Raw genomic sequence first — 72,089 nt, 5'->3', positions numbered from 1 at the left:
TAATTGTAGATTATAATGGTTTTAAGTTTTAAATTTGTCACAAACTTATTTAAATGACTTGGATCATTATTTTATTCAACAAACTCAACCCAACAAACTTTGAAGCATTTATTTAAACTTATCTGTGACTAGTGGCCTTCTTCCATGCCCGTTTGTGTGATCCGTATTTTTTATTCTGCTAACGTGTATATATTTGACTATTATGTTGAAAAAAAATCATTTAAAAAATACACACATTGTAGTAGAAATAAGACAAAAAAAATTCAGCACCATAAGTAATACAAAAAACTTAAAAAACAAACATGTTAGCCATAGAAACCAAAGAAGAAGCTATTAAACCACTTGAAAATATATAAACATTGTAGCATAAATTGAAAGAGAAAAGAAAACAAAAATTCTATTCTTTTTCCCAAATACTCCAATAGAAAGCACCTGCTCCACGTATATGTTTGTTGATCCCATGATCATACATTAATTTGTGAAGACAAACATTCACATTATCCATACTTGAATAAAACTTTGGATAAAAAATTGCATCCTACAAAAATAAACGTTCACATTTACTCCTTTTTTTTGTCATCGACAATGCTGCTTAACATGAAGGTTTAACATAAATTCAATCAAGAGTTAACAAAACATCACTAAAATGTAAGGACTTGATATTCTTATATACAACTTTAATCATGAGGTAATTCAAGAGATGAATAATCTTATATTTTTCATCCAACCATGACATAAAGGAATGATTTAACACGCCATAAAGGCAAAAAAATTACAAATAATATACTACTAAGAAAATGCACTTGTTTGACCCTATAAAAAAATGCACATGTTAATTTAAAATATGCTCACAGCTAATCATAACATTTGTTTGTTCACGCCATTATTTTCTTCACCATCTTCATTGTGAGTGATTTGAGACTGCAATTTCCTATTGAACTTATATTTAAAGAAAACAACAACCTATAGTATTGATTTGATAAATTATTCCAAAGTGGCTTGTTAAAATATTTAAAAGGAAAAGGGCTAACATTTTATCAAGTAATCAACTTTCACGTACACAACCTAAAAAAATTCCTCCTATGCATGATAAACTTTATGAAATCAAGAAATATTATACTTTTTGAACATTAGATTTACTCAACAAAAAAAAATCAAAAAAAAAATTATTGAATAGAAAAAGTAACTAAAAATTGAGTAGTACTAAAAGAAAGACAAACAATAAGATAACATAAGAAACTCATTAAACCAATCGAAAAATACAAAGAAAAAGATGTACATCTTTCACATCATTATAGAAGACTACTTTTTTATCTCTCACTCTCGCTCTTTATCTATATCTTTGTATTTGTTGCCTCCACCCGTCGTCACCATTCGAATCCTTCAATTGTCTCTCCTGAGTCATCTCTTTTATGGTAGTTAATTATTACTTTTCTCTTTAATAATTACCTTTTTTTTCATGCACCATTAGTCTCAAAATTTCCTTTTATAATATCAAAAGAAATTAACGTTCTGTCAGGTTTGACTAAAGAAAAAAATATACACATGTCAATCAATTCAACATGAAAATTAAAAATGAAAACTTAACCAATAATAATCTAATATAAATTTCAATGTTTGATACCACATACTCAACTCTCAAACTTTAAATTCGGGAGAAAAAAATTTGTTCACACCAAAACATTTAAAGTAAAATAAAAAGGTCATCCCAAATACGGTTTACATCAAGATTCAAATCAAAATTCAATGAAAAGAATTTGAATAAAAAGAACACTACTGATTTTTATTTTTTGCAAAAGAAAGAAAAGTTATGGTAAGAAAAACAAAATAACAACGTTGAGAAAAACAAATGAATAGTTCAATATAATGAGTTCTTTATAATTAAAAGTAAAAAAATGAATGAAATGATTGCATTATAATTGAAATATCTAATTATATTTTAATATAATTTTCAATTTCTCTTCCCACCATTCCAATGTATACCCGATATAAATATAAACATCACTCATAGACATATATAAATATGAAAGTTTAGAAATAGTATGGTGAAAGATTTAAATTTGAAATTTACTCTAATGAAGAAATTGATTGAATTAGAACAACAATATCACAAAGAAAAAAAATAATGTCATACATCTTTTCTGTCTACAATTATGACATTTTCTATGTCCTTGTGGAAGTAAATATTTCTTTTGTTAGCCATTTAAAGGAATTGAATTAACAAAAAATAAATAAATGAAATGAGAGACAAATATGGAGAAACCAAAGATAGAAGAAGACACAGAGAGAAGAAATGAGAGAGTGGGGAAAAAAAAATAGTAAAGTCCTTGCAATTAGTCATGATGAGAGTTGGAAGTCATACCTTTCTTCTATCATTGTGAGATTTCTCTCATAGATATGACAACATTACAAAATAACCAATTCCTCTTCCCCATTTATCTTTTTGAATAACCGAATGTAGGTGTGGTGGTTATACTTCATGTAATTTTTTTTAATAATCAAGTTTACACAATTTACAATTGTCATTGTCATACATATATACATATACATATGATAAACATTTCACCATTCTTTGCATTAACTTTCATGTGCATATATGTCTTTCATCATTTGCCAACATCGCCCTAACCTCTCCGAATAGTGGGCACGTAGACATATCATTTTTAATAATCTTGAAGAAAAATAGGAAGAATGAAGATGTGTAAATAAAATGAATGGAATAAATGGATGGTTTGGAAGTTAAAAAGAGTTGGTTTTGGAAGTTAAAAAAAGTTTAAAAAATAAAAAGTTGGTTTTAAAAGTTATGGTGTGAAAAAAAAATACTAAGGGAAGGGTATTTATGGTATTTTAAAAAAAGACTACACCAAAAGAAGTGTTTTCCCTTTATTAATGTTATAGATATAGATATACTTTTTCTTTTTGAAGGAATATCTGTGATATACTTGTATATTGTTTATATGTCTGATGTTTGTTTGGTTGTCTACTCATGCTGTTTAATTCACTATTACTTATCTTATATGAATGTGTTCTCACTCTTGTTAATGCCCATTTTCTTGTATTTTTTGTCTATTATTCAATTTAAATAATTTCTTATTTATTTTTTCATTTTAATCATCAATCCATAATTTTAGTCTTTTATCTTTTACCTATTTTTATCTTTCAAAAACTTATGCATTTGTCTTTTTTGTTTTTTATTATCATGATATGATATAAGTTTGTCCTTATTTTTTAAAGGACTAAAATGAATTTTTCAGATAAAAAGTAAAGAACGAAAACAAATAAAAAAAATAGAAAACCAAAACAAATCAAAACTAAAGATAAAAGATCATTTTCAATATAGAAGATTGATAGGTAGATTAATTAATGTACTTAATTATTTCCAAACTTAATTTGGAGTTGGTTTTGTTTATTATTTTGAGCTCCCAGTTGAAGTATTAGAGTTCGAATTTCTTCTGTCCTATATATTATATGTAATGTAATATAATGTCTTTATCAGCTGAGTTATGATCACGTGAACCAATTATCATTTTTTTTAATCTATGTAAAATAGCCAAATGCGATAATTATTTTTAAATAAATAAGGAATATGTGTGTTGCCATTTGAGCGGAAGAATTCTAACATACGTACCAATCCAAATAAAAATATTTAGACACGCACAATTGAAAAAATTCAAATATAAAATAGTATAGTCACATTAATTATTTCATTATTTATTTTCTATTAATTTTTTAAAATTTTTGTATATACACCTAAACATTTAACATTTAGGTTTGCGCCTAAGCTAAAATATCTCATTCGAGCAAGGTGTCAATAAACTAAAACAATTTTTGTTGGCTAGTGAACGTCCGCCAATGGTTTAGACTTTAGAGTAATGAAGTTGTAATCCAAATGTTTGTTATTTTCATTTTGACAAAAATGATTTTTAAATTCAAAAGGCTACTTTTAGAACTTCAATTTGCACTAAACCTAGTATATTAAATTAAAGGCTAAATTGCACTTTTGGCCCCCTAAGTTTCAGAAACTTGCAATTTTGGCCCCTTATGTTTCAAAATAGCACTTATAGCCCCCTAAGTTTCAAAAAGTTGCGATTTTGGCCCCCTATGTTTCAAAATAGCAATTTTGGCCCCCTAAGTTTCAGTAGTTGCGATTTTGGCCACCTATGTTTCAAAATAGCACTTTTGGCCCCTATCTTTACCCCTTTTGCAAAAGGTCAATTTTGATCGAGTCAAAGTTGATGTGGCAAGTCACTTAAGTGACTCAGCTGTCACGTCAACATTTTTTTGTCATCTTATAATTAAAAAACTAAAAGAATAAAAAAATAAAAGGAAGAAGTCACATGCTTTAAATTTATTCTTTCACTACGTTCAAAAAATAAAAAATTATTATTTCACTAACACACATATATAATCTCAAATCCTAAAGAATTAACCAAATACTTCGTGACGTTTATTCAAAAGGATTTTTCACTATACGTAAAAAAAAAAACTAATTCCAAATCCAAAAATAGGAAACAATGGAAATTGAAAACTCTTCGTGCTTTTTGTTATGTCTTTTTAATTATGTAATGACTTCATATATGTAATGACTTGATTTGTTATGTCATTTTGATTTAGAAAAGTGTCTTGAACTTCCATTTAGAAAAGTGTCTTGAACTTTCATTTTGCAAAAGGGGTAAACATAGGGGGCCAAAATTGCTATTTTGAAACATAGGAGGCCAAAATAGCAACTTTTTGAAATTTAGGGGGCCAAAAGTGCTATTTTGAAACATAGGGGGTCAAAATTGCAACTTCCTAAAACTTATGGGGCCAAAAGTGCTATTTTGAAATATAGGGGACCAAAATCGCAACTTTCTGAAACTTAAGGGGCCAAAAGTGCAATTTAGCCTAAATTAAATAATCAAAAGGACCGTAATACATTGATTAAATATTGAGTTTGAGTAAATCTGATTGGCTTCTTAATGTTGTAAGAGGACCGTGGCATGCGATTATCTAGGAGTCCACAAGGTAGTATCTTAATTGATGTTTTTGAAATCAAGTTTTGGGTATGGTACGTTTTGTTGGAAAATAACCAGATTAAACAAGTTCAACTCATAAAATAAGCTTGTGTCAAAAAAAAAAACTCATAAAATAAGCTCATAAAACCATTTGCTGAAGAAAATTTTGTTTAAAATATACTCCAATTGTGGTGGAACATCGAATTACTTGAAGAATAAATTACATTACAGTACTATAACAGTGTTATCCCATATTTTAGCTCAAGGTAAAATATGTTATAATTTCCAGTTCCAAAGACATTTATTGTTATAGAAACCTGTTAAAATGGCTTTAAATAGCCTTAGTCTTTAATGTCTTTAAGAACAAGAGAATTCTAATGGAAAAACTTCATATTTCAAGACTGAAGAATGTTTCGATGGAAGCCAATGAATCGAAATAGTCAGGGAGTGTAGACTTAGAGTATTTTTCATCATTCAAGTGTGATTCGACTTCGACGGTTACAACGGTTTAAAGGCCTTGGTTCATTTCAAATGCAAAAGGACGCGTGGCTGAAGTTTAGTAGTTTAACGTTAGGATAAACGTTACTTAGTTTTCTATAAATAGAAGTATGTATAGTCGAAATAGGGGTCACAATTCATTTACACAAAATCTCAAACACTCAAAGTATCCATGTTAAGGCGAGAAACGAGTTACTCGAGAAAGATGTATGAATCGGTGAACCTTTACATTTTCTTTGTAACTTTTACATTCTAAATGCAAATTTACTTTTCATAAGTCTTTACTTTTTGAAGCATTTACAAATTCTGCTTTTCATTAGTTCCCTCGTTCGAGTGAACTTGCTTTAATTATATTTAACATATGTTTCAGAAATTAAACATATGGTTCTTTTGTACAATAAGGATGTCTTTAAAGATAAACTTCCAAATTTCCTTCGACGAAATGCATGAACACTTTAATAAACATTGAGGACAATTTAAAATACATGCAGTTTCCCATAAGACCTGTTTAGTTACTTTCTCAACTGATCTTCCAAGACACTATATTTAAATAATTGACTTAATGACTATTATATGTCATTTTGTAGGTTAGCAACTATGAGAAGAGATGAAATGAAGCACATGACAAGACAAGAATTTGTAGCCTGTAGTGCGGGTTGTCCGTTTTCTGCGGGCTGTCCTTATGCTGTTCGAGTCTATGTCTGGTTTGCGAGTTAACTTTCATAAAAGTATGCTGATTGGGGGTTAATATCCCTGATTCTTGGTTAGGTGAGGCGGCGTCAACTCTGTGTTGTAAAGTGGGGAAGATCCATTTTCTTTATTTGGGCCTTCCTATTGGGGGTGATCCGAGACGTTTATGTTTTTGGGAACCGATTTTGGATCGTTTAAAGAATCGTTTATCGGGTTGGAGGAGTCCATTCCTCTCTTTTGGTAGTCGTCTAGTTTTGCTTAAATTCGTGTTGACCTCTTTGTCTGTCTATGCTCTTTCCTTCTTTAAAGCTCCCTCAGGTACTATCTCTTCTATTGAATCTATTTTGATTAATATTTTTTGGGGGGAGAAGTGAGGATTTTAGGAAAGTGTTTTGGATTAATTGGAAAACTATTTGCTTGCGTAAGGAGTATGGGGGTTTGGAGGTTAGGCAGTTGAGAGAGTTTAACTTGACCCTGTTGGGCAAGTGTTGTTGGAGGATGCTAGTGGATAGAGAGATTTTGCGGTTCCGGGTGTTGGCAGGACGTTACAGGGTTGAAAGAGGTAGGTTGTGTGAGGGTGGAGCGCATGGGTCGTGGTGGTGGAGGGAGCTGGCGCGCATTCGGGATGGTGGAGGTGAGGCAGGGAGAGGGTGGTTTAGAGAGTATGTTTCGAGACAGGTGGGGGATGAGTCAGACACTTTTTTCTGGACTGATCCCTGGATGGATGGTACCTCGTCACGGAGCGGTATGGGCGGCTGTTTGTCCTAGCAGGAAACAAATCGAATTCAGTGGCTGAGATGTTTATGCATGGGTGGGAGGCTGGAGGGGAGGCGTGGATGTGGCGACGTCAATTGAGGGCGTGAGAGGAAGAGATATTGAGGGAGTGCCAGTCTTTACTACTTACCATCTCTTTGCAGGATCATGTTTCAGATAGGTGGCAGTGGCGGTCTGACCTGGATGACGGTTATACGGTTCGTGGTGCTTATCAGCTTTTGACGACCCAAGATGCAGTTACTTTGGATGTTGCGTCAGGTCTTATTTGACACCGTTAGGTTCCTTTGAAGGTTTCCATTTGTGCTTGGCGACTCTTGCGGGACAGGCTACATACCAAAGCAAATCTGGTTACTTGAGGGATTTTATCTGCGGAGGCTCATCATTGTGTTTCTGGTTGCGGAGAGGTTGAGTCGGCTCAACACTTGTTCCTCTCCTGCAACACTTTTGGTGCTCTTTGGTCTCTTGTCAGCTCCTGGATTGGCTCTTCTTTGGTGACTACTCAGACTCTTTCAGATCATTTTGTTCAGTTTACGGATTCAGCAGGTGATATTCGAGCACGACGTTCTTTTATGCAGCTCATATGGCTTGCTTGTGTGTGGGTTGTGTGGATCGAAAGAAATCACAAATTGTTCAGAGGCTCAGCAAATTCGGTGCATCATATGTTGGATAAGATCAAGACTTTTTCTTATAGGTGGTTGAAAGCGACGAATAGCACTTTAGCTTTGAACTGTCATAGTTGGTGGTCTAGTCCTTTGGTTTGCCTAGGCCTTGTATAGTTTCTTTTGGTTCCTGTATTTTGACTCTATTTGTAACCTTGCTTAGTCTTCTTGGCACGTCTTGTGCTGAAAGACTATTATATATATATATATATATATATATATATATATATATATATATATATATATATATATATATATATATATGGGGTTTTCTAACTTAGACCCTAGTTAGGTCTAAGTTAGCAAGGTGCACCTTTTCAATTGGACCAAAATACCCATTCTTTTTAATTAATTAACCAAAATACCCATTAATAGACGCGGATCCAGTGTCGCGCGCGTACCGAAGGACCATGGTTACAGACCGTTGATTTCCATCAGACAACCAAGATCTGATCTCATCAAGACTGTCTGATCAATCAGACAGCCCAGATCATCCTGATCCATCAGATTCCAGCGCGTGCGCCTTACTGGATTACACCCTGGAGAGAGAAAAATTTGCTTTTTAAAAGTAGGACACGTGTCACACAATGGTTGGCTGGACGTGATTTTTGTTCATTTAATACTTTGAACTCAATTATTTCGTTGTAAATTAATTTTTTATTTTTTATTTTTATACCAAAATTCATAATTTTTTTTTTTCTACAAATAGAGACTTGGTTCGTTTGATTTGGACACCGAAAAAAAAATGCAATTTTTCACTACCTTAATCTCATTTTTTGTCTATTAAATACGTTACTTGTGTGTTGTAATTTAACACGCACCACTCAACCAACTCATTGAAACCATTATACCAGGAAAATAGTAGATAATATTCTGGAACTTTTGGTATATTTTATGAAATTTTTGGAGACCTTAAACTATTTTTAGTTAATTAAATGAGATAAAACGGTAATTAAAAACTAATGTTTGCTTCTGAAACCATTTTACTGGTAGAATGGTTGCACATAGTTGTATTTTGAAACCATTTTACTGGTAGAATGGTTTCAATGAGTAATTTATTAATTGTGTTTGCTTCTGAAACCATTTATCTGGTACAATGGTTTCAGAGAGTTGTAATCTGAAACCATTTTGCTGGTAGAATGGTTTCAGTAAGTTGATTATTAGTTATTTGCTTCTGAAACCATTTAGCTTGTAGAATGGTTGCACATAGTTGTACTCTGAAACTATTTTACTGGTAGAATGGTTTCAGTGAGTAATTTATTAATTGTGTTTGCTTCTGAAACCATTTTGCTGGTAGAATGGTTTCAGTAAGTTGATTCTTAGTTATTTGCTTCTGAAACCATTTAGCTGGTAGAATGGTTTCAGAGATTTGTACTCTGAAACCATTTTCCTGGTAGAATGGTTTCAGTGAGTTGATGTAAGGTAGTGAAAAATGAGATTAAGGTAGTGAAAAATTGGGTTTTTTTTTCTGTGTCCAAATCAAACGAACCAAGTCTCTATTTGTAGAGAAAAAAAAATTATGAATTTTGGTATAAAAATAAAAAATTAATTTACAACGAAATAATTGAGTTCAAAGTATTAAATGGAAAAAAATCACGCCCAGCCAATCAGACAGCGACACGTGTCCTGCTTTTTAAAAAGTAGATTCTTCTCTCTCCAGGGTGTAATCCAGTGTGGTGCACGCGCTGGAATCTGATGGATTCGGATGATCTGGGCTGTCTGATTGATCAGACAGTCTTGATGATATCAGAGCTTGGCTGTCTGATGGAAATCAACGGCCTGTAACCATGGTCCTGCGGTACGCGCGCGACACTGGATCCGCGTCCATTGATGGTAATTTGGTTAATTAATTAAAAAGAATGGGTATTTTGGTCCAACTGAAAAGATGCACTTTGCTAATTTAGACCCAACTGAGTCTAAGTTAGCAGCCCTATATATATATATATATATATATATATATATATATATATATATATATATATATATATATATATATATATATATATATATATATATATATATATATATATATATATATATATATATATATCATTTTGCCTTGTTAAAAAAGAATTTGTAGCCAGTATTAGAAGGTTATTATATAAAATATGGCATGCATATATATATATATATATAGGTCAATAATATATAATAGGAGTATATCGCTATCTTTCCCTATTATAGTAGATGGAAAAATTAACGGAGTTTGTTTACTTGTGAAGTCTATTGCTATCTTTTTTTCCCAAGAATGTCAAGCTTATCACTAATCATTTAAATTTTGAATTGGGATTCAAAACAAAACATTTTAGAGTTTAATGAATATACTCTGTTAATATAAATTTTACACAATTGTCTAATAGAAATTAAATATTTTTTATATCATATAATTAAAGTGGAATATAGTATTTGTCAAAAAAAAAAAAAGAAGTGGAATATAGGAGAGTGACTTTATGTAATATCATGTGGTTGCTATAGGATAGTAATGTAATATTATCTTCCAATGTTGGTGTATATCCTAATTTCTCAACTTTTTGGTCGAATTTTTTCCCGCATATTATCTCAACTAGTCATCTTTCTATTATCAAACATCGGACACTCCACTAGGGTGTGTTTGGTATGAGAAAAAGAAATAGGGAAGAGAGAAAAATACGGATATCGATGAATGAATTTAGACTAATTCTAGTTCAAATTCATTCATTAGTATCAGTGTTTTTCTCTCTTCCCTATTTCTTTCTCTTAAACTAAACACACCCTTAGTCTTTTTTTTTTGTCAAGTAGCCACTAGGCTGGAAAATTTACCTTAAAAGTGAATAAGTGAAGCGTCCTGGAACCCGGACTCTGCATATATAGTGTGATGTCCCTACCAACTGAACTAAGCTCATAGGGACCATTTAGTCATTTTTTATTAAGGTTGTTTAATTTTATTTTATTGTTTTTTTTTAACTTATTTAATATATTTTTAGCATCGCTACGTTTAAAATATCACATAACGCATTCGTGAGCACAATTTATTGATGTGTCCTGGTGTTGCTAAGAATATATTAAATAAATCTTCATCTTCAACCTTCAGTCGGGTCCACTCATTTAGTCATTTTTTTTTGTCAAGTAGCCACTAGGCTGAAAAATTTATCTTAAAGGTGAATAAGTGGAGTGTCCCGGGTTAAAACCCGGACTCCTGCACATATAATGTGATGTCTTTGCCAACTGAACTAAGCTCACGGGAACCTTTTAGTCATCTTTTTATTAAGGTTGTTTAATTTAATTTTATTGTTTTTTAATTAATGTAATATATTTTTAGCAACGCTACGTTTATAAATATCACATAACGCATTCGTGAACACAATTTATTGATGTTTCCTGGCATTGCTAAAAATATATTAAATAAATTTTCATCTTCAACCTTCATTCGGGTCCACTCATTTAGTTTTTTTTTTTGTCAAGTAGCCACTAGACTGAAAAATTTACCTTAAATCTTTTATATTATAGTAAGCTTGTATACACAAGCAAATCCTAAACCCTAATTTGTTTTCCCTGTTTCCCTCCATTTTATCTTGCAATATTTATTAAAAAATAATACAATTTTGTCTTGATTAGGATTCGAACCCGCAACCCTTCAATGCAAGGTAATATTTCCAACCACTATGGCAAGTATACCAATTGTGATTAAAATTATGTGCAATAATTGATAAGCACCATCAATTTTAAAACTATATCATATCAAAATTATTGTTGACTATATTATTCATCACGAAATATTTTTATGTCTTTCCTGATCAATGTTTTTTTTCTACCGGATCATAAATTTAGAGAATAATTATCATGTGAGATTTGGAAAGTTATTATCACGTGTGATTTGGAAAGTTATTATCAAACTCAATTCTGCTAAATCATTTTTTTTTGCAATACAATCAAACACAACCATAGTCATGTCACTAATCACATTCATTATTTTGATTTTAACATTGCATATTTAATATTAACCGATGATCAATTAATACAATATGCACTAGCAGATATTGAGATGATGTTACGTAGTTGTGGGAAGAGTTTAAAAGAATATCCTATAATGCCTAGAGCAGACACATTATTAGTTCCTGGTATACAAAATAGTTTAATACACGACGAATTGAATTATAACAGAAAATCATTAGCTGAGGAACATATTAGATTGATGTTAACTATGACTTCAGAGCAACGTAAAGTATATGACACAATCATGACAAGAGTTAACGAAAACAAACATGGTGTGTTTTTTCTTTATGGTTATGGCGGTACAGAGAGGACATTTATCTAGAGGGTCATGTCAGCCGCATTACGCTCAAAAGGTGAGATAGTTTTAACAGTTGCCTCAAGTGGGATCACTGCATTGCTTATACCTGGCGGTAGAACAACACATTCAAGGTTTTGTATTCCTCTAAATGTTGACGAGTTTTCAACATGTACCATAGTTCCTAAAAGCCCTTTGACGCTATTAATACAAAAAGCAAAGCTCATTATATGGGATGAAGCACCAATGATGCACAAACACTGTTTCGAAGCTGTTGATCAAACTTTAAAATTTGTTGATGAAAAAAATAAACATGTTCCCTTCGGTGGAAAAGTTGTTGTTTTTGACGGAGATTTTAGACAAATTCTACCAGTAATACCCAAAGGTACAAGGCCAAAAGTTGTTTATGCTACTATTAATTCTTCGGAATTTTTGTGAAGTTTTAACATTGAGTAAAAACATGAGGCTTCTCGGTGGTGCTTCGAGTGCAGACGTTGAACAAAGAAGATTGTTTTTTGAATGGGTTTTGGGTGTTGGCGATGGAGAAATTGGAGATGACAACGACGATGATTTAGAACTTGACATTCCATCAGATTTATTGATTCCAAATTCAGGTGATCATCTTGCTTCTATCGTTGAAAGCACATATCCCTAACTTTTACAAGACATGAACGATATAACGTATTTCCAAAATAGAGCTATACTAGCTCCTAAAAATTCAATAGTCGACACAATCAATGATTATATGTTGGATTTAATTCATGGTGAAGAAAAAACATATTTGAGTTATGATACTCCACTCACACAAAATGTAGACGGTCAAACAGTGGATGATGTTCATACTCCCGAATTTTTTAACAAGATTTCTTTGCCAAGACTTCGAAATCACAAGTTGAGACTTAAAGTTGTAGCTCCAGTTATGCTATTAAGGAATTTGAATCAAAAAATAGGATTATGCAATGGAACAAGACTTATTATTACGAGATTGAGAAAACGTGCTCTTGAAGGAAAAATTATTTCAGGAAGTAATATTGGTGATCAGGTTTTCATACCTAGATTTTCTCTGACACCATCTGACGTGAGAATTCCTTTTAAATTTTAACGGAGACAATTTCCTATAATGATTTCTTTTGCAATGACTATTAATAAGAGTCAAGGACAATCTTTAAAGCATGTTGGGATATATCTTCCGTCGTCAGTGTTTTCACAGTTGTATGTTGCAATTTCAGGAGTTACTTCTAGAAAAGGATTAAAAATATTGATCATCGATGACGACGGTAAAGATACGACTAGAAGAGATCAGATTGATTTAATTTATATGATTTATATGGATGAAAGAGTATACATAAAAATTTTCTTTATTATCTTTGACTAATTTGATTTTAAATTGACTTAATTATTTTTCTAAGCTAATCTTTATTTATGTTTGTTGATAGTGATATTTCAAGGGAACAAAATTCAATGTACCACGGTAGGGTAGCTCAACTAGTTAAGCTAGTTGAACTAAGCGTTAAGGAGCATGAAGTCCAAGAATTAAGTCATGACAATGGAGAAAAAATTAACCTAACATTGTAATACAAAATATTAATCTATGTTGAGATTGAGTGAATACATTAGAGAAGATCTTCTGTTAAATTTTCCTCCAGTTTAATCAACACCATTCAATTGTTTTTGTTTATTGTGATTGATTTCATAAAATGATTAATTGATGGCCAGGTGGTACACTGGACAACCTCCGGTTATTTTTCAACAGGAGAGGATCCTCTCTCGAGTAAATATGTTGCAAAATTCAATTTCCTATGAAAGTAGACTATTGTATAGTTGTTTTTTTTTTTTTTTGAAGCATAGACTATTGTATAGTTGATTTATATTTATTGTTTATTTATTTGATATACTTTTTATTGGTTAAGTGCTGATTCGTGAGCTGTGATAAATACTAGTTGGACCATATGCATTTTGTGTATATAGTGATTAAAAAATGCCATTCATGTATTCCTCAAGAAAAAAATATTCGTGACATTAAGCATTACCAACTAGCTGAATGAAAACCTACAGTCAACGGGCAGTTGACCAAACTAACCTTCTTCATGTGTCGTATTTTAATATTCACAGCATAGAAAATGAGCATATATACTATATATAAAGTTTTGCTAATTGCTTACTTGGAATTGCTAATTGCTAATAAAGCATTGTAAACATGTTATTTCCATTTTGACAAAAATGTATTTTAAATTCAAAAAGCTACTTTTAAAACTTCAATTTGCACTAAACCTCTCTACATGTTAAATTAAATAATCAAAGGGTTAAAATCGAGCACATAGCTTTGAATTTTAAATTGGTGCGAATACAGTTAAAAAAAACCTGATTTGTTCATAAGACATGAATTAAATATTGAGTTTGAGTTTCTACCAAAAAATAATAATATTGAGTTTGAGTAAAGCAAATTGGCTTTGTAATGTTGTAAAAAGACCGTAGCATGCTATTATCTAGGAGTCCACAAGGTATCTTAATTGATGTTTTTGAAATTAAGTTTTGGGTATTGTACGTTTTGTTGGAAAATGACCAGATTAAACAAGTTGAACTTATAAAATAATCTCTTAAACCATTTGCAACCGTTTCGATCCGCGATTGTACTGCTGTGAGGTTATGTTCGTGACTAATGGTGACTCGTCATTCACCGGATTACTGTTGTTTCACGACGGTTGAAGCCATAATTGGTTGTTGTGTCGACATTGGTTTTAACGCCTTATTTTTGTTCATTGTTGGTTGTTCTGGACTTGGAAAAGAGGTCGCCTCTGTTGTCACCGTCGTACTGCTGTTTTACAGGGATGTTTTGTTTGGATCGTTTTTGTGCTGGCAGTCTATTAGGATCTTTGTGCGTTGTTCTGTCGAAGCCTCCCATTAGTTGGACTCATGAAGACCTAATTCGCACTGTTTTTGCTCGAAAGGGCTAGGTGCGTAGGTACTATTAGAGTGGAAGAGAGTGTGTGTGTGTGTGTGTGTGAGAGAGAGAGAGAGAGGGAGAAAGAGGGAGAGAGAGAGAGAGAGGAAAATAGTTTCATCAAAAACATTGATTTTTATTATTGATTAAGGTACAATTTTTACTTTTAGAAATTACAAATTGATCATTCCTTGACTAATAAGTAATCCAACTAACTACTAACTGACAACTAGCAACTAACTAAACAAAACAATAAAATTGTTACAACAAACAGTTATAAATGTCAAAACAAATGAACTGGACAGATGCTACAACATCTGATAGACCATCTGGCAGAACATATATTATCGCATCTAGTGTAGCATGTAGAGATTGAATTGTTTCTCAACAGGTACTTCGTGTTGACGGCAGTAGCCGCCATTGTTTTTGGCAATTCATGTGCTTGTGGGGCTCAATCTTGTTGACTGATCATTCCTCGATCTGATATTCAATTGGTTTCAGGTTTCTTCAACAAGATTTGATTCTTCGGGGGTTGTTACAGAGGTCTCACTTTGTTGGGTATATCCCAATATCTGTATCATTTCATAATTTCGGACTGTTTCGCTTGAAAAAGCCATCATCACGCTTGATACAGGGAGTAATGAGTACTTGGGTCGTTCTGTGCTGACGGTCGATTCATTCGTCTTAAGTTATTACGGACTTCTATTTTGTCTTCTAGGATTAAATAAGGGTTTGTATGCTTCATTGTTCTACGTTCATTTCCTTAGGGTAAGATCTAGTCCCCCTTGTAATTGTCTTATTTTCCTTTTTTTAATAATAATATGAGCTATAGGTGGACAACGAGGAATGATAGGGTTGTCAACACAGCTGGGATATCTATTCATACCTTAAAATCTAGATGCTCTTAATTTATCAACAAATAAAAATGGTGAGATTTTCGTAAATAATTAGTAAACTCTTTTTAGAACCGATTTATGGTATGTTTGGATAAACAACTTATACGAATGTTTATAGTATTAGAACTTATAACGCAAGAGCTTACACTTTTATACTTAATAAGCTATTTATGTTTCGATATGTACATTAAAAAATATCTACATAATAGAAGTGTTTGGATGTGCTATTACATGTATAAACAATTATAAATTTATGATTGACTTTGCATAAATAAAAAAAGATAATTAAGAATTAAGATTGACTTAAAAAGATAAATTTTTAAAAAATATAAGTGAGATACTTTTAAAAAGATACATGTGAAGAAGAAAAATATAATTGTATAAAAATAAAAAGATAAGTTTAAAATTGACTCAAAAAATAAATTTAAAAAATATGCTAATATTGTGTAGAATGAAGTAGACAAGATTTGAAGTGAGATATTTTTTCATAAGTTTCATGTTAATCTCAATGATAAACATATTATAAGAGCTTATTAAAACATGACATATGAGTGGCTTATGAAATTGTAATTTTTTATTAATTTACCCAACCACTGATACATCCACTTATACTACTATATATATGTAAGCCCATATAAAGTTAAAATAAGTCGATCTAATCAGTCACTTGTGATTGCTTAATTGTGCGTGTCCACAACATAAAATTTGTAGGGAAACTATAAAGATCATGCATATATATATAAGATAAGAGTAGATAGTTAGTCTCATGTATAATTTTACATGAAAGAAGGTAAGGATGATCTTTTACCATTCAAACAAGAGAGATATATGAGAAATTTAAATGGTATGATTTTGAATGTGTGAAATAACACTTACTCTCTCATGTGGAATCCTTGAGAGAATTCATTCTCAAATCATATGATTTATATACGAGACTATAACATGTATTATAATTATTCTAAGATTTTTATATTTGATCTAATTCATTCATCATTACAAACAACTTATAAGGTGACAACCTCTATTTATAAATTGGTTTAATTAGTAAAATGATTCTTTAAAGATGTTTTTGGTTTCACATTGATCCCTTAAAGAAAATTTTTTTTTGAATAGGTTCCTTAAAGAAAAAAAGGTCCGAATAGGTCCTTATAGACATATCCGTTAATCAGTTTAGTCCTGTTCAGACTTTTTTTAAGGGACCAAACTGATTAATGGAGATGTCTTTAAGGGACCTATTCAGACTTTTTTTTTCCTTAAGGGACCTATTCGGACTTTTTTTTCTTCTTTAAGGGACCAATCTAAAACAAAAAATGTTTTTAAGGGACCATTTTACTAATTAAGCCTTATAAATTCATGATAAAGACTTATCTCATTTAATGTGACTTTTAACACACCTTTCATGCCCAAGATTGAACATTACTCGGTTAGCGTATCTTATAAACTCTTATATCATCTTAAGTTGATTGATTGAGTCTAATTCAACCATATAAAATAAACTTGTAATTAAGATGAGATCGTCTCTACTTATAAATTCATCTTCAAGCATATTAAGAAAAATCCAAGTCCCACGTAAAAAGTAGATTATTTAAAAAAAAAAAGAGAATATAAAAGTGACATTCCTTACCTTATAGGTTGATTATGACCAACCCCATTCTAAGATGATATTAAAGTTTGTCTAAGATTTGTTGGACCTGCTATCAGGTTACTCGAATCACACTCCAAATATTCAGTCTTAGTCGTGAATGGTATGTTAAGATTCTAAATGAGGTCTGAACATGAATTTATAAATAGAGACACTATTAATTTTACATGGATTTTGTAAAATTGAGCTAAACTCAACCCAAAATTTTAAGATCAATACGGTATTACTCTATCTAAATTATTTTCGGGCCTTCTTCTTTTCAATGCTGAACTTGATTTGTTCCTAATATATACATCCCTCACGCAAATTACTTTTAGACGGGGTGTATGGATATAAATTATGAGTATAAATTGCTAAAAAAATTTAGCTCAAATATATTAATTGATAACTTTAACTCTAAAATAACGACCAGCACAACTTCAAAAATATATAGTAATTTTATTTATATTTATTTGAAAATACTAACTTTAAATATATTCTATAATTTCTCAAATGTATATGTTTTGTATTTGAACTTATTTTTTTAGCTAAATTTTTAAGTTTTAATTTTGGCTCTCACTATGTTGCAGTTGTGTTGTAGTATTAATTTGACCATTTGGTTCTTACTAGGGAAAAACACTTCCCTGTTGTACTTTGAGCATATGCCATATGCTCCTTATGAACCAACCTACACAGTCCTTTTGTATCACTGTTTTGGATGAAGAAATTTGGTCCTATGATTATTAAAAAATAAAATAAATACAATAGCTTCCAATTTTTAATAGCAAGAGTTCATAGTTTCATATAAAAATTGAAAACAAAATAAAAATATTAATTGGAAATTAATGAATTATACACACATAGTCTAGAGTCCAAGATAGAATTGGATGGCATACCCTCCCCAAGAAATCTACTTCACTCCACACCTTTTATCCCTCATCTTCAAATATCCACCATTTTTATGCCACGTGGCATGTCAAATATCCAAGCTACACATTACCACAAAAGACCTTTCCCATAATGGGTTTTCATCACACATATGCCATAACCTCATCAATTCCATAGTTTTTAAACAACTTGATAGTAAAGATTAAAATATCTAGTCTTTCTTTGTCCTTTATTTGTTTTCTTAAAGCAAAAAAGTCTCAAAAGACAACTATACCCTCCTTCCAATGGACTAACACCACTCAAATTCCTGTTTTTCTAACAACTTTACAATTACCTCCAAATTTGTAACAAAAACAAGGGGTACTCACAAAACAAACACACAATCATTGAAGTTAAACAATAGATAAAAAAATGGGTGAACAATCATTTTAGTCTCAATATGTCCTTAGTTAATTAGTTTAGTTTTTAAATGTGGTTTTTTTTAATCAATTTAATAGATAAAATTACAAAAACAAACAAGACTTGAAATGTGTTTGTAATTTTGATATATTAAAAAATTATAGTGATAACATCTCACGTTCGCGAGATCAGATCCTCTCGAGTGTACTTTTTTACTAGAGATTGTTCGGTGTACATAATGACCCTTACACAAAATAATAGATAATCAATGGTTGTAATTTAACTGCGCATAAATTGCAATGGATAGGATCCACTCTCCACACATTCACATATCAAAATAGTTGCTTGCCCATATTAAAAAATCCCTCTGTTTTCACTATTTATTTTCCTACTAAACTTCCCTTTGTTTTGGTTCTACTAAATTCCACCTCATATATTATATGTGTTCCAAACTTTTTCTTAGAATAAATGTCCCCTATCATATTAATCTTTTATCCAACTTAAACTCACTTCTTCTTCTCTACTTCAAAAAAATTCCTTAACTTAGAGAGAGAAAGAAATCTCTCAAGAGAAAATGGCAGCTTGTACTGTCTACTCAACACAATCTCTAAGAACAAACATCTCAATTCCAACATCATCATCAAAAACACATGTTGGATTTAATCAAAAACAAGTAGTCTTCTACACAAAAAGCAACAACAAAAGACTTAACAACACCAGCAGATATTTGATAACATGTAAAGCAAGTGATTCACAAACAATTGTGATTGGTTTAGCAGCTGATTCTGGCTGTGGAAAAAGCACTTTTATGAGAAGACTCACAAGTGTTTTTGGTGGAGCAGCAGAACCACCAAAAGGTGGTAATCCTGATTCAAACACACTTATCAGTGACACAACTACTGTTATATGTTTGGATGATTATCATTCTTTGGATAGAACTGGTAGAAAAGAGAAAGGTGTCACGGCACTTGATCCAAGAGCTAATGATTTTGATCTTATGTATGAACAAGTTAAAGCTATTAAAGATGGAATTTCTGTTCAAAAACCTATTTATAATCATGTTACTGGTCTTTTGGATCCTCCTGAGCTTATTAAACCACCCAAAATCTTGGTCATTGAAGGTCTTCACCCAATGTAAGTCCTAGTACTATATCGAATTTCGTTGCGACCAAAGAATTTAGTGACCAGTATCTAATTCTGGTCACTAATTATATTTTAGTAACCACAGGAGAAAAAAATGCTAATGTTTTAGTTTTTTTGTTGATATATTTAAGGAACAGTAATCATTAACAATAAGTGAAATTATATAGAATTTCATTTATTTAAGGTAAAATAATGAAAATATCAAGGTTCAAATTCTAATCGTGCATATTACATGCAATGTTACGGTTACAACAAATTGTGTTTATACTAATTAGTTAATTGTCTTGTGAATCTTGAGAATCAAGATGTGGGGATATTATTGTTTTTTGAAATTCTCTAATGTGATAAGTTGATATACCTTATCTAATTTTTTATGATTGTGTGGTCATGGAATTTGTTAGTGACTTTTCAATCTTCCTTAATGTATGTGGACCAAACATGCATATGTGGGTCCAATATTGTTACTCTATGGTTTAATTCATGGAGCATAAAATCTTTCTTACTTTGACATTTCATAAATATTTCACTTACCTTGTTAATTAGTATTTTAAGTTGATATAAAAGGAAAAATCAAAGTGATCAAAACAATATAATTCTTGTAAACTATTTCTTTTTACCTTTAGTTTATTTGATTATTAATTTGAGATTGTTCCTTGCATGCAGGTATGACTCAAGAGTCAGAGACCTATTGGATTTCAGCATCTACTTAGACATTAGTAATGAGGTGAAATTTGCATGGAAAATTCAGGTAATTAAAGACACATAATTCATATATAAGTTAAAAAAATTGTACAATTCAAAGGTTAATTTGTTATGCTTCTCATACATTATGGCCTAACAATTATTTGATAAATATGTAGAGAGACATGGCAGAGCGTGGACACAGTCTTGAAAGTATCAAGGCTAGTATTGAAGCAAGAAAGCCTGATTTTGAAGCTTATATTGGTAATAATCAATTAAGATTCCAACTCTTTCAACTTGAAATTGTTCATAAATCATAACAAGAATAAATGAATTACAAACAAAAAATGTGCCGCTAATTTTGTCGTCTCTAACAATTTACAACAGAATTAGAAACATTTAATTTTCTTCTGTCGTTAACTATATAACATCGACAATTCATATTAGATGTGTGTTTGATGTCTAGTAGGTGTTAATGTCTGACACTAACATGAAACATACAAGTGATTACGTTCTATCACTTGTTGATAGTGCCTATGTGCAATGTTGTGTCCAAAATTTGTGTCGGTGCTTTATAGCTAATTTCCGTCGATAATTCATTTTTTACATGCAATTTTTTTCCATTGGTTTACTAGTTATGCATGTGTTAATTAACTTGTGCATTTGTTGTTTTTAGATCCACAAAAGCAATATGCAGATGCAGTGATAGAAGTGTTACCAACTCAACTCATTCCTGATGATAATGAGGGAAAGATTTTAAGAGTGAGGTTGATCCAAAAAGAGGGTGTTAAGTACTTTAGCCCAGTTTACTTGTTTGATGAAGGTTCAACCATTTCATGGATACCATGTGGAAGGAAACTTACATGCTCTTACCCTGGCATTAAATTTTTCTATGGACCAGAATCTTACAAAGGAAATGAGGTATCAACTAGTCTATTATTCAAATATTCTATAAACTTTTTTTTCTTTCAATATTTTTTATTTACCACAATTTAGGCTAGTTCCATGTTGAGCTAATTATTTCTTTAGATACAAGTAATAACTAATATAATTGAAATAATCTATATATTTTGCAAGCTTAAAACAAATTTTGAGAGATAAATTTTTTTCATCAGGTTGGATGATTGGTTCTGCCATAACAAATATTGATTTTTCGTATGTTTGAATTAAACCAAACATAGGCAAATTCAATTCTACTCAAGGACATTTAGACGTGTCAAAATTTAATTTTACTCGTCCGAAAATGAAACCAAACATGCATTTTTGCTTTATAAAAATAAATAACAAATAATTTGTTTTATCGACCAGTCTAAAGTTAAGACTTCAACTGCTTTACCCTTGTGTCGGCCCTGAATATTAATTTTTCTCTCTTTTCACTTCATCAAAATATTTAACTTTATATCTTTCTTTCTTCCTCTCTCTTTAGGTGTCAGTTGTGGAAATGGATGGACAATTTGACAGATTAGATGAACTAATATATGTTGAGAGTCACTTAAGCAACTTATCTTCAAAATTCTATGGAGAAGTTACTCAACAAATGTTGAAGCATGCTGATTTCCCTGGTAGCAACAATGGAACAGGTCTCTTCCAAACCATAGTTGGTTTGAAGATAAGAGATTTATTTGAGCAGATAGTAGCAAGCAGGGCTGAGACTCCAGTAGGAGCAACAAAAGCTTAATTAGGAACAATCTGCCTTATATTTATACATAATATTGGACAAAGGCAGTAATTGAATTCTATTCTAAAATCATTTTCTTATTTTTGTGTTTTCCACAATTTATGTATTGTATGTTATTTTGTCTATGAAAATACTCTGCATGTATTTATTTATGTAATGTAATATTTTGTAAGTTATAATATAGAGGAGAAAAAGCAGGGCTGAGATTTTTCAGCTATGTTGATAAAAAGATTGGAACAATTTGACATCATTGGCTCTAGTGTTATTCATATATAGGCCATGCATCCATATATGAAAGAGTGTTATGAAATAATATAGTTCAATAAAATTAAAATTATATTATTTACAATATAAGGGCAAAAAAGAAAAGAGAAGATGAATATAATTCTAAATTTTTAGTTTTTTGAAATGGTAATTGTTCTGGACTCGGCTTAGAGCCCAATAGCTGAGGAAATATCCTCTTGGACTGTCGAGCAAGGCCCAACTTGGGAGCAGCCCATGAAGATCCTTCACTGGTCAACGGTCACGATATCCTTGCATATTATAACGGCTGACCACCAGAATGATGAGTATTACCTGCTCTTCATGGCTCCTCAACCGTTTTCCGGCAGCCACTTGATGACCATTAATGTCGTCAAGGGCCTTGGCCCAGCGCTGAGGGCTATATATACTTCACTCTTGCAGTGGAGTCAGGTACGTCTTCATATCCACTTAGAAAACCTCTGGTTCACACTTAACTGACTTGAGCGTCGGAGCACCTGCAGGTACACAACCCCCATCCACTTCACTGGGGTCGGAACGGAGCAACTCCAAACGCGGTCACTCTTCTGATCAGGTTAGATTAGTAACTAATTGTTAATGTTAGTTTTCCAACCTCGTCAGAACTCGAACCCTGAACTTTTACTCCTTAACCCCTTTCACCATTAGCTAAAACTAGTTGGGCTATCCACCCCATACTTTAAAAGTATAATTATAAAGATAGTCGCATGTTCTAGAAAAGAGAAAATGTTTTACATGGCCATGAAAATATAAAAAACAAATATTGTAATAAATTTATTTATAATAGTTTAAATTAATATTGAATATAATGTTGAACTATATATTTAAACAAAGACTAACGGCAAAGATTTTATACCTCCAATAAGCTCGTTACGCTTAACGTCCACTTACTTAAAAAAAAAAAAAAAAAGGTCGCAGAAGAAGATTGGAACCATAAATAAGTTTTTCCATTTCATAAATTGAAGACCTGAAGCAGAAAATAAATTTGTTTTTCGTCAACGTGAAACTGGTTATGTTCCGAACTAACATGAAGTTCGGAATTTAAGAGTGAAAATGGAATTTTAGAGGGATGGGTGGGGGTTAAGAGTAACTTGTGGGGTCTAAAGAACAAAATTCTTAATTTTGTTTTCCACAATGCTATTTGAGGGTCCAACAGTCTAGGCCTGCTAGTACAGTTATGAAGCTCTGGATTGGCCCGTAGGCCGTAGCAACGAAATTAGGCCTTTTGCAGGATTTGATATTGGACAATTGCTTTTCTCCCCCCTCTCCTCAAGTGTTGCTCAAAATCCCCGTAATTCCACTGGATTATGGACCTGTTTGTTATAGAATTTTTCAAAATAGATTCTTGTAATGTTATATAATTTTGATTAAAAAAAAATTACAAAGAAAAATTTGGTTTGAGTAGTTATTCTTAAAATGTTATTTTAGATATTTGATCATTTTATTGAAACTTTTTTTGGATATCAAAATTTCGGAAAATTACTTAAATTTGAAGCTATTTCAAATAGATTTTCATAAATATCATTTTTGAAATACAACTTTTTTCAAAAAAATTGTGATTTAGACTATGTTTTGATCTTCAATAATGTGTGTTTATGTTATATGATGTCAAAATTAGTGTTTCAATTTAGAAAAAACGAATATAAAAAAACTTGTAATATTTTGAAAAACAGTTTTAGAAAATCTATTTTCAAAATACAAAGAAAAAATACATTTTTTTAAAGCTGAAACAAATAGTCCTTATATCTCCATTAGTATCTATATTATATTTGAAGATATTGACACTGAGAAAGAGCTTGTTGAATGCTAGAGAATTTATGCTTATAAGAGCATCCACGATGGAGAAATCCAATTTTGGGTATCTAAGTGAGTCTCACGTGTACACATCACTCATTTATAATTTTTTAATAATAGTACATAATAAGCACTCGATCTCTCCATCCCACCACCTCTTACAAAATTTTAAACGGGTCCCACAAACAACTCTACATCTCATCAATAACTCTATTAGGTACTATGAGAGAGTGTGCTTATTTGAGAAGTGGTACCTATTTGATACTAAAATGTGTTGTGATTCAATGGTAGTACCTAATAAGTACCATGAGTACTTAATAGTAGGGGTGTGCAAAATATCCGGTCATATGGATATGACTATATCCAAATCCAAAACCAACTCCAAATAACCAGATATTTGGAAATAGATATTAACCAAACCATTCTAAAAATGGTTGGGTATCCATTCTGTAAATCCGGTTTTTTAATTAAATGTCCATATCCATGTCCAAATCCATTGAATTAGACTTTTTGCGCATTTCTTCGTTTTTTGATAAGAAACTTTTGACTATTTTTTTTAATTAAATGCCCATATCCATGTCCAAATTCCAAAAATTGACTATAATCCCTAAAATCAGATGAAAACCAAAAAAAATTGGCCGAAAAACCAAAAATCGACCGAAAAACCCAAAAAATCGGCCAAAAACCTAAAATCGGCCAAAATCCAAAAATTGACTATAAACCCTAAAACCGGCCGGCAACCCGAAAAATCGGCAGAAAAAACCTAAAATCGGTCAAAATTCCAAAAATCAACTATAAACCCTAAAATCGGCTGAAAACCCAAAAAATCGGCCGAAAAACCAAAAATCGACCGAAAACCCAAATAATCGGCCAAAATCCAAAAAATCGACTATAAACCCTAAAACCGGCCGGCAACCCGAAAAATCGGCAGAAAAAACCTAAAATCGGTCAAAATTCCAAAAATCAACTATAAACCCTAAAATCGGCTGAAAACCCAAAAAATCGACCGAAAAACCAAAAATCGACCGAAAACCCAAATAATCGGCCGAAAACCTAAAATCGGCCAAAATCCAAAAAATCGACTATAAACCCTAAAATCGGACGGCAACCCGAAAAATCGGCATAAAAACCTAAAATCGGCCAAAATTCCAAAAATCGACTATAAACCCTAACATCGGGCGAAAACCCAAAAAATCGGCCGAAAAACCAAAAATCGACCGAAAACCCAAAATCGGCCAACATCCAAAAAATCGGCCGAAGAATCAAAAATCGTCCCTAAACCCAAAAAACTCGGCCGAAAACCTAAAATCGACCCAAATTCCCGAAATCGGCTATAAACCTCAAAATTGGCCGAAAAACCTAAAATCGACTATAAACCCATTTTTCGCCCGATATTAGGGTTATAGTTGATTTTTTTGTTTTTCGGTCGATTTTTCGTGTTTCGGTCGATATTATGGTTTATAGTCGATTTTTGGGTTTTCGATTATTTTTTTGGGTTTTCAGCCGATTTTAGAGTTTATAGTCGATTTTAGGGCTTTTGGTCGATTTTAGGTTTTTCAGCCGATTTATGGTTTTTGATCGATTTTAGGTTTTTCGGCCGATTTTTTGGGTTTAGTGTCGATTTTTGGGTTTTCGATTATTTTTTTGGGTTTTCAGCCGATTTTAGAGTTTATAGTTGATTTTAGGGCTTTTGGTCGATTTTAGGTTTTTCAGCCGATTTATGGTTTTTGACCGATTATAGGTTTTTACGCAAGTTTTACTAAATTTAGATTTTTTTCAAAAAAAAAAGATTTTTTTAAATTATCTTAAAACCAATTTTTAAAAGGAAATAACTGATTTTTTTTATCAGATTTAAAAATAATCGGTTAAAAATTGGATTTAAAAAATGACCGCTTTTAAATTTGGTTTGGTTAAAATAACTGGTTATATATCCATAACCAAATTTATAACCAGTTTTATAACCGGTTTATAATAAAATATGGTTATGGTTATGAATCCAAATCCAATTAAATGGTTTCGGTTTGGATATGGTTTGGTTTGTCAAATTATCCGACCATGCACACCCCTACTTAATAGGTACTACACCATTGGAAATGGTCTAAGGCGCATAAATCTTTAAGGAAAGTCACTTCGTCACACATTAGAATTCCTACAAAATACAAGTTGATATTAGTATTTATTTTACTATTCCACTCCGTTGTATGTTTTATTAAACACTAACAATTTTGTAACTATAAAACAATAACAACATTGCATAAAAAAAAACAATAACAATATTTTTTTCAAAAATTGTTATCGAATTCTCTTAACTATGTTGGTGATTGTTATTCAAATATTTTAAATGTTTATCGGATTCTCTTAACTATGTTGATGACTGTTACATCTTTAAACAAATTATTTTCACATTTTGAGAATTCAAAATTAAAGAAAAATCCCTTCAAAACTCGTAATTATATGTTTTCTCTTTTTAAATTAAGGCATCCTCACGCGCAATTATATTATCCATGAGTAAAGAAAAATCTCTTCAAAACTTGCACTTATACCTTTCTCTTTTTAAACTAAGACACACTAATATGAAACCAATCCCTCAAAAAATAATTGAGATTTATTTAACGGATTGATTTTTTTGTAATACATATTTTTTTGTAGTTAGAAATTCAAACATTTATACTTGTGTTATGTGGTCACACTTACTCTATGAGCATAAAAAAGGGTCAAATACATCCATTTGTATACATTTTGAACTTGTCGTTTTGTTCTAATATAAGCAAATGTGTGCTACAAGACGGTACATACAACAAAAAGGAAGAACTAGACGCATCTTCCCAAAGTGTCACGGATGAGATGCCATCTCTTTCGTTCCACCTCATGCACAACACATTATCATTCATACTACAATCATTTTTCTCATAACTTCTTTTGCTTCTTCACTTTTTGATGTTTGTTTAGTTTTTCTTTACAAATATTATTAGAGTATTTTTGTGATGTGCGAAGATCTAACTTTATTTATGAATAAATTGTATTGTCTAGAAGTACACTTTCTAAAACAAAACATATTTGATTATTTAGAAGTATAGAGTGAAAATTAAGAACTATACATATATGGCATATTGATAGTCCATTTTGTCTAAAAACTAATCAAGTGTGTTACCATTATATGTAGTGGGGACTTCCAAAAGCATCTTTATCCCTTTTTCACATGTCGGGTTTGAGATTCTCCAAATCAAAGGCCAAAATTGTTGCTTGTGGAGCCGTCCAACCCCAAGGAAAATATATATAACAATATAAAAATAAAAGAGTGAAAAATTGAAAGTGTGACAAAATAATTGAGTTAAAAGATAGTGCAAAAGTATAAAATAACAAAGACAAATAAGTGAAAAGGTAAAAAGCGTAAAAATATAAGAAAAATTATGATTTTCAATGTTTTTTTGTAAGCAAAAATTTGAATGATAAGAAGTATAAGAGGTACTCAATCCTTACAATTTAAAGAAAACCACCTTAAAAGATTGTTACACCAGTCAAAAAATGCTAAATTAACATTGATCCTTAATCGGCCTATAAACCATCGCCAAAAAATATAAATAATTCATAGATCTTTATACGGAGATGTTTAAATTCCCAGTTTATTAAGCTAAGTTTAATTATCAGTTTATCACGGGCTTTCTCAACATTATGCTATGTCCCCTTCCTAGCTCAACATCAAATATATTAGTTATGAAAAATGAAGATTCTAGAAAATATTAAGTATATTTGCTAGTTTACTATGCATGAAAGTCTTCCCATGGTGTTTCAAGTGCAATATCTTAATAAAATTTATTCTTAAATACGTAAATGTTTTCTCATAAGTTCTAGTTACTTCTACCATCCAGAAACTGATGAGCAAAGTCACTTTGATCTCCCTTTCAAAGGAACCATAAAAGTTAATGTGGATGATATATCTTTCAACAATCATTGAAGATCGAGTTTAATGACATTTTGTGTGACAACAATGACGACTAATTACTTGTATTTTTTTAACTTTATTGGAGTCTCCACTTTCTTATATGTTGAACTTCATGTAATTAATTATGAAATTCAGATGATATAAAAGAGAAACAAAATGTAATTAAACTCTATTTTTGAAAGGAATTTATGATAGTATATAGGAATTTATTAATTTTATTTTTTTTAAGGAATTTTTTTACTAAAATATATAGGAATATTTTTAATATACACAAATATCACGCGTACATATAAAAAATGTAAATATAAAATATAATGGAGCATAAAATAATTCATAAAATATAATGTAGAAAAAAAAATTGATTCACTACTAAAAAGGATACAAAATATTTATTTTTGGCGTATGAGCCTGCCTGTTTAGTGGCGCGAACCTAGGGATTTTACATTATTATTATTACAGGAAACTTTCCCGCCGCTTGGAAAAGATAGCAAACTGCAAAAGTAAAGAAAGAAAGGAATAAAAAGATTAGCCCCTTTAATTACTTTTTTATTTTATACATTTTAGTTACTTTGATGTGTGACATGATAATGACATATAGATGAACATTGATAAAGACAATCACAAACAAAACAGTTGGCCTTTCAATACTAACACTAACAACACATAATTTGTAACAGATGTATTTATCAATCGTTAATTAATTTAGTGATGATTGACACTGAATTTAGTATGAAAGATTGCGATTAGATCTCTGCAACTGCGATTGTAAGGGAGCTGGAACACATATAGTTAAACACGACACCGTTCTGAATCTTAATTGTCAATCTTATTTAAATTAAAAATTGCATTTTTAATGAAAATGGTCCTAACAATTGAGTTGAAATTGAATGACTCAAATCTATTAGTGCGGCCTACTAAAAAATGAACAGAATCAGCAGCTATCTTGCTTTAATCCTAAACCCCTAACACTAGTGTTGTGGTATGAAGTAACAATATGGACAACCAAATAATTCAACTTACATTCCACAAGAATCTAAATTCAAACTATGATGTCTATGTAAGGACTTTCAAATTAACAATTCAATGCTTCAAAGAAAAAAAAAAAGCTTAACAATTCAACTTAACTCACCTAAATTTTATCTCAAATAAAAAAGTTAACAATACGGACAAATGAAAAAAAGATAAATTTCTTATAATACAAACAATTTTTTGAATTTACAATGAAGCATATGATCGAATTCAGGATATCATGTATACTACCGAAACTCCTAACCATTGGCTTGATCGGCAGTACATCGCATTATATGTACATGAGTCGAGGTTCAAACCTTGTGCGCTCTACTTATTTTGTCTTTAGGGTGAATTTTCTAGCCGATATACTATTTAAAAAAAAATACAAACAATATTCTAAAATACGAATTTAATTTTATCATAAATTTTGGGAAATCATTATCATTAGTAATAGGGTCTTACTAATGAGTGCCCCAACACTCTTTAAGCATTTTATTTAAAAAAAAAAATTTAAAAATTAAACATTATAATTTCCAATGATTAACTTTACACATTTCCATAAAAATCCTATAAAAAAATTATTATTTAAGATCTTAAACTCATTTGCATTTTCCTTAATAATATACTACCAGTATTTTCATAAACAATCATTTTGTCTTGAAAAGTATTTTATATTTTCTTTTACATAAAAAAAACACCACCCTAGTAGAAGAAACACTACAAGAACACAAACAAGAACATGCCACATATTCTCATCATCACACAACCTCCAATGCCACCTTATTCTATCTTCCATTCCCAATTCCTTTTTCCCATCAAGCACATGCAAATCCCAATTACTTCCTAGTGCACTCCTCTTACTCATCACAATCAAACAAAACCCAAAATCCAATATTTTAATCAAAGTCTATTAATTTAGTAAAAAAAATTTCCAAACATTACAGCAAAGAACCACCTTTTACTCTTTCCTTAATAAACAAACACAATTTAATGTAAATCAGTTATTGTTCTTTTTCTCCATTCTCAACAATCACTCCCAAAATCTTCTCTTTCTCTTTCTAAAAACTCTCTTTTCTCTCTCTCTCTCTCTCTCTCTACAATGGCTACTCTTCAAGACCTTGGTGTATCAGCTGCCATCAACATACTATCAGCTTTTGCTTTCTTGTTAGCATTTGCTTTACTAAGAATTCAACCAATTAATGACAGAGTTTATTTCCCAAAATGGTATATCAGTGGTGGAAGAAGCAATCCAAGAAGTTCTGGAAATTTTGTTGGAAAATTTGTCAACCTTAATGTCAAAACTTATTTGACTTTTCTTAATTGGATGCCTCAAGCTTTGAGAATGAGTGAAACTGAGATTATTAATCATGCTGGTCTTGATTCTGCTGTTTTTCTCAGAATTTATACTCTTGGGTACTTTTCTTTTTACCCTTCTATGCTTTTTTTAGTATAAAGTTTCAATTTTTATCCTATATTCTCTCTATATGTTGCTTAATTTTTGTTGCAGCTAAAATTTTCATCATAACTCATAATGGGTTTTGAGAATTTGCCAATTTTGTTTTTTTAATTTTTATTTTTAATTAGTATAAAAAAGTTTTAATTTTTAGGCACATTGTATAGTTTTTCCACTCTCTACTCACTTAATTGAAATATTTTTATTTTTTAGAAAAAAAGAAGAAAGAAATTAACTTTATGTTGTGTTAATGATATGAAGCATTGTTTTTGGGGTGGTTGTGTTTTGAGAATTGTTAGGAACAATGTCTGGTTTAATTCCTTGTGAAAATGTTAAGAATTTGTTGGTTGTATTGCATGTGTTTTGTTATCAGAGAGATTCAATTCAATGTCATGCCGTGTGGTTTTCAACTTTCTTTTTTGCTAATGTCAGCTTTTGTTAAGTTGTTTTCGTGTGGTTTTCAAACTTTGATCCATGTGTTATGTTACTGTTCTTTCTTCTTTGCTTCAAGCTCCCTCAATTTCTGCCCAGGGGCCAGCCGGGGTTCGAAACCCGGATTACCCGGATTACTGTCACTAGGCTACTAGACTAAAAAATTTGAATTATTAATACGGTACTTATGTTAGAAAAGTAGTAAGTTTTTATTAAAATAAAAAATTAAATTAAATTCGAGAATGACAAAATTATTATTTACGAAGCACAGACACTCCTCGGATTAGGCGTGTCCCGGTGTCGGACATTGATCGGTGTCTGACACCGACACTTACCATTACATTGCATTTTGTTATTTTCTCGCATTATTATTAGTGTCAATGTCTGTGTCTGTGTCCGTGCTTCGTAGATTATTATTAGTTAAAGTGACACTAATGATCATCTACAATTGTCACGGAGGGAATTTGAACTCCGTCTCTTGGCACTTATCCGATACTTCATGGACAAACTATAGTATAAATAAACTCAATTTACCGTTAAAAATGAAATTATTATACATTGTTTTGAGCATTGTGATTAATTTTTATGTTTTGTACTTCAGCTTAAAGATGTTTCTTCCGGTGACAATTGTGGCACTCCTCATTCTTATTCCAGTCAATGTATCAAGTGGAACATTGTTTTTCCTAAGAAAAGAATTGGTAGTGAGTGATATTGATAAACTCTCAATCTCAAATGTTCCACCTAAATCTCTAAGGTATGAATAATTCAAAACATTCTAAGTTGGCTCTTTCTTATTCTTACTTTCATGTTTATGTATAACAGCTGTAATTGTATATTTCAGATTTTTTGTTCACATAGGATTGGAATACATGTTCACAATCTGGATTTGTTTTCTGCTCTACAAGGAGTATGATAATATCGCGTTAATGAGGCTGCATTTCTTGGCCTCACAACGCAGGCGTGCGGAGCAATTTACGGTGAGTTCAGAGTTCTCATTCAGCGGTTATTGTCTCTCCCACTAATTGGTTATGTTACCCTTTTTAGTTCATTTGAACCGTCTTTTAAAATCCTCATGGTTTTCATGCTTGTTGCAGGTAGTAGTAAGGAATGTCCCTCATATTTCTGGTCACTCGGTATCAGATTCTGTGGACGGCTTCTTTCAAACAAACCACCCAGATCATTATATTGGACACCAGGTAATGGATTGTATGACATTCTTCATTCAGGAGCTCTAGAAAATAGACTAATCTGAAACAGTGTTGTCGAATATATATATGAATTCTATAACACTATTGTTTAACAGAATTTTGGCTAACCACTTTTGTTCCACGATTTGCGATTTAGTATAGAGTGTTGTCAAATGGCGACTATAGCAGCGCTATAACACTATAGCATTAGCAGAATTTGAACAAACACTGTTTTCCACGATCCACAATTGACATTTAACAACACTAATTTGAAAATACTTTGAATGTTAGCGTTAGTATATTTTAATTCAGAAGAACATTCTTTGCATTATAACAGTCATATTAATACTGTCAACTTTTTTTCAGGCTGTCTACAATGCAAACAGGTTTGCTAAATTTGTGAGAAAAAGAGATAGATTCCAAAATTGGTTGGACTATTACCGCCTAAAGTTTCAGAGGAATCCAGATAAGAGACCAACGATGAAGGTATGTAATTGCTGTGAATAAAAGAAGTACAGTATTTGACTTAATAACAATCTATACGGGGCTAGAATCTGATGATGCTATCTCTTTTCATTTTTAGACCGGATGTTTAGGGCTTTGGGGTAGGAAAGTTGATGCTATTGAGTACTATGATCAGCATATCAAAGAACTTGATAAACTGGTACGTTGTATATGTTTTTGTTTTTCTATATCCTGCAATATATTAAGGGTCTGTTTGGATTGACTTATTTGAGCTTATTTATAGGCATAAACACTTTTGAGATTGTTTGGGAGAGTTTATGGAAACGGCTTATGACACGTCTGTAAGATGTAAGCAGCTTATTTCTATAAGCTCTCCAGCATAACTTTTGAAAATAACGTATATGTAATGATAAACACTTATGTTATAAGCACTTAATCAAATTGTTTATCCAAACAAGGCCTCACTCCTCATTGTTATTTCCATATTTTGTTCTTATACTAGTAATAGTAATACATGCACTTATTTTTCAAGTACTTTGTTTGACATGTCTTGTGCAGATGACATTGGAGCGCCAAAAGATTATAAAAGATCCCAAATCTATTTTGCCAGTGGCTTTTCTTTCATTCAATTCGCGTTGGGGAGCATCAGTATGTGCACAAACCCAACAAAGCAAAAACCCTACACTCTGGTTGACTGATTGGGCTCCAGAGCCACGTGATATATATTGGCGAAACTTGGCCATACCATTTGTTTCTTTAACCGTCCGAAAACTTATAATAACATTATCAGTGTTTGCCTTGGTATTCTTCTACATGATTCCCATTGCTTTTGTGCAATCCCTTGCAAATTTGGATGGTCTTGAACGAGTTGCGCCTTTCCTCAGACCAGTAATAGAATTGTAAGGGAACTTATATGTGCTTACTTGAATTTACTTCTTACTTTAAGCATATAAATTAATATTTATGGCCTACAAAATACAATACAATTATCTAATAGTTAAACTCGTGTTCTTTTTGCTTTTGGCAGGAAATTCATCAAGTCCTTTCTACAAGGTTTTCTTCCTGGTTTGGCCCTCAAAATATTTTTATATATTCTGCCTACAGTTCTCATGATTATGTCAAAGATTGAAGGATATATTGCATTATCGACACTTGAACGGAAGACAGCGGCAAAATATTATTACTTTATGCTTGTGAATGTTTTCTTGGGAAGCATAATAACTGGAACTGCATTTGAGCAACTGCATGCTTTTCTTCACCAGTCACCTACACAGTATGTTTTCTTGTTAATTTTTTTCTAGTTTTCGGTGCTTCCACGTGACCAATTTTATGAATGTTATTGTTGATTATAGAATACCTAGAACAATTGGAGTTTCCATTCCAATGAAGGCTACCTTCTTTATGACGTACATAATGGTTGATGGCTGGGCTGGAATTGCCGGTGAAATTCTCAGATTAAAGCCATTGGTTATATATCATCTCAAGAATGTGTTCATAGTTAAAACTGAGAGAGATCGAGGAAAGGCCATGGATCCTGGGAGTGTGGACTATCCCGAAACTCTGCCAAGCCTTCAATTATATTTCCTTCTTGGCATTGTGTATGCCGTGGTGACTCCAATCCTTCTTCCTTTCATACTAGTCTTCTTCGCCTTCGCATATTTGGTTTATCGCCATCAGGTCAGTGCCAATACTTACTCGGCATCAAAATGTCGCCTTTGCCTTTCCAATAATAGTTTACATAAACGAACCTTAACGTTTTTGTCTGAAAATTCAACAACACAATATTATTAACATAATTTTTTATGATGTTTTACTATGCAGATAATCAATGTCTACAATCAACAGTATGAAAGTGCTGCTGCATTTTGGCCACAAGTTCACAGCCGCATTATCGCAAGCTTAATAATATCACAGCTGCTTCTGTTAGGCTTGCTTAGCACCAAAAAGGCAGCTAGGTCTACACCTTTGCTTGTGTTATTACCAATATTGACATTTGCATTTCACAAGTATTGCAAGAATCGTTTCGAGCCAGCATTTAGGAAGTACCCCGTCGAGGTATGTGATGCTATCATGCACAAATTTAATAGGCCAGTATTACAAATTACTATTCCAGTTTTTTTTATAAGGCGAAGTGCATCTAGACATCAGGGGACAAAGCAGGCAATTCGCCCCCATCCTTTGCCTATATAAAAATATTTTGGGGTGAGAGAGGCTCGAACTCTCGACCTCAGGATAACTCAGAAGCTATGAGACCTACGCGCTAGCCAACTGCGCCACCACCCCTTTGTTAATTACTATTCCAGTCTCAAATATAAGCAAATAAAAAGGTCTGGTGATAAAAAAAATATAAGCAATCTTGACTAATTTTATCTTATTCAATGACATTATTCCTTAAATACCCTTTAGTTAGAACTTAGGCAAAATTATATGTGGTTCCTTAACTTAGTTTTCTTTCTTCGTGAGCTCTCAAATCTCAATCTTAAATATAGGTTACGCCCTAAAAGAAAATCATATATTGAAGCTTGAAAAACCATAGATAAAAGGACCAAAAAGGACAACAATGACGTAAAAAAAAAATAAAGGACTAAATCATGACATGAAATTAAGTTAAGGGACTACAAGAGTAATTTTGCCTAGAATTTAAGATTCTGATTACCATTTTTATCATCGTGAAACAAGTTTTGATGAAGAACATTTAGGAAATGCAATTTTATCGTCGTGAAACAAGTTTTTCACGAAAAAAATTCTTATAACTGCTTTTTCTCTTGATCTATTCAGGAAGCAATGGCCAAGGATGTATTGGAGAAAACAACAGAACCTGACCTAAACATAAAAGCATATTTAGCAGATTCTTACTTGCATCCAATCTTAAGATCATTTGAAGTTGAAGAAGAGGAATTAGTTGAACTCGAAACGGTTCAAGTGAGAGTAGATAAACTCGAAACTCATCATGTTGCTAGTCAAACAAGGAGTGAATCAAGTTCACCTTCACCACCACATGACGTTCATCATCAACATTCACCACCACATCATGTCCATCAACATCAACCTTCACCACCTCATTACAATGACTACCCTTTACCACCTGAGTATTATTACCATCATACATCCCCTCCACATTACAACTATCAATATCAAGATCAACCTTGAATTGATCTAGGTTACCAATTATAAAGTTGCTCGAGAACCTTGGTGTTTTTCTTTTTAATATATATTTTGACTTAGATATGTGATTTGGCCATTTACCTATTGCAATTGTAAATTATCAAATTTAGTTTCTCTTTGATGTAAATGTTATGACTTATGACTTCTTTTAAATTAGGTGGGATAAAAAGTAGGAAGATTTTACTTGATCAAGTTGCTTGAAAGTTGAATCATCTCATTTTTGTTGGTTGATTATATGGTTAGTTTGTTTTAGCATTTTTTATAAATTTGTATTATATATGTCTAAAATAAATACACGTGAAAAGCAAACAGGCAACAAGCACCTTGCCAAAGACATCCTAACAATAAAATATAGAAGTGAAACAAATTTATTGAAAAGCAGAACTTTTATTACATCTCACTAAATAAACTTTCCACTTTGGTAATCTCAATCTTAAACATTTGATTGATGTTAACAAAATCATAGTATTATTATTGTAAAGCTTTCAGGTCTTGAGAGTATTGTAACTTTGTAAGACCTAGTAGACTATACATAATGCACTTGCACTTATGTTTATAATTATATATGTACACATGAACTAAAAACTAACTTGCTAGTCCTAAAATAGACTTGGGGCAAAGGAGATCAATCAGTTCAGTTTACAGCCGATGGTGAATGCTTATTCTGCGCAAACGGCTTGATCGGCTGGCCTCGCAACAGATTGCCATCCGGTATAGTGATGAAGAACTTGCTTTAGATCATCTGTAGGAGCTCCCACTGTCCATGTGAGATAGTGTTCACTCGGATGAAACACCTTAATGCCAATATTCTCTGTCATCAACCCTGGTTGAGCACCGTTTAAAAATATATCTCCTTCAGAAATTATGTGTCCAGTTGCTTCAGCTTCCTTGTCTGCTGCCTGTGGAGATGTCACCAAATCAATCTTTCATCAGATATGTCATGAAAAGTCGGTAGAAATGATCCTCAAAATATGTGTTTGTGTCTGTGCTTCATAGTAGATGGTAACGCAAATAACTAAATAACTAGTATCAATTGTACGTCAAGCGAAAAATATTAGCACATCAAGCAAACTAAAACAAACTTCCAAATTGCTCGGATACAAACAAATACAATAGGAAGTGATCAATATCATGAGCAAGTATTTCATAATTCCTCGCCATATTTGTAATTTCCTTTGAAGTATTGCTTAATATATAAACGATTCCAATACAAGCTAAAGCATAACTTGAGAACTATTAAGAGGTAGACAAACCTTCTCATGAAGATACTTAAAAGCAACCTTCTTCTGGCCCGCTTCATAGATATTATGTTGAGAGAATATCTGGTATCCACAAATAATGAAATGATAAATCAAAACTTGTTTAGAAGTTCACCCTAAAAACAATGAGAACAATGAGCACATAATCACCTGGGATTCAACACTTGCACAAACAGCATATATACCCCAGTTTCTGGTGTAATTGTTGTACAGATGTACTTTTGCGAACCTAACACGAGGATGCCTTTGTCGAGTACCATTGAAAAAACAGTGGTGTATGGTGATCTTCATGCATCTATCATCAACATGTTTGGGATCTGATCCAATGAGTATTGTTTTGTCATGCTGATGAAAGTGACACCTGCAAACAGTGGAGGAAATCAAAACTTCTCCAATAAAAGCCTAAATAAATCGTGCGTAAAAGAAATACAATTCCGACCCAGACCCCATGCAGTTAGGGGATCATCCATTTGGTGCAGTTACACAATCTAAACCAACGGGTAAAGATCATAAAACTTGGGCTGAGACATCGGATTTTGATGCGGCAGAAACCATAATGCGCTACGATTATGGCCAGATTTGGCCGCAATACAATACAACACAACAGCAATCGTTACCACACACGCTGTTTAAAAGCCTGTTTCCAACTTTTTAAATTGGATTGAAAACACTATGTGAGAATGTGAGTCATCCTATGGACAGTCCAAATTGCCAGACCACAAATTTCTCGACTACAGGAATTTAAATCCAATTAATCTCACCTTGAAATTGTAATATCAGTGCTTCCTCGAGTGATATCAATGAGCCCATCTTCAAAATCACTGAGAGTGCAACGATCTATCCATATATGTTTTGAATTAGGTTTAATCTGAATAGCATCAACATCAGGTCCTCTGCCCCCTTCGATCTCTAAATTACAAATGATTACATGTTCACATTCCTTCAGCCGAAAACCCTTTCCAGTCAGCTTAATCCTTTGGCCCCTTCCATCAATGGTCTTGTATGATGACACACTCAAGTAAGACGAAAGTTGAATTGTACCAGAAACCTCAAACACAATCCACAAAGGCTCTTTTTTGCGACATGCGTCACGCAATGATCCCGGTCCATCATCTACATTCATAACAATCCAACATATCAATATCACAGCCAATTTGGTTTAATAAAATCATTGACTAAATAGCAAATTACCCCCTTAACGATTGAGCAAGTCCTCAAATTTACAAAATAGCAAATTAGTCCCTTAAATTAATTTTGGAAAAGAAATTAGTCCTGGATCTGGATTGCATGCAGTCCTGCAGTCAGGACAGATCTGACCGTACAATCATGATCGGATGTTCCTGATTGAAAGAAGATTTGATCGGACTGTATGACTGCTTTATATTTGGACCGTTCGATCTTAATCAGACGGTCAGGTCTGTCCTAACTGCATGCAGTCCAAATCCCATAAATTAAGGGACACCGATAAATTTAGTCCCTCCATCAAAATATCTCCCTGTTAAACCTTCAGCAAAAGCAACGAAAGATTTACCTATTAACTTGAATAGTCTAATGCTGCATCAAGACAGGTATAGAAAATTCAAAATTGTGATACTAAATTTGGAAAACTAACGTTCAATTTCAAGGACTTCGCAAATTTGAGATAGTAAATTGATAGTCCCCTACAATTTCAATTTTCAAGTACTTAAATTCTCATTTACTCTAAAATGATCCATATACATTAGGGTCCGTTTGATTTGTAAAAAGTAAGTACTAGACAGATCAACACGACAATACAACTGAAATTATCATGTTCAGCCCTATCCATTATTTTAGTAAGCCACCTGCACTCTACCTTAAGTTTCCTTCTATTTCAATATAAGCTACTAAACTGAAACTAAGAATTTATTAATAATATTGACAAAGTAACAAGAATTTATCATAAATGAATAAAGTAAAAAAAAAAAAAACCTTTACCTAAGAGTGATGTGACATGATAAAGAGAACCATGAAGTCCACCGGTTGCGAAGCGGCCAAAGCCTTCAGCCTGAGCGGCGAGGGAACGGAGAGTAATGTCGGCGTTGGCGTAAGGCAAAGAAATCATGTTGTTGTTGTTTGGTGGATTATGAAGCTGAGAAGTAGAACCGTATTTATAAGGTGGAGTAGGAGGAGGAACCGTGTTGTTTGGAACGGAAAAACGGTGTTTGCGATGATGATGTCCATGTGCGTTACCCATTTGTGTTTGTGGTGATGTAACTTTCAGTTCTCTGTTGAATTGTTGCAACCGAAAGTGACAATAACAAATAAATTTATGGTGGTAACGAATCTCACTTCAATTTATTCCTTTCCTTGTTACAGTGTATGTTAGTTGTTGTCACAGTGTAACTAACCGACATCCCTGCTTCCGTTTTTGTGCTACAAAGTACAGCGCTATTGTTATTCGTTTTAAGGCCAATGCTAGGGTGGGAGACCATGACATGTCTCTCACCGGTGCACCATATGATATGTGGATTGGATTGAATGTGTACATGATATTATGGTGTACTGTCAGTATTATATTATTTATATTTTTTTTGAAAAAAAAAAGTTTTAAATTTTTCTGGAAAAAAGTTTTCTATCTTTTTTTCGGGCACAAAATTTTCGATTTTTTCTTTTGGAAAAAAAGTTCCTAATTTTTGGGGGAAAAAATTTCGATTTCACATAAAAGCAATTCCAGAGTTTTTCTGGGAAAAAAATTTTCCGTTCTTTTTTCGGGAAAAAAGTTTCGGATATTTTTCAAAAAAAAAAAGTTTTTGTTTTTTTATGGAAAAAGTTCAGATTTTTCCCAAAAAAAATTTCCGATTTTTTGGGAAAAATAGTTTCGAAATGTTCACCTAAAAATTATTGTCGATACAAAAAAGAGTAAAAAAATAGAAAATATTTGAAACTTTTTTTTCCGAATAAAATATTGGATCTTTTTCAGAAAAAAAATCGGAAACTTTATTTTCGGAAAATATCCGAAACTTTTTTTTTTTGAAAAAAGAACGAAAACTTTTTTGTTCAGCAAAGACTCCGGAATTGTTTTTTTCTAAAATCGAAACTTTTTTCCTTAAAAATTTGGAACTTTTTTTTCGAAAAAAAAAACCGAAATTTTTTTTCCAAAAAAAAAATAGAAAAATTTTATCCGGAAAAATTGAAAACTTTTTTTTTTCAAAAAAATTAATAAATAATATAATACTGACAGTACACCATAATATCATGTACACATTCAATCCAATCCACATATCATATGGTGCACCGGTGAGAGACATGTCATGGTCTCCCACCCTAGCATTGGCCTCGTTTTAAAGCTAAACTAGTTTAAAGATAGATATTTGAGTTTTTTACAGAAAATTTATTTTAAATTAAATATTTAAAAATTTGTTATATAATATTGTTAAAATATAAGTGGAATTAGGTCCCGTTTGGATTAGCTTATTCAAACAGTTAATGCAATTTTTATATATTATTATAAGTTTTTCAAGATAGTTTATGATAAAATAGCTTATAAAAATACAATTTTCACTAGTGTGAACTTATAGAATAGCATAAAATCTAATTTATATTGCATAAGTTCAAAAATAAGCTAACCCAAACAGGGCCTTATTGTGTTAATTATTTCTTATAAACTTATTTATTCAATTCTTTATGTTTTAGTGACAAATAATGGTCTCGTGTATATTTTTAATAAAAAAATTAGAAATTTTATTATGAATATTTAAGGTAATTTAGTAAGTTCGATACTAATTAACTTTATTGTATATTTTAAATTAAAAAAATTAGAAATTTTATTCAGAATATTTAAGGTAATTTAGTAAGTTCGATACTAATTAACTTATTAAATTATTATTAATTATTGTTTTTTCCCTATTTTTATGTAGGGATTGTTAAGTTTTGTTCCTATCTATAATATATTTTATTCCTATTTTTAAGCATATCATCTTTCTATATTTTTTTAAAGATTTTTTAGTAAATTACAATGAATGATATAAAATTTGCAACGTGGTTAGCAGTAATAAGGATAAATTAGGATCTTTGGTGGTAATCGATTTTAATATATTAGTAATAGTAATAGATTAAAAATTTTATTAGGAATATTTAAGGTAATTTAGTAAGTTCGATACTGATTAACTTTATTGTATTATTATTAATTATTGTTTTTTTTTCGAGTTTAATTGTTGTGCACAGTCGGTGTAAAGATTCTTTACACATATATCAAATGATGCGTTGCCACATCATTTAATGAATGTGACACATCATGTGTTTTTAAATACCATACATGATGTGTCGGTATATTATTGGATGCATGTGTAAAATAACTTTACACTGACGGTGCATATAAATTAATTTTTTTATCTATTTTTATGTATAGATTGTTATGTTTTATTCCTATGTATAATCTATTTTGCTCCTACTTTTAACCATATTATCTTTCTATATTTTTTTAAAAAATATTTGTTTTAGTAAAATTACAATGAAGAATATAAAACTTGGAACGTGGTTAACAATAATAAGGATAAATTAGGAACTTTGGTCGTAATCGATTTTAATATATTAGTAATTGATAAATACGAGTTAAGAGATAACGACGAAATTATTATTTCAAACTCTCAGACACTCTTCGAATTAGGTATGTCCTAGTGTCAGATATATATATATGTGTTGGTGTCATACACCGATACTTACTATTACATTACATTTTTTTTTTTTTTAAAAAAAAAACTGGGTATCCGGCCCTAGGACCGACTAATCCAAGAGGACCAATCCCACCGTCCACTTGCGGGAGCCCATTTAAAGCGAGAGTTTTTTTTTCTTTGTAAGGACTTAGCCCACAAAAATTGGCACCAGGGGGAATTGAACCTGAGATCTTGAGAGGAGCATACTCCAAGGACCCAAGCCAACACCACTAGACCAACTCCAAGTGGGTTTACATTACATTATGTTATTTTCTTATATTATTATTAGTGATGTCGCTGTGTCAGGGTCCATTTTTTACGGGCCTGAGCATCGGTTAGTTTCGGTCGATTTTGGGCCAGAAATCACAAAACTGATAAAAATCGCAACCATTTAATTTGACTTCAATTCCGACCATCTACGTAGTCGATTTGTTCAAGTGTCAGATTGCACGGGTGGCGAATAGAACGGGTTGATTGTTACATATTGGATTGAAATTTTATTGCTACATCTAAAAGTCCATTGAATTAAAAATTATCATTATTCAAATAGTTCAATACATCGTACACAATACAACAAAAGATAGAAGAACTAAATAAACAACAAAGAGAATGAGATGCACTTACTTTGTGGACCGGGCAATGGACTAAAAGGAAAATTAATTAGGTCCAATAAGTTCAAATTAGCAAAGCCCAATCAAAAGTGATCCATAAAGACTCAATAGACGAGACGGCGAGATAAAGTGACGTGGCGAGATGAAGTGACGTGGCGCTAACAGGTCTATAACACTGTGTCGTGCCCAAAATATCTTCTCCTCCCAGACTTTAAACTGCTTAGCTTCACGTGGAAGAAATCATCACCTCCATGACCTTCCATAGTTTGAGGACGAAGGAAAGAATAACCACCCATAATTTTACGTTGGCTCGCCGGAGAAGACGGTGATGGCCGAAGAACTAGGGAATCAAACTTGGAGAAGAAAGAATTTGCTGCCTATAAATAGCTTCACATATTCATTCTAAAAGAGACACATATACATCGGTCCATCATTGATCAAACTTATGTAAATTTATTCTCACATTATTAATAATATAACCCCCTTGAGTGTTCACCAGAACATTTTAGCGCTCACCGTGGGGCTGAGGTAAAAACGTTTTTCTCAGCCAACCACGTCAATCTAGACGAAAAAACGAACATCTTCACATGGCTGGAGATCATAGTAATCATGATAACTCTAACGCTGCAACCCTGCAAGCCGCCATCCTCGAAATTCGACATTTGCAGACCCAGATGGCGGCCATTGAGACAGAGAGAGCGGAAGAGCGTGAGAAAGAAAAAAGAGCTTCATAGGAGGAAGAAGGAGAAGGTGTTGTTGATTCTCAACCTCTAGCGCAACACCTATGGGACACTCAAGTCCTAGAAGGAATCAAGGTCCCTCACCTTCCTTCCTTCTATGGAAAAACAGACCCATTAGAACACCTAACGGCGGTAGGCACGCAAACTGCCATAATAATTGCCCCAGAGCATTTAAAGTGCAAATTGCTATTTGGAATGTTCAAGGACGCAGCATTACGCCGGTACATGAATCTTCCAAAAAATTATATTGAAAGTTATGCCGACTTCCACAAGAAATTCATCCATCAATTTGCTGGATCAAAACACGTGAAAGTCACGTCAACTAGCCTTTTTTCAAATCGCGAAAGCCACGCAGCATCATTGCGTGATTACTTGGCTAGATTTAGCGAAGCCACCATAAAGGTTTCAAATCCTAGCGGCTTTTCACAATGGTCTGAGGGCGGGACACTTCAATGAATCTCTGGCCCAAAAGCCTGCATCTTCAATGCAAGAAATACGAACCCCACATTCCTACACATCACAACTCACCGTTGGATGATTGTCTAATCTAAGTGTTGCAAGAAATACGAACCCCACATTCTTATGCCAAATCTAAGTGTGTTAAATGATTGTCTTTGTTTTTCTCATGATTTCAAACAAACTCATTTTATTATATGGCAAATGAGAGAATTTGGAGTTGAAGACTCTTAGACTCAATTTCTTAAAATTAGTTATCATGATCTTCAATTAAATGGTCACTCGTACTTTAGTTTGTTTCCATTATGCCTGTCAGAGAAGAATGATACCCTATTATATTGACAAAAAATCGGGAAAGCAGAGCACTTCTTTATAACTGGAGAGATAATAGGGCAAGAAGAATCAATACATATTGGTTTGTCAACAATGTCTATGACAAGGATTATGTTGAAAGTTTGGTTTCATATCATTGAAAGTAAGTTCCTCTGCAGCGATATATTGGTTTTAATGATCCTATTTCCATGTTTATGTATGAAGATATTTTTGCTAATTAATTAATATATGTTGAAAGAGTCTTGTTATGATTGTGTTTACACCAAGTAGTAGCACATATCTTTGTTGAATGGCAAACCCAATATTATCTATACCGAATCATGATATTTCTTTGTTACCTGTGGCTTGTGTTCATGGTGGCACAAGTTAAGGCTGTTGCTGCACAATTAAACGTTAGCCAGCTCCTTACCAAGCATCTCTAATTAGATTAACGACCTTCTTTTTTTTCTTTCCTTTTTCCGGCATTTTTGTATTATTTATACTTTAGATAGGAAGTTATTTGGTTTCAACTCAGATTTCTTGAACTGGTTTTAAATTTATCTTGGATTCATGCAAATCAGTGCATGTATTTGTTTGTAGGCTTTCAAAAGCATTAAAATGGGTTAATTTGATTTTATAACTTCTTTTTAAGTTTTAAATTTTAATATACCTTCAAGCCAATGATATCAACATATATGTGTGGCAGTGTGGCTATGATTGTTTTCTTAATTTCTTTGCTGATATATAATTTGGATTTGATAAATTCATTCAACCATGAATTATGTCAAGATAGAAACTTTGGGTAGAATACTTACTTTGAACCTTGTATTTTCCTTTTATACTAGACTAGTAAAGATAATTTATTCCTTTAATGTATCATGTATGTAATAAAACAATCATAGTCAACTAATTTCATGCTATCATAACCCACTATGTATTGTCTTTGGTAATTTTATTCTATTACACTAAAAATTGCTTTAGAGTTTAGAAGTTAAGTAATTTCTGAGTTGCCTTCTGAGGATCTTTCCAGTCGCAGATCTCGGTATTTTGTCGGTGAAGACAACTTTCCGAACCTTCTTGTGTGGAGCAACCTGCCATAAATAAGAGTTAAAACCATTCCAATACTAATATAGACACCATGACATTGATGCAAGTACGTAGTAATATAATTAAAATATCAAGAAGAACCTGTTTCGCAACATAATCGATAACGTCCTTTAGAGAAAGTACACTTCCAGTCTTCTTAACCACAAATGCCACTGGAATCTCCCCAGCTTCTTCATCCTTGGCACTGATATGGAAAATGATATAAACACTTGAGGTTATATTTATATGTCCAAAGAGGCACAATAAAAGACATTGAAGTTCATATACTTACCTTGTAACGGCGACATCAACTATTTCTGGATGCAAAATTAACACAGCTTCTAAATCACCAGGAGCAATCTGTAACATATCATGTGTGATATACATGAGAACAATGCATACAAATATGTATCATCACTTTGTTTTTAATAAAACCAAAAACCATATACCTGAAAGCCCTTGTATTTGATCATGTCTTTCAATCGATCAGACAAATATAAATATCCATCCTGATCAAAATAAACTATATCTCCAGTATGTAGCCAACCATCTTGATCAATTGTTGACATTGTAGCTTCCTTATTATTCAAGTATCCTATGAAATAAAGGAAAAATGTTTTGCTAATAGTTTCAAATTTCCATTGGAATAGCAACAAAACAGGCTTAAGGAATATAGATTGCTTACAATATACCAAACCTTTTTCAGGTTTCAAAGAAAACAGTTGAAGTCATTGAATCAATCTCATGCAAATGTAGGTTAAGATTGCTTACAATAGACCAAACCTTTTTTAATATTTTTAGTTATATCTATTAAGAAAAACACAGATTTTTTTACCTTTCATAATTGAAGGCCCTCTCAACCAAATCTCACCACTGCTGCCTGGAGGCAAAAATGCACCACTATTGCAGTCTACTACTTTTGCCTCCATGTTTGGAGCTAACAATCCTAGTGAAGAATAGTTGTGAAACTTTTCTGTATTGAAGCCGTGTGCTACTGTTCCTCCCGACTCAGTCATTCCATAACCCTAAAAAGAAACAATTTTACAGCTGCACATTCTTAACATAATCAAACAAAGATCAATTTTATTCCAAGGTTTTTTACCTGTATAAAATCAACATTAGGGAAAGCTTGAACAAAATCATTGATGGCTGCTATGCTCAAAGGTGCTGCACTGCAAGTGACCTGTCTTAAACTCTGCAACTTACTTCCCTTAACACCCTTTGCCTTCGTTGTCAATGCCGACAATATCGGTGGAACAACATTAAAATGTGTAACATTATATTTACCAATTGCCGTAATAGCCTCATCAATGTCAAATTTCCTCATTACTACGATTGTTGAGCCCAACGACAATAATCCCATGGCAAAATGCGATAAACCATATATATGGAACATTGGCACAACAGCTAGATACACCTTTTTGGAACTAGGGTACTCATATTGAGAAGCTTGTAACCTCATAAAAAGCTCAACCATAGCAATAAAATTTCTATGAGTTAAAACGACTCCTTTGCTCATACCTGTTGTACCGGAAGAGTACAATATAGCAGCATTGTCTTCTTGTTTAATAACCGGCTTTTGAGATAAATCGAAGTTACCATAAATCAGGTTAAAAAAACATGAGAAAGATTCATGCTTCAAAACCTTTTCATTTTCTGGCACAACAATAATAGGCATGCCTAATGGCTCTAGTTTCTTAACATTTTCAGGTATAGTAAAAGCAAAACTTGCACCACTATCATTAACTTGCTTACGAATTTCGCCAGCACTACTTAGAGGATTCAATGGTGTAACAACAGCACCTAGATACATAACACCTAATAGTACAATGGGATAGTAAATTGAATTTGGAAGTAGAAGCAAAACAACATCACGTTGTGAAACACCCATTTTATGAAGACCAGAAGCCATTGATTTGACTAAAGGTAGCAACTTTGAGTAAGAAATAGAAGACCCAGTTGAGTGATCAATAAGGGCCAAAACCCCATCATGAGGGTGAGAAAAAATGAAGGAAACAAGGTCGAGAAAAGGGTCGGTTGGAATGTTCCTAGGAGAGTGTATACTGTTGTAAATTCCAGTTTTTGATGAATACCAGTGAGGGTGAGTGATGGTGTTTTGGGGCATTTTGAAGTTGAAATTTGCAGCTATTGTTGAAATTTTGAATGCTGTTATGATTTATGATGATTGTTGGGTGTGTGAAATGTGAATGCCATTTATAAAGAATGAGGCATGGCATTTGCCTAATTTGGTGTACAATTGAATGTGTTTGTGGAAATATTAATATGAATTAGGAGCATAAAAGCTACGTTTTGGGACCATAATCACCACGTTTAGAATTTGGAAACGTGGAGTATTTGGAACCATAAGCATCATATTTGGAATTTGGAAATTGTGTTTGGAAGAGTAGGCATGCAAAGGGGGTTTCGCTCAGACACATGACATGAACCAACGAAAGGGGGTTTTACTTTTTCACCTTCATCCAACCGCGATAGTCTGTTCCACAAAATCACTCCACTACACGCACTTTAGTGTACCTGAAATATAGTTGATTTCTACCGGACATCGGTGTAAAATTAAATTTACCCTAATGAGACCAGTATTCTCCGGATTAAATGGTCTTTTTGAGTTGGATGTCGTGTGTCTAAAAAAAATAAAGCATAATCGTTAAACTCTATAATTGTTTCTAACAAAAAATAAGTTGTAAATTTTGTTACTTAATAAATTATAAGATGACAAAAGTACTTATATATTACTCACCATCAAAGTCCTTATATCAATTTGAATTTAAAATTTTGTTGGATCTAAAGCTAAATCCTTACCAACGTTATGAATCTCCGTTAAAATTTCTTATCTTCAATTTTTAAGAGTTTTGGAAGACTATATAGTCATGATTAAAAAAAAGGCAAATGCTAAATAGTGCCCCGGGGCACTCTTTAAGCCCTTAAATAGTAAGTTTTTTATAGAATTTTTACGAAAATGCGTAAAGTTAACGCATTGGAAATTGGAGTGTTTAAATTTTTGAATAAAAAGTTTCTTTTAATGGAATACTTAAAGAGTGCCCCGGGGGCACTCGTTAGCAAGACTCTAAAAAAAATTAGTTTTTTATACTGATTTTGACAATAGGTTTGTTACGTAATTTGTTTGGCAAATGATGTTACTGGTTTTGGCAAATCATACGTTTTGGTTATTGTACTTTTAGTAGTGGCTTTTTATTTTTACAAGATTCTAGTAATGGTTTTTTGTCTTTGGAAATGGGTTTGAAGCTGTATTTTTTTTTACCACCAGTATCCGGTCCACTGGACTGCTTAATTAATTTGGTTCGGGGGTCAGTTTTGGCATCAAGTGGTTTCAGCCTCCTCTCGATCGTAGATGCGGGGAATCGAACTGTGGTCCTCCCTACCAAACTCAACGTCAATCATCAATGGACCAACTAGGATCTTTGACCCATTGACTTTCAATAGACTTTCTAAATATTCATACAACTTATATTCTTTTGAGATTCATAAGACTGATCATTTAGTCAATAATAAGATATATATTATTGTTCTGGATTGAGCCTAGCCTAGATGCTCAAAAGCTGAGGAAACTGCTAACTGGACCGTCGAGCAAGGCCCAATAAGGAGCAGCCTGCGAAGACCTTTGTTTCATGCACAACTTATATATACTCCACTCATGCAGTGGAGTCAGGTACGCATTCTACACTTACAGAAAACCTTTGTTTCACTCTCATTGACTTGAGCGTCGGAGTACCTACAGGTACACAACCCCCTCCTTTTACCGGCGTCGGGACGGAACAACGCCGGACACGGTCACTTTTCTGATTAGGTAAGATCAATTACATTCTATTCTATATATATCATTTACATAAATTATTGTTATTTGTCAGACAAGTCCTAGTTCAATTGACAAAATTGTTTGTTATTCTGGTGTTTTTTTAGTCCGATTCGGCGTAAGTAAGTATAACTCTGCAGCAGTTCATGGCAGCATAAGTAATGTGAATTTGAGAAACAAATGAAGCTTGAATACAAAAGCCACAAAACATAACATGAAACTTAAGACAAAGCATAAACAAGGAACCGTAAAACAGAGTTACCATAAACAAAAAACTGGTAAAAAAGAAAAACTATTTACCAAAACTACCAACAAATCAGTAATTGAAACAAGCAAATCATGACATTCAAATTAAATTTATAAAATATAATCATATGGCCATTTTAAGCCTTACAACTAGATGCACTCATCTGCATTAAAACCAGTTCAAGAAATTATACTAAAATGTCGGAAAGAGGGGGAAAATAAAAGTTCATTAATCTAATTAGCAATGCTTGGTAGGAAGCTGGCCAACGTTGAATTCTGCGGCAACAGCCTCCAATTGTGCCGCCATGAACACAAGCCTGCACCACAAGTAACATGGGGGATTGGGGGTTATGCTATAGCCAATAACAAATTAAAGTCATCTTAAGAGAATGATATATAACACAACATGTAATATTGATTCTAACAAAAGATAAGTTCAAACAAGTAAATCTATGTAGAGGAACTTACTTTCAACAATATGAAAAAAAACTTTCAACATAATCCTTGCCATCATATTTGAACCATGATGGTTTATTGATTCTTCTTGCTCTATTATCTATCCAGTTATAAAGAATTGCTCGTCTTAAATGTTTGCTTGTCAATAATACGGTATCATTCTTCTTCGAAAGGCATAATGGAAACAAACGAAAGTATGGACGACAATATATTTGAAGATTAAGATAACTAATTTTAAGAAATTGAATCCAAGAGTCTTCAACTCCAAATTCTGTCATTTGCCATATAATAAAATGAGTTCGTTTGAAATCATGAGAAAAACAAAGACAGTCATTTAACACACTTAGAGTTGGCATACGAAATGGCACTTCATTGAAACCTTGAGGAGGCAGCAACTTAGTATGTGTCTCGAAACGCAAATCAAGTGAAATAATCACAAATTGCTCAATACTAATATCGTTGTAATCATAGTTCTTACCAAAGTAATCGCAAACTACCAACCAATTAACACTATTACTAAAATGCACAAACTTCATCTTCTTCCAACGATCATGAATGGCCCCCCCCCCGGAGAATCTTGAATATCTCTCCAAACGTTATGCTTTAAATTTAAAACTCTTACATTTGTTGTGCGCGGAATGAAACACACCACTTTATAAGTGTTACTTAAATTATCATACCCAAATGTGAAATTAAATTGGTAAGCTCCGGGTTCATCGGGATAATACCCTAATTTGTCTGATATTGTTCTCGTGGCCGGGTTCCAAACACGTAAGTACCACCACAAATCAGGAGGATTATCCCACCAATTATATCTATCCCAAGAACGAAAGAACAAGCAGATCAATCCATTGCAAGAACCAATTACATACCGACATTCCCTATCCTTATCAATCCGTTGATAGTAAAGATTCTTGGTAAGGCTGACATTCATTGAAGGTTTGTCAGCGGTGAAGACTAAGGACTTGGCAATGGCATATCTAAGCTTATGCCAGGAATCCATTTTGGTATGAATGAGCATCACATTTCGTGAAGATCGATTAAAGTGCTTTTCGAAGAATGTGGGATCGGAGATGAAGGAGTTGAATGGCTTACTTACACACTTCAGTCGAATGAGAGATTTGACAGGAAGGAAGGGAAGCACTTCTTTGATAAGATCAAAGGGGAGATATATTGTCGATTCCGGGGCAGCTGCTTGACGGCGGCGCCACTCTGACCTCTTTTGTCGGTGTCGCTCCGTCTTGGTTAGTGAGGGATTCATGATGCGGCGGCAAATAACACTTTAGCGGAATAGGAATATAGTACACTTTATTTATATATTCAGGTTTCTTGAGTAACAAGATAGTAGATTCTTTTTGCTTTTATTTTTATCATAAAAATAGTAGATTCGTTTTTCTTTTTTACCACAAAAATAGAGATTCTTTGCAAGCCATAAAAATAGTAGATTCATTTTATTTTATTTTTATAAGCAGATTCATTTTGTTTTTATTTTTACTATAAAAATAGTAGATTCAATAGTAGATTTGTTTTTATTTGAATTTTAAAAAAAAATAATAATTTTTGTTAAAAAATATATTAAAATCGATTACCACCAAAATTACTAATTTATCCTTATTACTTTTAACCACATTGCAAATTTTATATCCTTCATTGTAATTTTACTAAAAAAATTATATAGAAATAATATAACATAAATAATAAATAAAAAAGTTGATATGCTTCAAAATAGAAACAAAACAGATTATAGATTGAAACAAAACAGAACAAGATTTATTCAATCACATAGTTTGGGCCCCTCTACCAAGGCTAGTAGACATAGTTTATTATATCCAGAAAATTCAGCAGCTCCTTGCATCCCCAACTACGAGTGCCACATAACAACACATCGTAGTAGGCATCTGTCAGAAAGTCGTGCTGAAAAGCGCCATCTCCCATTATTGCCCGAACTACACCCCATAAAAAAACAATAAAACATATTAATACGATCAACTCAATAATCTATATTAAAAGGAAAAAAAAAGAGAATAAAATAGTCAATAAAAAAAATTATAGAAAAAATAAGATGAATATGCATAAAATTAGGATTATAGAAATAGAAATAGAAACATAAACAATATTTTCATAAGAAAAAATACTATTAACTATTAATAATAATAATAATAATAATAATAATAATAATGATATAATAATAAAGTTAATTACTAACAAATTTACTGTGTCAAAAAAAACAAATTTAATAAATTATCCTAAATATTCCTAATCAAATTTCTAATTTTTTATATATTTAAAAAAAAATCTAATTTTTTATTAAAAAAATATACACCAGACTATTATTTGCGACAAATACATAAAAATTGGATGATTTATCATTGATAATTAGTATCAAATTTATTCATTTAATAAGTTTTACAAAAAAAATATCACAATAGTTTCACTTATATTTTAACAATATTATATAACAAATTTATAAATTTTTTATTCTAAATAAATTTTCTACCATAATATAATGATAAACTTAAATATCGAATAAAAATCAATGACTCGTGTGAATGCATAATCTTTAAAATAGTATTTAATTTAATAAGCAACAAAAAAAAGGGTCTTGTGTTACGAATGTTAGAAAAAAATGTGTATGTTGACCCCAAAAAAAAAACAAAGAAAACAATGTGTATGTTTTACTAGTTTTTTGAAGTATTGCTATTGTTATTTCGATTTTTTTTTTTTGCATGATGTTATTTCAATTGAAAACTAGAAAAATACTTGTGTATTATCATAGCTTGATAATTATCGTATTAAGATAAATATTATAATATTAAAATATAATTTATCATAATTTGGTCTTAAGAGAACATGTTAACCAATTTGAAGATAAAAAATTTGTATAAAAAAATTATATATTTAACCCTGCTAAAAATTAAACACACAAATTTTAAAATAATATTTTAAAATTAAATTCCTCAACACATGATTTTGCGGTATAAAGAAATTAATACTATATTTAAAAGTTTATTATTGAATATTTTCAATTTTGATGCGATATTTTTGGCAAAGTTGGACTTAGAAAATGACACATATCTATTTTTGTTCACGTTAGGTAAATGGTTTGCACCTGGAAGAAATAACCTAATTTTGAATCAATCAAATACGTTCAATTTAAGTTAGTTATCTTCGATTTGCTAGTTTAACATAACTAACTCTAAACTAACAATTAGCAAACTTATTTCGAATAGAACTTATTGTCTTTGCTAGAATAATTAATATGATATATGTGAAGAGACAAAGGGGGGGTGTATGTGATTAATTGTTTTAAGTCAAAAAGTCCTCTAATCCAAAAATAAAATCAGAAGTTATGGAATTTTTTTCACCTTTGATAATAGTTATACCTATTAAAAATGTGTCTCAAATACAGTTGTGTGTAAATTTATCCTTTTCAACAATATAGGTTGTAAAGCCATAAATTTATCCTTTTCAATAGTTAAACCACATCATTTTAGACTCAAAAATGAATTTGGTAGGGACGACCACAGTTCGATCCCCCGTAATTACGATCGAGAGGGGCCTAGAATCACTTAATGCTAGAATTGATTCCCGAACCAGATTAGGCGATCCAGTAGGCTGATATTAGTGGTGGAAAAATAAATGAAATTTACCATGTATAGCCTCATCAAGATTTCCATAGAGGCAACATAATTAACCAAAACCCATTAAGATTAGGAAAACAATCATAGCCACACATATATGTTGATATCACTATTCTGCATTATATGTTGATAAATTTAAAACCAGTTCAAGAAATCTTAGTTGAAAGTTGAGACCAAATAACTTCCTATCTAGGCATAAATAATACAAAATGTCACAAAAGAGAGAAAAAAAAATGTTCAACAATACAAAGAAAAAAAAACTTGTGATAAATATGTGAGGAAAAAAAAACTTGTGATAAATATGTAAGGAATGTTAAGAAGTCTCACATCGGTTGAGAGATGGCCTGACTAAGTGTTTATAAACTAGAGGCAATCCTCACCTAACAAGCCGGTTTTGTAAGGTTGAGTTAGGCCCAATACTCTAACGAGGAAAACAGATTCATTTGATTCAAAGATTAGCAACTGTTAACAATAGCCAATACATAATCCTAAATCTCCTAATCATTCAACAATACAATCAAATTAAAGTCATCTTAAGAGAATGATAACAGTAACACAACATGTAATATGATTCTAACAAAAGATAAGTTCGAACAAGTAAATCGATGTAGAGGAACTTACTTTCAACAATATGAAAAAAAACCAAAATTCCGAAAGGCATAATGGAAACAAACCAAATTCCGAGTGACCATTTATTTGAAGATTATGATAACTAATTTTAAGAAATTGAGTCCAAGAGTCTTCAACTCCAAATTCTTTCATTTGCCATATAATAAAATGAGTTTGTTTGAAATCATGAGTAAAACAAAGACAATCATTCAACACACAGATTTGGCATAACAAATGATACTTCATTGAAACCCTGAGGTGGCAACAACTTAGTATGTGTCTCAGAACGCAAATCAAGTGATATAATCACAAATTGCTCAATACTAATATGCTAGTAATCATAATAATCACCACCATAACGAAAGTAATTGCTAATTACCAACCAATTAACATTATCACTAAGATGCACAAATTTCCTCTTCTGGTCATGTTGGGTTATAGGAGAATCTTGAATATCTTTCCAAAAGTTATAGTTTAAACTGAAAACTCTTACGGTTGTTGTCCATGGATGGAAACACACCACTTTATACGTGTCTTCTGAATTATCATATCCAAAGGTAAAATTAAAATGGACACCTCCGTAACCACGACAAAACCCTAATTTATCTGAAATGGTCCTCGTGGCTGGGTTCCAAACACGAAACCACGATCCATAGGAATTATAGAACAAGCAGACTAATCCATTGCATGAACCAATTACATGTCGACAGTCCCTATCCTTATCATTCAGTTGGTAGTAAAGATTATTCTTGGCAATGGTGACAATGGTTGGAGGGTTCTCGAGCATACGAACAATGGTGAAGGATACAGACTTGGCATAACTATTCCATGAATTCATGTTCGTATGTACAAATGTAATGTTTGTCGTGTTTTGAGAAGATCGATCAAAGTGCATTTTGATGAAGGTGGGATCGGAGATATGAAGGAGTTACATGACTTAGTTACGCTTCTCAGTCGAGTCAGAGATTTGACTGGAAGGAAGGAGAACAGTTCTTTCTGCCGATGCCTGTATATTGAGAAGATCGATCAACTTGGTTTGTGAGGAATTCATGATGCGGTAAATAGCGGAATAGGAATACACTTAAACTTAACTTAGGTCTTTATATATTCAAGTTTCTTGAGTAACTTAAGTCTTTATATATTCAAGTTTCTTCAGTAAAAAGATAGTAGATTCTTTATTTTTTACTTAAGTAAAAAGATACTAGTAGATTCGTTTTTTTATCACAAAAATAGTAAGATTCTTCTTTTTGGTTACTCCATAAAAAAAAAAATAGTAGAATCGTTGCAACGGGTGTAATCGAACCATGGTCCTCCTACTAAGTTCAGCGCGTCAATTACCACTGAACCAACTAACATTGGTAAGAGTAATTGGCAATGGGTATAATCGACAAATCATTCCCTACTATGAGCACAATTTATAAAGAATAAGCAAAATTTGTGTTTATTTAAACTTAATACTTTCAATCAACCAAAAAAAGACATAAATCCACCAAAACAAATTAAGACATAAATCACTGTGATTGTGACAGTGAGAAACGAGAAAACACAGCAGCAGAGATGCAGCGGCATGCGGCGAAGATGAAAACAAGCAGAGAAGATGAAAAAACAAGGAATACTAATCGTGTTTGTTTTTATAGTGGAGAAGTGGAATATGAAAGGTAAAAAACTTGTTTTTTTTATAAAAAAAAAAAAAAAATCGAGGAAATTGTGTTGCCAGGTGTCCTTTATTATTGGAAATAAGGGGTTGTATCCGTGTCCGCCAATTTTTTATCGTTGGACACTTCAAAACGGTTCGTACGTGTGTCGTACGCGTATTCGTGTCACATATGTGTCCGGTGCAGCGACACTCCCTTTGATAGCCGTTTTCGGATACGTGTAAATTAATTTTACTCCGATGTCCGGTAGGAATCAACTATTTATCAAGTACTATTAAAGTGAGTGTAGTGGAGTGATTTTGCGGAACAGAACTACTGCTAGTAAAAGTGCTTCTGATTTAATTCAAAAGCCAAATACCTTCAGAAATTTCCATGCCTACTCTTCCAAACACAATTTCCAAATTCCAAATATGATGCTTATGGTCCCAAATACTCCACATTTCCAAATTCTAAACATGGTGATTATGGTCCCAAAACGTAGCTGTTATGCTCCTAATTCATTTTAATATTTCCACAAACACAACAAAACCTTTACTCTCAAGCCAAACTCTACCACACAAATTCAATTGTACACCAAATTAGGCAATGCCTCATTCTTTATAAAATCATTCACATTTCACACACTCAATCATAACACATAGTTGCATTTGAAATTTTGCAGTACCATTCTCTTTTTCTGAAAATCAATGGCTGCAAATTTCAAATTTCACCATCACTCATCCTCATTGGTATTCTTCAAAAACTGGAATTTACAATAGTATACACTCTCCCAGGAGCCTTCCAACAGACCCTTTTCCCGACGTTGTTTCCTTCATTTTTTCTCACCCACATGATGGGGTTTTGGCCCTTATTGATCACTCAATCGGGTCTTCTATTTCTTACTCAAAGTTAGTCAAATAAATGGCTTCTGATTGTTTCACAGGGTGATGTTTTACTTCTACTTCCAAATTCAATTTACTATCCCATTGTACTATTAGGTGTTATATATGTATCTAGGTGCGGTTGTTACACCATTGAATCCTCTAAGTAGTGTTAGCGAAATTCGTAAGCAGAGGTTAATGAGTGTGGTGCAAGTTTTGCTTTTCCTATACCTGAAAATGTTAGGAAACTGGAGCCATTAGGCATGCCTATTATTGCTGTGCCAGAAAATGAAAAGGGTTTGAGCATGAATGTTTCTGTGTTTTTTTAACCTGATTTATGGTAACTTTGATTTGGCTCAAAAGCCGGTTATTAAACAATAATACACTGCTATTATATTGTATTCTTCTGGTACTACAGGTGCAAGCAAAGGAGTTGTTTTAACTCAGAAATCTTATTGTTGTGGTTGAGCTTTCTGGGAAGTTTGAAGCTTCTTAATATGAATACTCTAATTCCAAAAATGTGTATCTAGCTGTTGTGCTTGTGCCAATGTTCCATATATATGGTTTATCGATTTTTACTATGGGATTATTCTCCAAATTTGACATTGATGAGACTATTAGGGTGATTGGTAAATATAATGTTACACACTTTAGTGCTGTTCCACTGATATTGTCGGCATTGACAGCGAAGGCAAAGGGTGTTAATGGAAGTAAGTTGCAGAGATTTAGACACTGATCTTGCAGTGCAGCACCTTTGAGCTTAGGAGCTATCAATGATTTTGTTCAAGCTTTACCTAATGTTGATTTTATACAATTCATGATCCATCATTTATATGATTGCTGAGATGTTTTTCTTTGTTATTGTTGTTAGTAGCTAAATGCTGATTTCATAGCTTTGAAATTGTTTTTAATAGAAGCTGAAAAATACTCTTTTTGTTCCATTGATGTTCACATACACAACAAGTTCTGGGTTATCAAAGTTGAACTTTATTTCATTATGTCAATAACGTTATTTTCCTAGATTTTTAAGAATGCGCAGCTGTAAAATTGTTTCTTTTTAGCGTTAAGGATTGAGCGAGCGGCTTTAATGCAAAAAAGTTTCACAACTATTCTTCACTAGGGTTGTTAGCTCCAAACATGGAGGCAAAGGTAGTAGACTGCGATAGGGTGCTCCACACAAGGTTTGGAAAGTTGTCTTCACCGACAAGATACTGAGGTCTCCGATTAGGAAGATCCTCCGAAGGCAACTCAGAAATTACTTGACTTCTAAACTCTCAAAGACTTGCGCATACGCGCTTACTTTTTTTTTTTGTTTGATAGGCTGATCCCTAAGGCATTTTTCAGTGTGATGGTGAAAAATTACCAAAGATAATACATAGTGGGTTATCATAGCATGAAACTGGTTGACTATGATTGTTTGATGTTTTCTCTCCCCACCCCCAGTGATTCTTTTATACCCCCAATATTCCAATTTTGCCCTAAAAAAAACTTCGGTTCGCAGAAACCGAATTTTTTCTAGTACAAATTCAGAGTAAATTTCGGTTTTTATAAACCGAAATTTGTTTTCAAGGCAAAAAAAAAACTTCGGTTTCTATAAACCGAAGTTTTTTTGCAACGGCAAAATTGGAAATTCAGGGGGATAAAAGAATCACGGGGGATGGGGAGAGAAAACATCCGATTGTTTTTGGTACATGCATGAATAACAGGGACTAGAAGTCCAAAAACAAGAAGAAAAACTCTGTCCTGTGTAGTAAAAGATCCTTGTATGTGCACCAGAGAAATTACTTCTGAACTCCAGATGATGCAGATGAGCAAGAAAAGTTATATGTAAAATTATAATGACAATAATATTATTTGTGCCTCTTTATGTCATACTTTTTAATAGGCATTTAATATCTCAACTACATGGAAATTTTATGTATATTTTGGTTTAAGATTCTTGGCGGTGGATGGTGGTTTAACTTGAAATTCATGGTTTGGTTATACTAAAAAAATTCTTTGAAGTTAATACTAGTACTAGAAGGTAAGAGCTTATTCTCCTATAGGCAACTAAAGCCCTGTTTCATAACAGTTTTTTTACTAGTTTATAGCTTATTTTTCAAACGTTATTTCAAGTGGCTTATGAGCTTATAGCTTATCATTTATTCTTCCAATTTTACCCCGAAAAGCTAGCTTATAAGCTATTCTCTATAAGCTCATCCGCTATAAGTTAGTTTATCAGTTATCCGCTATTTTTTACCAAACAGAGCCTAAATGTCCCATGTAATAAAAACTATACTACTGCTAAATTTTTTAATTATCATATTTAGTTAATGGAGTCCTATTTTTAGGTTGGATATTTTCTAAAAAAAATTCCTGCTTCTATTTCTTTTTTCTCCCCTCCTATTTCTAAATAAACGGTCTCTTTCACCATATTAACCTTTTTCTTAATAGAACTATTTTAGAAAATCCTAGATAACAGACACATGACAAACTTCTTCTTTTTTTATCAACCCTCATGTTCCTAGGCAAAGAGACCCTAGTAATCCGAATTTCGGTCGAGATGAGTCTCACTAAAGATGCAAGTAAAGACACACCCTAAAAGTTTTTTTTTAGCTTGGTTTACCTCCTCTAATATTTACAATATTGTCAACCTTCCTTTCTTTGGGTCTCTATTACTTCATCCATATCGAAGTTACCTAGATGAAGTAAAGTCTCACCAAATAGGTCCTAATCCTGTACTATTCTGAGTTTATATGACCACTCATCCATCTTAACATTCTGATTTCTACCATATTGAGTTTACTTTTTAGTGGCTCTTTATTGCCCCATATTCAATCATCCAAAAGGTCTAGCAGCTGCAGCGTTTTGGTTATAAGCTTTCTTGAACACACAACAAGTTAATTTAAACACGCTAATATGGACGTGAAGTAAAAATGTACGAACCAAAAGTTAAATTAAATCATTATTATTACTAAAAGTGCAGCAAATAATGATTCCAATCTTCATCAAACTGCTAATCGAAAAATCAAATGCACTACAAAAAGGATTAATCAGCCACTGCATGTTAACAATATTGCATACATTTTCCACTAAAGAATGCCACTTTGAATAGGCATGACCTCAAAATATTATCACCTAACTCTTCCACACAGACAGATAAGAAAGAAATTGTCCTGTAATTTGCTCGTGCTGCAGACTCTAAAATGTGAATGTTGAGAAATGATTATAGTTAAAAGTAAAAACCTGACCAATCCACTTTCTGTAACTGGCAGCAACTTACAATAATCTAACCACAAAAACCGAGTTTCTTCATTACTTTGGCGTAAGCCACAGGGACAAGAGCAGGTTGTCTCAATCTACGTTTTGCTATCTTTGACTGCAATATATACCAGAAATTCATCAATTACAAGAGTAGACTACCCTGAGAAATCATGTCAAAATAAAAAATGGCTATTTCAAAAATATTGTAAGGAAAGAGAACTCAAGAGAAGTAAGTTAACTGTTTGGTCCCTCCCTCCCATCCCCTCTTGTATTTGCTACGAACCATGTTGGTATAATAACACTGATTTGAAGATTCTAATTTATTCAAATGCAATTCCTCATCTTCAGACATCAGATTAAAACATTGATGTAGACTTCCCTATTGTACCATTTCTTGTAGAGAAATAACACACCCTTGAAAGCCTGGATGGCATTAGATAGAAACTCTACATTAAATGGGAGTTTCTTAACTCAGCATCCAGCTGAGACTCAAGCTCCAGAGCCAAACTACACATTTTTAACTGCACTATTACTCTTTATTTATTTAGAAGGATAGGCGGATTAATATGGAGTGAATCACTAAGACTAAATATCCCACCCCACCCACCACCACCCAACTAAAGTTTACAAGTTTAGTATAATGGATATGAGGACTTTTGTTTCCCTGCTAAGCATTTTGAATTTGGTCGTACACCTATTTCGAATTGTCTCCAGTGTATTCCGAGTAGTTACCATTGATATTTATTAGTCAGAAATTTGAATGGATAAAAATTAGAAATTTACTCATGGACGTCCCTCTTATGTTAACTAATGAGAAATAAAGCAAATCAGCTCATTTTCCCACTTCATTTGTGAAAATAGAAGGAAAACATATATACATCAATCTGAAGTTGAAACCATGCACTTCAGGTCAATAAATATTGCAAGATTTTAAAATGTGCTTACAGCATTTTTCTTATGAAAAAAGGTGATTGTGTAGTTAGTATAAATATAGTTCTAAATTATATGAACCACACAAAATAACTTAGAGTGGTTAATAGACGGGTCTGATAATTTTTCAATCTTCTAAATATAACAGAATTTATATATTACTCAATGGGGACTTGAAAGGGAATTGTACCAGTGGACTTTTAACAGATACTCATTACTAGTTTCTAACTCTTAACAATTAATCCCACCGCCAATTATTATGTTACTTAAAATCTTAAACTTGTAGAGCTTTGTATGAAGTTTGTGGAGAATAAAGTTGGTTTCTATCTTTTTCTTTCCAAATTAATTGAATGTTTGTGTGTTCAATTCAATTAAACGGAATTAAATATTATAGTTTTAATACATCACATGTATTGCCCCATTGGCAAAAGTTTTCAGGCCATAACAATTTTAGGTTAATAATGCTAGGAATGTTTTTTTGAACAGACAAATAATGCTAGGAATGTTATTTGGCTACTTCAGAGATGTTTAGTTTGCTTAATTTTACTCAATATAAAATAAACAACTTTTGCACTTAAAGCACTCTGGGATCATAACCATCATAAATATGTTTGAACACCAACCTAACTGGTCCAAACACGCAGAGTACTAGTTGTAGTGCACCAGAACTTGACCTAAAATATCTTTATAAATAAATGCACTGAAATGCTAGTGTTTTCTATCACGTCTGAAATCTCTGATACCATCTTACAATGTTACTTTCACATTAGTTATTATAGAAGTACTAATAGAGAAGTATACCAAACCAACAAACATGTTAGTGTCATCTGCCCAACAGCTCTAATGCATCACTATGCTCGTTGATAACTCATGTTCATAGTAATGCAGATTGCAAAGAGCAATCATACCATATTTACCTTTATCTAATACAGCATATGTGGCCACTAATCACTAGTATGGTGTTCTCAGAGGCTTATTAACACATTAATTACAAGTCTGCCATAATTATAATTATTGCCTAAAAAAACCATTCAAATTTCACATCTGTGCATAAGGAAACACAGATTGTTCTATTTTCTGCAAATGAAGAAATCCAAACTCACAATTAAGCTATTAGCCCTTTTTTATGTTAGAAAAATGCATTAATTGATAAATATGATTTGTCTACTCTGACAGAAACATGTCACTATTTCCGCTAAGTATTTGACCTATTTATCTAACTATCTAAAGAGTTCAGAATGTAAGGTTAGGCACTAAAAATGGTATAGAAAACCTGTTTCGGACGAAACCAGCCACTTATTGTGAATATGTTCAAGTTAATAACATACTAGTCAAGAAGGACTTTGGTAATTTATTCACACCTAATGAATTGTTGTGATGGGGATAATGGTAATTAGAGATTGAGTATGGTGTGATCTATTTATCACTGACAGACCATTAGAATCACTATGGTTTTCCAGGAAAAATCACCCAGAAACTTGCATTTCAACAAAACCATGATATTATCATATACCATAAATAAGACCTTCATCTATCCAAGGAAAAGGAAAAATACGAACCTTCAAATGAGCATTGTGACGTTTGCCCTCCCTCCATCGCCTAAAGCTCCCATCACTCATTAATCTGAACCTGGACTTGTAAGACCTGCTCCAAATATAACAAAAACCACTCACTCCAACCAAACACACAAAAATAAATTAAGCAGGTTCTGCTCGGATAAACAAACTAATTAAGCACTTATATCACAAAGTGCTTATAATATAAATGTTTATATATAAGTTATTTCTATAACAAAAGATAAAATAAAGTCAAACCGTTTTCATATAAGCTATAAGTAGTTTTCATAACCTACCCTATAGAGCTTATGAAAATAAGCTATGGATGTCATAACTAAGGGACTGTTTGTATTGACTTATTTGAGTTTATCTTCTGACATAAATTTTGTGAGACTGTTTGGAAAAACTTATAAAAATAGCTTATTAATTTTTCATAAGCTTTTTTCAGCTTATTTTCATAAGTTCTCCAAGATAGCTCATGAAAACAGCTTACAGCATATGCAAAAACAATTTAACTTCACTTTATCTTTTGCCATAGAAATAGCTTATATAAGCCTATACACAAGCCCTTATCATAAAAATGTCTGTGCAAATAAGTTTTTTTATCCAAACAGGGCCTAATTCCATAAGCTCAACTCTCCCAAATATCTCAGAAGTGCTTACATAAATAGATAAGCTCGAATAAATCAATCTAAACACACCCTAACATAAATGTGCACAATTCCAAATTCCACACACACACACACACACATGCATTGAACGGATAATTCTATTAACAGCAATGAATAAGAAACTCACGAATAAGATTTAATTTTGGTTTTCTTGACTTTGGACTTGACAGGAGTCACTGGCTTTCTTTTACTCGACCTATCCCTCGCCGATACATGCCGAATTTGAATCAACTATTCATACAAACAAAAAAAAAAAAAAAATCAAACTTCTATAACAACCAAAAATTAACAAGCAAAAAAAAAAAAGAAATCGTAAACACTTGAACCTAAATTGATTATACAGAAACTTCAACATTTCAATTCGAAAAAGTAGATGAAAATTGAAATGACTTACGGAGGGAGAAAATTGGGAAGAACGAGATGCGTGGAAAGGGAAGGAAGAGAGATTGAAGAGAGAACGAGAAGTGAAGGTAGTTGAAGCGGAGTGAAGTGGTTGCGGCAGAGAGTGATGGAGGAAACGGCGAGATGACGGAAGAGGTTGTAACGTTTGACGTGATTGAACGGCGAGATGACGGAGTTTTGGGATTAATCTCTGCATCATTGTTGGAGTAAGATTTTGGCTATGGCGTTTTGCAATTTGCACAGTCTAACCAAAAATTCGATTCCCAAATGTTTTTCTTTCTATTTTTTTTTTTAAAATGGATTTTGGATTTAATTTTTTTTGTTGTCTCAAATTTGGAAGGTTATTCGCGCGCCCTATTTTTACACATCCGCAGATGTGTAAAATAAAAAATTTTGGGAAAAAATGTCGTCCTCTACTTAAGTAGCGGACAGTGTTTGAGTTACCGGTAGGACGGCAAAAATAATTCATTTTTTTTGTTTGTTTTGGTGTTGTGATGAAAATGTGGGCTATCTGGGTTTTATTTGGGCCATGATAGGTGTACCCTATGTATCGGCTATGGCTACAAGCCTACAACTACTTAACGAACATTTCTCATCCCACCCCCCACAATTCTCATCTACCCTCCAAAAACTCAATTGTGCCCTGCTAGATTGACTTCGGAAAGGACGAACCGAATTTTTTCTTGTTCGGAAAACATTTTTCGCTCGCTTTTCGGTAAACTTTTCCGAACAAACGCGATATAAGGCAGAACACAACTCCTCTGCTCAGTTTCTATTTTCTGCGAAATTGCAAAGGGAGAAAACTAAAGGTTTGCATCTAGTTCAACAAATATCATCAATCTTTTATTCAACAAGTTATTTTTATTATTAATCGTTATTCATCATTATTTTCATGTCTATGTGAATGGACCACACACTTCTCCGAAAATTTAAGTTATTTTCTTTAAAAAAAAATTATATAGTTAAATTTATAGCTTCAGCGGATTTCGGCTTCAGCGGATTTCGAACCCGCGAGCTCTGTTTTGAAATCTTAAATGAATCTTAGTTACTTTGAAGAATTAATCTTTATTTATGGAGAATATTTTAAAATCTGATTTCACCCCCCCCCCCCTCACTTTTCTTCCAAAGTGAGTGCACATCTTCAAAATCAATTAATCCTATTTTTTATGTTCTAGATTGAATTGATAATTGATAATGAATAATGAATTGTAGCCATTATTTTTAGATCATTCGATTTATATTATATTTACATAAAATCAGTACAAAACAATCTAAGTCTTTGATTCAGACGTCTTTAATTCATTGAACTAAAGAGAGTACTTATTATATAGTACTATATTATTACAATTAAAAATAATATATAAGTCATAGACCTATATGTAAAATTCACATTAGTACCCAAAAGATGATAACTTCATCCATTGTGATGCTGCTAACTTTACCAAACCACCCTGCTCCTTCTTTATTACAAAAATAATTGGTTTTTCTGTTGACCAAAGGTCTAAGCAAGTGGCAGTCACATAATTCCAACATAGAAAAAAATCAATTAATAGTTCTTCTAAGATTCTTAAGATGTAAAAATCTTACCATAGGAGACAACATTTCAGACTGCCTGGCCTCTTTCATGTATACACTGTCAGAATCTCACTCAATTATTAGTCCTAATTTGAAATACTACCAATCTATCCAACAAAGAATTGTTTCACAGCCACAAAAAAACTCATACTAGCCGTACAATTCAAACTTAATTAAAGCTCTTAACAATTTAGGTCCAACAACCATTTCGACCCTGATCACCGGCAGTAGTAGATACACACAGTTGCACACTGGTAAAAGTTTCAACTTGTTATCAAACAGTTTAAATTACGCGGTCAATACATTAACTTTAATCAGACAGCTAAGATTTGTAACTGCATCTGCGTCACACAGTTAGAACAGACAATCCAAAACCAAACCATTTTGGTTGAGTAATTGTTTGGTGGCAAGAGAAGGATTGTCGCGTTTCAAGGCTAACTTTACGCTCAGAACAGACAATCCAAAACCAAACCATTTGGTTGAGTAATCGTTTGGTGGCAAGAGAAGGATTGTCACGTTTCAAGGCTAACTTTACGCTCAATATTAGCTTTTGGTTAAACGAGGTATTCCGCCGCAGAAACAAACATACCTAAAATGGTTTTCCTAAGAACAGAAATAACATATTCCTTCATTTTACTCTCTTGTGTCACTTACTTAATCTCACTATTTCTGAAGCCATTGCAGGAATTAAAGGCAGCAACAAAAAGATGTTTATGAGAAACAAATATAACAAAATACTATAACACAGTTACACATGTCAGAATCCAAATCCTCAACAGAGATTAAATTAAAAAAATAAAAACATAAGCACGCTGCAAACAACAGTAATTAACCACAAAAATTAATAAACCTAACTAAAATCAATCATACAAAATAAACCCCCTTTTTTTTCCTACTGTTGCATGCATTAACATTTCATTTGCAAAGAATCATATAACGCATAGACAATGTACCATGCACCACCATTCATCCATCCATTCATTCATCAATTCATTCATTAGTTGTTTTTTTTTATTAATGCAGTTATTAATCAAACTCGAGCAGCTTCTTTCGAATCTAAACCAGAAACCACGGGAGAACTTCTTTCGCTATCATCACTTACATTCCCTGCAGCAACAGCACCACCAGCATCACTGATATTTCCGAAAAGCAACACAACGATTCCAGCAATAGCAGTACAAAATGCAACTCCGAACGACGTTCTAATGTGTCCTGGCCCGACTGAACCAACCGTGAACCCGACTAACAACCCTGCAGCTCTCATCCATGCATACCATATCGAGAAAGCACCTTCTTTCCCTGATGGAGCACAATCCAACAACAGAACCCTTCCAAAAGCATGCAAAATCCCGGTTGCAGTGCTCTGAATTGCGCCGAAAAGAACCAAGTGTCCCCATTTCCAGTGACTATGTCCATAATAGAAGCCAAACCCAGATGACAGAAGCGAGAAAAAGAACCCGACAATCTGCATTTTTACTGAGCTCATCTTGACCACGTGCAGCAGAGGTTGAAGCAGCGACAACGAAACAAGTGGAAATAGGAAATAGGTTAACCAGAACAAAAGCAAATGCACTGGCCTAATGCAAAGCTGTCCAACGATGAAAATAACACCGCCCATGAAAATCGCCATGGTAGTGAACGAAGCTAGGAAAACACTAGCAAGACCTCCAATGGCATGAGGATATTTGAAGATAGAAAAAGGGTGCAGCCTCGAAGAAAATGAGATCGAATCAGTGGTTCTACTAGTAGCTGTAGCTAAATGCAAGATCCCAACGAGCCAAATTAATCCACTGAAAATCGAAACAACCCAAAGACTCATAATATCGTGCTCATTGTCGTTGAGTTCATGTACCATATGGTAAGTAAAAGCCGAAATCAAGGCTCCACCGAAAAAGCCAGCAGAGGTAGCATGAAGCGAGAGGCGTGTAGAAACACCTTGTCTAATGTAAAACTGTGTTCTCTTAAGCGATGCTCCAGTGAAGGCACGAATCATGAGGCCGAAATGTTGTGTGTGAGCAGCATTGGCGACTGTGCTGGCTGCAATGATGCCAGCAATGTAGGGAATGAAGATGGCTGTAACTTTGAAGAATCCAGCTGGGAGACAAAAGAAAACTCCAACACCGGTTGCTGCAACGGTGATGAGTTTCGGGAAATTGCCATCGAGGTGGAAGGAAAGGAAGCCAAGGATTGGCGCAGCTATGGCTAGACCTGTAGCCCAAGCAATTGATGTCCATTCCAATGGTGAAAAATTCGAATTAATGGTGTGTCCAGTGAGTTTGTTATACCTGCATAATTCGCACCATATTAGTACACGTGTTAACTTTGGTTAAAAAATGAAACATACTTATACATTAAAAATATGTACAATTTTTTAAATTACAAATACAGTAATTTCTACTTTGTCCGTTTTTACTGATCCATATTGAGGACAGTCAAGATGTCATGCTGTTGTGCAGTCAGGCGTTAAGGATCGTCGGATTATATCAGACGGTCCTGATGTAAAACTGTGATTTTAAATTATTGAATAAAAATTAAATTTTCTTTTTTGAGACCGTCTAATCTTAATCAGATAGCTGAAAACTTTAAAACTTTACGACTGCGATACTGCACCATTTTACAGACTACATGGGATCCATTTCCGAGTATTATAGACCACCGATTAACAAATCAAAGATAGACATTACAAGTATATCATAACAAATTACAAGTTCGTTGCAATAACAACCCTCGATTTTTTCACTTTATATTTTATTGAGACCCTTTATTATTTTATGGAGACCCTTTGCACAAAATATGATGCATATTAACAACAATTAAAGGGAAATCAGAGAAGATTTTAATTTTCACTTTGAAAACACGCATATTCCACATGGAAATGACTATTTAGTTCCTGTTGTTTTTTACAAACAGGTGAAACTTTACAATCGTTTCAAAACTTTGATTCATCAAATCATAATTCTTATTTTGGTAATATTTTCCAAGGAATCTAATAATAATAATTCTAAAGGTTGCTTTTGTCAAGATTGTAGTATTTTGTAGTTTTGTACAATAAGAAAAAAAAAAAAGTACTACTACTGATAACTATAACAAATAATAATTTTTTAAAAAATATTATCTTTTTTTTTTATGTAGCTTCATATTGTCGGCACTATATATTGTCGTTAACTTACTATCACTACTAAAATAAGCTAACTGCCGACAGTGAAATTCAAATTTACACTTTATTAATTAAAGTATATATCCTACTAGCATTTTTTATTACTACTATGCTTTAACTTTTGTTACAAAATTATTATGTGACCATAATGTAAATCACATAAAAAGCAACATAGAAACACTTGCCTAAAAAAAATCTCTAGTGTAAATATTTAAATAATATAATTTTTTTTGAAAGGAGTATAATAGAAAAAAAATTAAAATATAGTCTCAAACAAGTGGAGTAGTGAGTAATTAAAGACTTAACCGTTGAGGATAATACTATAATTAATCTTCAATAAATGTTCAAAAGATGACAGAGGACTTTCAGGAGAGTCCGACAAACATTTGTATACTCCCTAGGAGAGGGCACATAACATAGATCTCTCTCTCTCTCTCTCTCTCTCTTTTTCTTTCTCTCTCTTGTTTTATTATTTTTGGCCAATAGTTAAAGAAAATGAATTGTTTTTTTTCATGTAAATAAATATTTATATGAGCAAGGTTAATAAATACTAGGGTTTATGTCCGGTGGGTAATGAAAGTGGTTTTTGAAAAAGGAATCTTAACCCTTGAGTAAGAGTAAAGTAGGTTTGTAACAAAGCCATAAAGGACACGCCTTTTCATGATTGCAAACTATAGTGGAACAAACGGCTCATTTTAATTTAATTTTTAATCTAAAAAGACCTTATATTATGGAACCCTATGTTGGGTTTGTCACACTCACACACATGACCCTTCATTTTCTTACTAAAAAAAATCAAAAATCAAAACTTTTTTGATTTATACCAAACCCCTTTAGTTCACACCTCATTCATGGCTACCCACTACTACTTTTCTTTTTCAAAATATTTGAAATACCCAAATCATATAAACTTTTTTTCAAAAAATTTGAAATATACCCAAATCATATAAACTAGTGTAGATCAACACCTATACAAGAAAAATACATAAAGCAAAGATTTTTATTATTTTTTTTCAAAAATACAAGTTGGTTATTTACTTTAAATAAATGGGGGTTTATTTTATTTTATTTATTGCTAGTGAATTTGTTCAAGTAAAAATGAAAATGTAGAAAATACTAAAAAAAAAAGTCCCCAACTTTCAAAATAATTACAACAAAAATATTAAAAAAAATGTAAACTTGCAAATGGAGTGAATTTAGTCAAGTAAAAATGTAGAAAAATAAAATAAAAAATTAGAAGAAAAAAATGTAGACTTACAAATGGAATTCCTTTTGAGAGCAGTGAGTTCCAGGATGATTTTTGTTCCATTCTTGAAGTGAAACAGTAGGATTACTTTGTAGCTGACTGATAATGAGAGGGAAAACAACAGGAACAAGAACAGTTTGAACAAAGTAGAAGCAAAACTCATAAAGATACCAACCAAAAACTTCAAATCTAGAAGGTTTTTCACCAACTTCTTCATAACCATTATAAGCTTCTCTAGCTCTTAAAATTTTGACAGCTCTGTTATGTAAGTCAGGTCTAGTAGTATTGTTGTTATTGTTAAGGTTTCCTTTACCAATCTCTGAAGCTGCAACACCATGACCATGACCATGACTATGGCCATGGACACCACCACCTTCAGATGCTTCAACGGTAACCTCTTTCATTGGGATGAAGAAGAGAGAGAGAGGGTAAGAAAAGGGGGAGGGGGTGTCAGAATGAGTAAATGGTGAGAGGACAGTGTGTGCTTGTTGGTAATAAGGAAAGGAAATAAAAGAGAGGGTTTTGTGTTTTGTTTAAGAAAAACAAAAGGTGCATATGACACTATAGTGAGTGAAGTAGTAGGGGTGGGGTGACTTTTATGTGTACCTGTACACAGCTGGGTAAATTTATTAAACCTTTTAGGGTGTCAATGTGAATGGCCCTTGTTAAGGGGGAGAGAGAGATAGTACATATTTTTAAGAAGAATTATTATTCTTAAATTTTACGGAGTAAATTACTAATCTTGGTTTAATCTTAAATAAATATATATATAAGAACAATATCAACAAAAGTTGATGTAATAGATTTATATAAGATAGATCAACTTTTATTGATTTAATTTTTTCATATTTAGAACCAAAAGTAGTATAATATAAACTATTTGTCTAATATTCTCTCCCGTCCTTTTTATAAAAAATATTTTGAAAAAATTACACATACTAAGAAAACACATTTTACATAGTTATTTTCATTTAATACTCTTATAAATTTAATTGTATTTCATATATACCCTTATTTAATTACTCTTAATTCAAATAACTTACTTATTTTTAATATTTTTTCTCATTATAAATAAGGGTACAAGTGAAATTAAACATTTAAAATATTTGAAATTGGTAAAAATTTCTTATAAAAAGTACCAATTTTTTTTTTAAAGTATTCCTTATAAAAAAGAGCGGAGAGAGTATGTTTAAATTTGCACGTGTTAAAAGTAACTAAAAGTAGTAAAAAAAAATTAAAAAATAACAATTTCAATAAACATATATAGTGACTTCTATGATAATGATTATTCACCCCTTATAAACACCCTCAAATCATATACTTATACTTCATCCGGTTTCGTTTATAAGAAAAAGTCAACAAAAAATATTAGTTTCAAATATAAGTAAAAATTATCAAAATATCAACTTTATTTAATATTATTTTTCCAAAAATACTCTCATTAATTGTTCAACTTTTTTTTTTATAAGCAAAAATTGAATTATAAGAAGTATAAGATGTACTCAACCCTTACAATTCGATAAACCTCCATTGTATACTATGGAGACAAACTAATGGATCATTACACCAATTAGAGAACATATAAGAAGAATTGTTTCATATACGACCTACAAACCAAAACCACGAAATAAAAATTATCTAATCCACTATGACAGACTCATTAGCAACAACCCCTCTAAACATTATGTTGTTTCGAGCACGCCATAAACTTTACGTGGTAGTTAACCAAATTAAATGATGGTCTTTAGCATGTTTTTTATTCTTCACCAAAGCACCGTAACTGTGGATCAATATAATAAAGAGGTGTAACACAAGAACTTCCCATGAGGTGCACCGAAATTGTTCTACTTTTTTACATGACTTCATAGTCTCAATGTAATGTAAATTTAATGTATTGTTAGGGGTAATTTAATAGAAATAAAATATTTTTTAATAAATGTGAAATAAGATAATTTTGCTTATAAATAAGGCGGAAGAGAGTACTAGACTTTTGAATTGAACCAAGTTCAATGTCACATTCATTGGCCAAGTGTCAAATCCACCGCCCTATATATACAACTTTCAAAACCTCGCAGCGTATACATTATTCCAACATTTACCTCCGTCTCAAGCTAATACTGACTTGGACATTAGAGTGTTTTATGTAGGTACCAATGTTTTAAAAACCGAACCGGACCGGCCGGTCCGACCGGTTCGACCACGAACCGGTGCCCTCGGCGGTCCGGACGACTAGCAAGAACCGCTAGTCAGTGGAACCGGTCAAAAACCGGTGTGAACCGGTATGAACCGGTGTGAACCGGTGAACCGGAAAAACCGGCCGGTTTTTCTCTCACTTAAAAAAAAAAAAAAAAACTGATTTTTTAATTAAAAAAAACGATGGATTGAAATTGAAAGGTTAAAAAATCAAAAATCTTTCCTTTCCAACCATAGACTCAAACACGTGAAAAAATTATATGAACGGTTCAATATAAACGGTTCAATAACGGTTGAACCGATCCGACCGGTTGACCCTTGAACCAGTTGTCACAACGGTTTGACCTCCGGTCCGGTTCTTAAAACATTGGTAGGTACCCCATTTCATTCCATGGTCGATCACATCTACCTCGAATTCCAACCTCCAGCTCGAAACATTTCTTCCACCGATCCTCTACCCTCTCTTTTATCTCATCTGGTAAAACTTGTGGTTTCTTAACCGATATTCCTGAAACCGTAGTAAATATGACAACAACAAAAAATCAAACAAAACAAAATTGTATTTCTACCGTATATATACACATGTTGTCAAAAAAGAAATCTCACATTTTTCTTTTTGATAGAGAGAAATCTAACATAATTAATTCATTAATGTGGTGGTTATCATCATCATAATATCTTACTTTAGTTTTCCTTTGGCCCTTGGAAATTTGTATAGAATGTAGGGACATGACCAAAGGCGTTCCAAAGAAAGGAAACGTTCTTCGGCTAGTGTCATCATATTTTTCTATGTGTAAAGAAGTCTCTTTGCTTTTTTCATAT

The 72,089-nt window shown here is 32.5% G+C and overlaps 6 protein-coding genes, 1 non-coding gene and 2 pseudogenes across 7 annotated transcripts; 3 read left to right on the top strand and 6 right to left on the bottom strand.

Annotated features, from left to right (window-relative positions):
* The first annotated feature begins 18,395 nt into the window (after positions 1 to 18,395).
* On the top strand, positions 18,396 to 22,379 carry LOC123907618 (phosphoribulokinase, chloroplastic). The gene is made up of 5 exons (XM_045957954.1): positions 18,396 to 19,761; positions 20,434 to 20,518; positions 20,631 to 20,715; positions 21,128 to 21,372; positions 21,878 to 22,379. Exons 1-5 carry the CDS (start codon positions 19,202 to 19,204, stop codon positions 22,127 to 22,129), a joined length of 1,227 nt encoding a protein of 408 aa, XP_045813910.1. The 5' UTR covers positions 18,396 to 19,201; the 3' UTR covers positions 22,130 to 22,379.
* Positions 22,380 to 29,852: 7,473 nt separating this feature from the next.
* On the top strand, positions 29,853 to 36,092 carry LOC123907616 (CSC1-like protein At1g32090). Its single transcript, XM_045957952.1, has 11 exons — positions 29,853 to 30,569; positions 31,643 to 31,795; positions 31,883 to 32,018; positions 32,136 to 32,237; positions 32,595 to 32,714; positions 32,812 to 32,892; positions 33,252 to 33,592; positions 33,721 to 33,966; positions 34,046 to 34,370; positions 34,515 to 34,748; positions 35,472 to 36,092. Exons 1-11 carry the CDS (start codon positions 30,256 to 30,258, stop codon positions 35,841 to 35,843), a joined length of 2,424 nt encoding a protein of 807 aa, XP_045813908.1. The 5' UTR covers positions 29,853 to 30,255; the 3' UTR covers positions 35,844 to 36,092.
* On the bottom strand, positions 34,892 to 34,976 carry TRNAM-CAU. The gene is given in 2 exon segments: positions 34,892 to 34,927; positions 34,939 to 34,976. It is a non-coding gene; the product is annotated as a tRNA-Met (tRNA).
* Positions 36,093 to 36,255: 163 nt separating the features above from the next.
* Positions 36,256 to 39,515, bottom strand: LOC123907617 (probable pectate lyase 4). Its single transcript, XM_045957953.1, has 5 exons — positions 39,074 to 39,515; positions 37,879 to 38,230; positions 37,268 to 37,478; positions 37,112 to 37,180; positions 36,256 to 36,757 (listed from the first exon to the last, which is right to left on the bottom strand). Exons 1-5 carry the CDS (start codon positions 39,330 to 39,332, stop codon positions 36,518 to 36,520), a joined length of 1,131 nt encoding a protein of 376 aa, XP_045813909.1. The 5' UTR covers positions 39,333 to 39,515; the 3' UTR covers positions 36,256 to 36,517.
* Positions 39,516 to 44,872: 5,357 nt separating this feature from the next.
* On the bottom strand, positions 44,873 to 47,171 carry LOC123904275 (4-coumarate--CoA ligase-like 6; the record flags this gene model as incomplete). The annotated part of the gene is made up of 6 exons (XM_045953958.1): positions 44,873 to 45,000; positions 45,098 to 45,200; positions 45,288 to 45,355; positions 45,445 to 45,590; positions 45,831 to 46,020; positions 46,098 to 47,171. Coding segments are annotated over 6 exons (1,695 nt in total), but the record flags the coding sequence as incomplete, so codon positions are not given.
* A 6,487-nt stretch (positions 47,172 to 53,658) lies between these two features.
* Positions 53,659 to 55,135, bottom strand: LOC123904274 (annotated as a pseudogene).
* A 950-nt stretch (positions 55,136 to 56,085) lies between these two features.
* On the top strand, positions 56,086 to 57,621 carry LOC123904273 (annotated as a pseudogene).
* A 1,604-nt stretch (positions 57,622 to 59,225) lies between these two features.
* LOC123907615 lies at positions 59,226 to 63,380 on the bottom strand. The gene is made up of 4 exons (XM_045957951.1): positions 63,089 to 63,380; positions 62,822 to 62,925; positions 62,027 to 62,111; positions 59,226 to 59,652 (listed from the first exon to the last, which is right to left on the bottom strand). Exons 1-4 carry the CDS (start codon positions 63,293 to 63,295, stop codon positions 59,563 to 59,565), a joined length of 486 nt encoding a protein of 161 aa, XP_045813907.1. The 5' UTR covers positions 63,296 to 63,380; the 3' UTR covers positions 59,226 to 59,562.
* Positions 63,381 to 65,381: 2,001 nt separating this feature from the next.
* On the bottom strand, positions 65,382 to 69,753 carry LOC123907614. Its single transcript, XM_045957950.1, has 2 exons — positions 69,087 to 69,753; positions 65,382 to 66,956 (listed from the first exon to the last, which is right to left on the bottom strand). Exons 1-2 carry the CDS (start codon positions 69,476 to 69,478, stop codon positions 65,702 to 65,704), a joined length of 1,647 nt encoding a protein of 548 aa, XP_045813906.1. The 5' UTR covers positions 69,479 to 69,753; the 3' UTR covers positions 65,382 to 65,701.
* Between the last annotated feature and the right edge of the window lie 2,336 nt (positions 69,754 to 72,089).

The sequence above is a fragment of the Trifolium pratense genome, linkage group LG2 (assembly GCF_020283565.1).
Source record: "Trifolium pratense cultivar HEN17-A07 linkage group LG2, ARS_RC_1.1, whole genome shotgun sequence".
Lineage (NCBI taxonomy): Eukaryota > Viridiplantae > Streptophyta > Magnoliopsida > Fabales > Fabaceae > Trifolium > Trifolium pratense.
This window is presented reverse-complemented; position numbering and strand designations above follow the sequence as displayed.

Excerpts from the sequence above, each read along its gene's own strand:
- LOC123907617 (XM_045957953.1), bottom strand. The coding sequence starts at position 39,332 with ATGGGTAACGCACATGGACATCATCATCGCAAACACCGTTTTTCCGTT. Across the intron at positions 37,181-37,267 it reads GTGCAAGTGTTGAATCCCAG|ATATTCTCTCAACATAATAT; the intron begins GTGATTATGTGC and ends TGTGGATACCAG. Across the intron at positions 36,758-37,111 it reads TTAAGTATCTTCATGAGAAG|GCAGCAGACAAGGAAGCTGA; the intron begins GTTTGTCTACCT and ends ACATCTCCACAG.
- LOC123907618 (XM_045957954.1), top strand. The coding sequence starts at position 19,202 with ATGGCAGCTTGTACTGTCTACTCAACACAATCTCTAAGAACAAACATC. Across the intron at positions 20,519-20,630 it reads AATTTGCATGGAAAATTCAG|AGAGACATGGCAGAGCGTGG; the intron begins GTAATTAAAGAC and ends ATAAATATGTAG. Across the intron at positions 21,373-21,877 it reads AATCTTACAAAGGAAATGAG|GTGTCAGTTGTGGAAATGGA; the intron begins GTATCAACTAGT and ends CTCTCTCTTTAG.
- LOC123907614 (XM_045957950.1), bottom strand. The coding sequence starts at position 69,478 with ATGAAAGAGGTTACCGTTGAAGCATCTGAAGGTGGTGGTGTCCATGGC. Across the intron at positions 66,957-69,086 it reads TCTCAAAAGGAATTCCATTT|GTATAACAAACTCACTGGAC; the intron begins GTAAGTCTACAT and ends CGAATTATGCAG.
- LOC123907616 (XM_045957952.1), top strand. The coding sequence starts at position 30,256 with ATGGCTACTCTTCAAGACCTTGGTGTATCAGCTGCCATCAACATACTA. Across the intron at positions 32,893-33,251 it reads TCAAAGAACTTGATAAACTG|ATGACATTGGAGCGCCAAAA; the intron begins GTACGTTGTATA and ends TGTCTTGTGCAG. Across the intron at positions 33,593-33,720 it reads CTCAGACCAGTAATAGAATT|GAAATTCATCAAGTCCTTTC; the intron begins GTAAGGGAACTT and ends TGCTTTTGGCAG.
- LOC123907615 (XM_045957951.1), bottom strand. The coding sequence starts at position 63,295 with ATGATGCAGAGATTAATCCCAAAACTCCGTCATCTCGCCGTTCAATCA. Across the intron at positions 62,112-62,821 it reads ACCAAAATTAAATCTTATTC|GTCTTACAAGTCCAGGTTCA; the intron begins GTGAGTTTCTTA and ends TATTTGGAGCAG. Across the intron at positions 59,653-62,026 it reads GTCACAATGCTCATTTGAAG|TCAAAGATAGCAAAACGTAG; the intron begins GTTCGTATTTTT and ends TATATATTGCAG.